The 71260-nt window shown below is 34.2% G+C and overlaps 7 protein-coding genes across 7 annotated transcripts in view; 4 read left to right on the forward strand and 3 right to left on the reverse strand.

Moving 5' to 3' along the window:
• LOC122591058 (glycerophosphodiester phosphodiesterase GDPDL3-like) overlaps positions 1-984 on the reverse strand; it is a 3605-nt gene extending 2621 nt beyond the window's left edge. Inside the window, exons 1-3 of the mRNA XM_043763251.1 lie at positions 642-984; positions 261-557; positions 1-175 (exon numbers count right to left, since the gene is read on the reverse strand). The exon at positions 1-175 is cut by the window's left edge and continues 446 nt beyond it. Coding sequence (XP_043619186.1) covers positions 1-175; positions 261-557; positions 642-765 — 596 coding nt within the window. The 5' untranslated portion in view covers positions 766-984. The remainder of the gene's footprint in view (positions 176-260; positions 558-641) is intronic.
• Positions 985-8802: 7818 nt separating this feature from the next.
• Positions 8803-12871, forward strand: LOC122590685 (sodium/hydrogen exchanger 4-like). Its single transcript, XM_043762865.1, has 14 exons — positions 8803-8985; positions 9093-9214; positions 9302-9399; positions 9546-9605; positions 9736-9782; positions 10439-10633; positions 10749-10795; positions 10883-10949; positions 11075-11175; positions 11264-11365; positions 11511-11655; positions 11791-11853; positions 11928-12011; positions 12093-12871. Exons 1-14 carry the CDS (start codon positions 8803-8805, stop codon positions 12366-12368), a joined length of 1590 nt encoding a protein of 529 aa, XP_043618800.1. The 3' UTR covers positions 12369-12871.
• A 337-nt stretch (positions 12872-13208) lies between these two features.
• Positions 13209-13538, reverse strand: LOC122590686 (putative lipid-transfer protein DIR1). The gene has a single exon (XM_043762867.1). The coding sequence runs from the start codon at positions 13536-13538 to the stop codon at positions 13209-13211; it is 330 nt and encodes a 109-aa protein (XP_043618802.1).
• A 3400-nt stretch (positions 13539-16938) lies between these two features.
• On the forward strand, positions 16939-24363 carry LOC122591121 (fimbrin-1-like). Its single transcript, XM_043763336.1, has 15 exons — positions 16939-17249; positions 17341-17524; positions 17636-17812; positions 17912-18150; positions 18264-18435; positions 18524-18562; positions 18673-18741; positions 18851-18967; positions 21775-21986; positions 22090-22245; positions 22685-22884; positions 22966-23114; positions 23204-23300; positions 23699-23790; positions 23881-24363. Exons 2-15 carry the CDS (start codon positions 17438-17440, stop codon positions 24118-24120), a joined length of 2046 nt encoding a protein of 681 aa, XP_043619271.1. The 5' UTR covers positions 16939-17249; positions 17341-17437; the 3' UTR covers positions 24121-24363.
• A 3131-nt stretch (positions 24364-27494) lies between these two features.
• Positions 27495-33972, forward strand: LOC122590627 (protein ENHANCED DOWNY MILDEW 2-like). Its single transcript, XM_043762809.1, has 18 exons — positions 27495-27602; positions 27989-28429; positions 28523-28619; positions 28714-28767; positions 28840-29000; positions 29083-29176; positions 29317-29415; positions 29520-29767; positions 29854-29937; positions 30012-30386; positions 30478-30523; positions 30715-30783; positions 30945-30986; positions 31077-31187; positions 31303-31374; positions 31469-31587; positions 32689-32758; positions 32838-33972. The coding sequence occupies exons 2-18, from the start codon at positions 28014-28016 to the stop codon at positions 33708-33710; spliced, it is 3030 nt and encodes a 1009-aa protein (XP_043618744.1). The 5' UTR covers positions 27495-27602; positions 27989-28013; the 3' UTR covers positions 33711-33972.
• Positions 33973-35373: 1401 nt separating this feature from the next.
• Positions 35374-38198, forward strand: LOC122594224 (cell division protein FtsZ homolog 1, chloroplastic). Its single transcript, XM_043766693.1, has 6 exons — positions 35374-35719; positions 36033-36132; positions 36219-36448; positions 36664-36831; positions 36914-37147; positions 37581-38198. Exons 1-6 carry the CDS (start codon positions 35510-35512, stop codon positions 37833-37835), a joined length of 1197 nt encoding a protein of 398 aa, XP_043622628.1. The 5' UTR covers positions 35374-35509; the 3' UTR covers positions 37836-38198.
• A 94-nt stretch (positions 38199-38292) lies between these two features.
• LOC122594223 (transcription initiation factor TFIID subunit 6-like) lies at positions 38293-41750 on the reverse strand. The gene is made up of 12 exons (XM_043766692.1): positions 41606-41750; positions 41280-41509; positions 41065-41172; positions 40859-40967; positions 40515-40618; positions 40298-40435; positions 40114-40209; positions 39811-39935; positions 39497-39629; positions 39056-39181; positions 38853-38964; positions 38293-38754 (listed from the first exon to the last, which is right to left on the reverse strand). The coding sequence occupies exons 2-12, from the start codon at positions 41496-41498 to the stop codon at positions 38390-38392; spliced, it is 1635 nt and encodes a 544-aa protein (XP_043622627.1). The 5' UTR covers positions 41499-41509; positions 41606-41750; the 3' UTR covers positions 38293-38389.
• Positions 41751-71260: the final 29510 nt, after the last annotated feature.

Below are 71260 nucleotides of genomic sequence, written 5' to 3' on the forward strand. Positions count from 1 at the left end.
GAAGTAGCAATCACATAGTTTCTCATACTGAAATTATGTTGCCTATAAAAGGCATCATGCTGGACATTTAACCAGATCAACGCTGGTAGGGTAAGTCGGGCCGCCAATTCATCAACAGTAAGGATCTTTGAGGCATAATCAAAGTATGGAGTTCTAGAGTAAATACCCTGTGTTACTGTTTTAACAAAAATTCATTCAATAATACATACAGTAAGGTAAACTCGTAAATAGATAGGAAATAGTAGGATGATGGGGCTTACAGAAGACTTGGTCAAGGTCAGCGATGTTGAAATCGATAGGAAAGTAACCGGTGGTGGGAACGCCATTGACATCGTAGGTGTTTTGAGCCGACTTATTAGCGGCCTGTTCGATTGTGGAAGAATTTTGAAGATTGAGATCAGGAAAACAAATGCCAAAGTTATCTTTGGTCAGTTGGACATCACACCACAGGATCATATCGGGTAGGCCAGTGATGAGAGCAAATGTGTAGGCATTAAAACTTGAACCAGGAAACAGTCCTGAAAATCCACCGTGTGCTACAACTAATGGCCGGTCTCCTACAACCATCATAACAATATATTATATAACGAATTTGATTGAATCAATGATACCAAATGTAAATAGTAGAAAGAAATGCCTACCATTGAGAGTTGGCCATCGAGAAGTATTATTGCCGCCGGATCCTTGAGCAGTGACCAACGTCAACGAGATTAGTAACAACGGAAACACAAACACGAGGCATTGCCGCATTGCCGCCGGCATCATCAAATACAAAAAAGACTTGGGTTGTTGACTTGACCTTATATTACTCTCCCTTCCTTTCCTTTCCTTTTTTTTTTTTTTTTTTTTTTTCTGGGGGAGCTATAGATATATAGATTAGATAAATAACAAGATCAAAAGACTAGACTTTTTCACAATTTGTGAGGTCCCTATTATAGTATACTAATATAAATAATAATATAATAATAATAGCTTTCTTTTATTTTCCCTTTTCCTTAAGTTAGTTAAAATAATAAAGAAATGAAAAAAATATATATGAAAATGCCAGACAAGTCCAGCGAGAAAAAAGGATGTTAATAATTGGAAGGAAGGAAACGAATTATTATTATTATTGTTATTGGAAAAAGAGGATCTGTGAGTGAGCTTAAATAAATGAATACTACAAACACAAATCAACAACAAACCTTCCTTCCTTGCACTTGTTGTTGTTGGGTCTTTTGGTCGTCGTATGATTATTATTATTATTACGCATTTACGCGTCCTCACGTTCTTTTTCTTTCCAACCCCAGCTAGCATACAACTAAGCTACCCGGCCGGCATTTTTTATTTCCAGTCTTTTCAACAAATATATTTTTTTTTAAACAGTAGAAAGTATATATTAATAAAAGTCTAGCAAGTTAATAAAGGTCACAACCAACCGGATTGAAATCCTCTAAAGTTACAACTCAACTTCATAGGTAAAGTTGGTATTTGGACCATTGAATTAAAAATCAAATGTTAAGATTCAAAAACCATTTTTGAATCTTGACCTTTGATTTTAATCCAAAGGTCAAGATATTCTCAATTTCACCTATGAAGTTGAAAACAACTTTTGATGATCACTATCCCAACCAATATTCAATAGTACAACCAAAGTACCAAAAAATACTAATACAAAACTAATAACGAATTCAAGACTTTAACTGCAAAGATCGCAAAAGAAATGGAAAAAACTCGTGCCAATATGGAAAACCAAGACACGAGAAAAATCCCCACCAAACGAAGGTTGCGCCACTGGTTTCACTCCGTGACGTTTTTGATGTAATCTCATACAGGCCCTAAGGGGGAGATACATTATACGACTCAATGACCAGCCTAAATATCAAAAAATGACAAAACCTATTTGTCTTCGATTTTCAACAAATATATTACACTATCATTGTTTTGATACATTTACTGTCCGAGCAATGTGGTAGTGGTTATAGTGGCGATAGTATGGTGGTGGGGCAACTGTTGGTGGTGGTGACGACATTAAGTGGTGTAAATGATTGATATAAAAGTATTTGATGTAAAAAAGTTAATAGAGATATTTTAAAATATAAAAGACTGATAGTTTAATTTAATCATTAAGGCTATTTTATAATATTTTTTCTTGTAATTCTCAAGCATGAAGACTGTTTTTTAAATAATAATAATAATAATAATAATAATAGCATAGATTATGTCAAAGGTGAATATGCGTTATCCATAAGCTTAGATAGAAAATCTTAGGGCCGTTTGGCTGTAGAAAAATTTTTCAAGTTTTTTATTTCTATTTTTTTAGAAAAAGAAAAAGATTTTTATTTTTTAAAAGACAAATAAAAATTTTGAAAACGTGTTCTAGTTAGAAAACTATAAAACATGTTAGAAATGTGAGGGGAGGGGAAGAGAGGAAATGGAAAATAAAAACGAAAAATGGAAAACAAGAAAAAGATTTTTAAGTTTTATATTGAAAAGTGGAAAACATTGTTTTATGTTTTCTTGTAAAACATTTTTAGAAAACTATGATTAGAACGCATTTTTTGTTTTTCATGTTTTATTGAAAAACAAAAATTAGAAAACGTGAGGGTGTTTTATGCAACCAAATGCGCCTTTAATATTTTTTATATTTTAATATTTATGTAATATAAATCTATCATTTAACCTCATATTGTTAATGATTAAAATATTAAAATGTAATATATAATAAATTAGAGACAATTCTATATTCACTTTCTTTTTTCAATATGTAGTAGTATATTATATCGTGCTATGTTATGTTAGGTTATTGGTTTTAACGATTATTTGAGATAAATTAAAGAATTAATATATGATAAAAGATAATATATACGGGATTATAGGTTCCCCGCGTTTTGTAAACGGGGTCTTGGTTTAACTTTACTAAACTAACGACGACGACGGAGAATGATTCAAAGAAAAGGACGTTGGGGAATAATTGTCTTTTTATAAGCTTAACTTTTCGGTGCTAATTACCGGCCCTTCCGTTTGACACTATTACTATTATTTATTTATTTATTTATTTGTTTATTACTCCGTATTATTTAAGTATGCGGCTTGATTTTAGTAATAGAAAAATGGATGAAAAAGACTTGGCATAATGAGTGGCTAAAGCTGGCAAGCACCAAATGTAAATCAACGCTAACCATATAGCGTATCGAGAATTTTATTTTATTATATTTCTTTATCTTCTTGCGAAAAATCGTTATGGACATGACACATCTCAATTTGAGCTTAACGCGATTACTTGTTTCGCTAGAAGCCTACAACACCAATTACTTATATACTTATATTTATATTAATTAATAGATTATTAACCACTCAATACGCGAGCAAATATATGTAATAATACATGTTAAATTTTTATAATATCATAAGTTGACGAATAGGGTAGGAATTGAACCACTCAAAAACATGAAGCTAGATTGGTGAATGTTATAATTGCGGTTAACAGTGATTAGACCATTTGAAAATTGATACATAAACTATTAAATGTCCCATTAAGTAAGGTTTGCGGTTGCATGGATGTCTTTCATGCATCCGAATATATCTGCATTACTCGACTATTTTTTTTAACACTTAAATTTTACCAAAATTTTCACTGAAAAATCAATTATATTATTGAAAAATAACAAATGTAATCATTTTAATATGTTAATATAACGCTATGGTGAAAGTCTCATATGTCGGAAATGTCTAACGGAACCTCGACAAAATTTAGGCAATGTCAGAGGAGGCAGACGTTCGCTCTAAACTATTGATGCTTTAACGGATGTGGTTCAAGTGTCAATCTTTTCCTGCACATAAGCTTTATTTAATTATTATTTTTTACGACTTTCTCTTTAACCAAATTATACATGTCATATAACACTGTGAAGCTAATTAAGTCTACTTTTCAACCAAAAGTTTAGTTTTCACCAAATCCCCATATTAAACAAAGAGTCATCAAAGTGGGCTAGAGGAAACATTTTAACGCCAACCATTTACATACTCAAAACTTTAAACCAAACATCAAAGTGGAGTAAGACAACGTAAGCTAAATCTCCTGTTGCGAGCAAATGATCCACACCTTTCAAAAACTTTTTTTTTTAAAAATAACATGAAAACAAATTTCACATCGTTAATCATTTCAGATTTACAAACACACAACCAAAGGGCTCAATTACTATCATTTACCCATGTTGACAAAATTGTAACACCTTAAAATTTTAAAAGGTAAATAATTACATTTATTATAGTTTTGACTTTAAAATAAATTGTTAGTATTTAAATTGGAGATATGAAATTAAATTAGTTGAAACAGTAGTGACTATTAGATATTATACTCATTTATTTTGAAGAAAAACATGACAAAGCAAGGGAGTGCGAGCCAATTTATTTTTATGAGTCATTCGTTCTACTTACACCAACCTTTTCATTATCTTCCTTCTCAAATCTTCTAAGGGGGTGTTTGGTATGATAAAATGGAAATGGGAGAAAGGGAACGAGAACATTTCTCTTATTTGGTTACACCGTAGAATGAAAAATTAAAAATGAAGAAGTGAGAATGGTTTCCATTCTTTCCATTCTCTACAAGGGTAAGAATGAAAAAATATATATATTTTTGATTATATTAATTATATGCGTTAATATTGATTGTTAATTAAAATTTTGTATTTCTCTAATATCCATTATCTATTTGTATAAAATGACATAATTTATTCTCTTTCCAAGTACTCATTCTCTTTATAATGGAATGCAATGTGGTTATAGTTGTTAAAACTCATTTGACTCATATTAAGTCGACAATGAATTGTCGAGATTTGGTAACAATATGTGTCCTATAGTTTATGTTCTTACATGTTTATTACAACCTTTATGTGATATTATGTTATGTTACTTTAAATTATGAGATTTTCAACATTTGGTTTAATTTACAGCTTTAAAATGTTAATTGATGGGGGTTCCAGTTTATATTAGAAAGCAACAACGGTGGGAGACTGGGAGACAATCACTTTTGAATCAAGTTAGTGACTTCAAGTTGCAAATTAAAGAACTCAAAAATGTAGGCGGAAGTAACAATAATAGTGCAAAGTTATTGAGAATGTTAAAGAAAAGGTGGATCCGAATGTGGAAACCGGGTCAAGTGCTTACTCGTTGGTTGTCGAGGTTGATTCCAATACTATGGTTGAGTATGTCGAAGTTATTGTGTACATGAACTTGCAGAACCTCAATTGTATGCATGAACCCTGCTAAATTTCTATTGTATCACGAAACCGGGAAATTGCTTATGTGGAGCCGGTTTGTCACATGGATTGTACGCGGATAAAAGAACTTTTTGACCACATAATTCATTCTTCATGTTTCTCTTTTTTAAGTCTTTCTCTCTGTGACCACGATCTCTCTGTCTATATTCCAAACCATTTTCCTTTTTTCATTGTAGATCTTTTTTTTTTTTTTATCTATTAGTAAGTATGTCTTTTGATGCATATTTATTGAAGAAAGATGATCGAGATGATTGCAGGTCCAAAGTACAAACCCAGATGATGATGAGGATGGTGATGATGTTCGATTAGGGATGGGGTGACCGGAAATGATGGTGGTGATGAGAAGTCACAGCGGCGGCGGCGGAGTGATGAAAAGCTGCGGAAATCTGCTCCCCATATCTATCTATCTATATATCTATCTTGATTTATTGATGATTTATTAACAAAATAACATCTGAGTGGGTTTCGATTTTCCGGCAACCATCGTTATTCCAGTCATCATCGCAGCACCACCATCTCTGTCCAGTTGTTACCTTCTCTTTTGTAGGTTTCGCTTTTATCATCAACTATGGAGAGTATTCAATCACCTTTGAAGCCGTTGAAACCGACTTCCTGATTTCACCACCGTTCACCACCTCTTGAAACCCTTCCCCAAATTCCGGTGACGAATGTATATTGACATATTTCATATGGGTTTCAATTTTGAAGTTTTGCTTGACTTAGCTGATGGATTATCACCAGATGAAATTCATGGATTGTTCAATAGGATATAATCACATATCTGTGTATAACTACTTTTCAACGAAACTGACTTTGATGGCTGTCGATGGTAATTGGGGTTTTGTTTTGTAAAACTGATAATGTTACTTATAGATTTAGGTTTATGGATTTGAGTATGATTTAGTTTTAGATTTGTTGTTGATTTTGATTTTCATAGTATAGATATATGTTGATGATGTGAATCATATATATATATACAGATTCCATGCAGAATATATAATATATACACTTGAATATATATATTGATTTTCAGGTATAGAATGAAAATGTTTTTTTTTTATCAAAAAATCCACATTGGTGTAAGCAAAAAAACATTGAAAAGTCAAAAGGTGACCGACGAAGGGAATAGCAGGTCAATCGTGTATACCATAACGTTTCTGATAGGGTTCAGGTATACAATAAACTTTTTGTAAGTTCATGATACAATTCATTCTTTAGCCCAATGTTTATTTGGTTTATTTTAATTTATGATACATATATTTTTAGATATAATAACCAACAAGTTTACATAAGTGGTTAATATTTTATCTCAAGAGTGTCCAAGGGTCTTTCCTTATGTCTTGCAAAGCTGACACTTTTTTTCTATCTTAAATATATAGTGATCTGAAAGCGGCCTATCTACACCATCGAGATATTAAGATCAAAAACCCGTAGAAAATGACATTGGATGCTTAGTTATTTACTTACTATATATTTTTACATATAAGAAACCAGTTAATGCATCAAAATTAAAAGTTCTTTTTTACTTATCCTTAACCTTTTGTGTTCGCAATTTATTTATTATATGTAAGGGGGTGTTTGGTAGGAGTAAATCAAAGAGAATGAAAATGTAATAGAGAATGAATATAGTGTGAAAGAGAATGAGTATTTGGAAAAAAAAGAATAGATTTTGTCGTTTAGTACAAACAGAGAATGAATATATGAAAAATACAAAAATTTAAATAATAATTAAATTTAATACATATAACATCATTAAAACAAAAAAAATAAAATAAAATTTTCCATTCTAATCCATTCTTTTCAATTTATAGAGAATGGAGGGAATGAAATCGATTCCCACTTCTCGATTCTCTTTCTCATTCTCCATTGCAATCAAACATGAAAATTCTTTCTCATTTCCTTTCCATCTTTTCCATTGCGTTGTACCAAACACCCCATCACAAAATTTAAACATGTGGTTTACATATCAATTATGAATTTAAAACTATTTTACACTAACTAATACTTATACTGAACACAACACACCATACGACCACTATACATTCATTAGATAAGCTACTTCGTAAACGTCAATTAGTAACCAAGAAATTTCAGCCAAAGACGTCAAACACATCAGCTTATCTGGCTGTGCATCGCCTTCACTCTAGTGACTTCAATAATCTTACATTTGCTTTTTAAAATAAAGAAAACTTAAAAGTCGCAATTAGTATAGTTAACAGAAATGTTAATATGTTTTTTTAGTTTTAATAACTGTTGCATTTATTTATATTTATAAAATATATATATATATATACACTTCAACATAGAGGAAAAGTTATTTAGAAACTCGTAAAAAAAAAAACTCTTATTATCTTTTTTTCTCTTTAATTGAATAATAAAATTCATCTAAATCATTCAAAATGCTTTATCTCACAAACCGTAAATCATTAGACGAAACAAAAAACAGGGGTAGTCTTAAAATTTCGTCATCTTTCATTAGAGATCCAATTCGATATGCTTTTGACGACTTTTTAATTTTCGTTTTTTCCCTTTGTACTTGTGTACCTACACATGTATAGAATCATTGTTTTTACATGTAAATTAGTAAATAAACATATGTACACAAATATGAAGGTTAAGGGGGGAGCTCGTTAATCCATGGCGGAGCCATAGTGGCCAAAGGTGGAGCCCGTCAGTCCATGGCGGAGCCATAGCAGCTAAGGGTGGAGCCCGTTAGGTAGATCACCCATCATCGGTTACCCTTTATGACCTATCACCCTCTATGACCTATCACACTATGACATGTCACCCTCAATGACCTATCACCCTTATCAGCTTTGGTTTATCAATATCCTTCAGGGCGAAGTCCGCTCCGAATCATAATTTTTGTTCAACCTACACATGTGTAAGTTATGTGTTTGTATCAAAAAGAAAACGAAAATTAAAAAGTTTTCAAAAATATATTGAATTGGATCTCTAATGAAAGAGGATGAAATTTTATGACTACCTATGCTTTTTGTTTTGTCTAACGATTTACGGTTTATGAGGTAAAACATTTTGAATGATTTGAATAAATTTTCATATTTAATTGAATAGAGATAAAAGGAAAAAGAATATGTGATTCAAATTTGTTTTGAATTTGTTTTTTATGAGTTTTCAAACCTCTTCAAAAATACATTTTTTTTTTTTTTTTTCTATACACTAAGGTCGTATAGAAAGTGGGTAAGTAAAAGATCAACACGTGTATCCTTGTCACACAAAAATACATGTTCCGGCTGCTGTTAGTTTGTTACGTGTAGTTGATCATGGTACAGTAGCCTCTATATTTCCGATAATTAAGGTACGGTACGGACCCAAACACAACATACATACAATGAATTTGATATATTGATTATATATATACACCACCACCAACAACGTACAAGAAAAACAATTGAGTTAAATTGAATTCGATCAAATTGAAACTGAAATGGAGGGCGGGGAATGAACTTCATTAAGTAGTAATTAAGCACTATATATTCCAGCCAGCTGCCGGCCAGCAGTAGAATTAGAAGAAATTAATATGCTGAAGAATATTACTCGTAGTATAATAGTAATGAATAGTAACAGTGTGGATGAGGCGGCGGCAACTAATACGGTGGTGTCCATCACATTGTTTGTGGGGGTGCTGTGTTTGTGTTTAGTAATCGGGCACCTGCTTAATGAATACCGCTGGGTTAACGAATCTATCACCGCCATCATCATCGTACGCTCTCCTCCTCCTCCTCCTTAATTACTACTAATAAATAATAGCATTAATTAATTAATTAGAATAACTAATTAAGTGATGATGATCATGCATGCAAAGTGCAGGGGTGTGTAGTTGGAGGAATAGTATTAATAGCAAGCAAATGGAAACTGAGCAGTAGTTTGCTTAGATTTGATCAAGACCTGTTCTTCATTTATCTACTTCCCCCTATCATCTTCAATGCTGGGTACGTACGTACGTGTACGTGTGTGATGAATTAATATAAGTTAAGTTGATATATAAATCTATCTATCTATGAGTAATATACAAACAGGTTTCAGGTTAAAAAGAAGCAGTTTTTCCACAACTTTTTGCCAATTATGTTGTTTGGAGTTACCGGTGTTTTCATTTCCACTTCCATCGTTGCTGCCGGTACCATCTACCCCAACGATCTCCACTTCTACTTAAATTAATACTACTAATTAATTTTACACTCTGGCAATTAATTAAATTCTGTCCTCATCATTATATGCTGCAATTTCTTTCATTATCTAATACTAGTAGTATATTTTTTGCAGGTTGCTGGTGGCTGTTTCCAAAATTGGGCCTCAACGGTTTGACCATCAGCGAGTATCTTAGTAAGTACTACTACTACTTTACACAATACTTTGTTTCCTAATTCCTTTCATCTCATGTTAACATCTTCTCATATACACTACTTTCTATATATGACATAAATATATGTGTATCCTATCATTAATTAATCAGGTTTAGGGACTATTTTCTCGTCTACAGATACTGTTTGCACTTTGCAGGTACGTTAATTGGTATTGGTATTATATATATTTCCTCCTCTTCATTTTTCCTTACCCTTTTTGAGCTCAATTTCTATTCTTAATTTCCTATTATTCTTGACGAGATCGAGAAAGTACCCGCGCGTTGCGGAATTGATAGGTCATAGAGTGTGATAGCCAAATGCATTAGCCGTACGGGCTCCGCTCTCAGATTTAAAAATTCATCGAAAGTATATCGAATGACATCTCTAATTAAAGAGCATGCAATTTTAAGAACACCCATATAATTTTTATAATTTATCGATGTACGGTTTTTGAAATAAAAGATTTTGAATAAATTAGAGGAATAAAATAATTTATGTGACATAGAGAAAAATGTCTGGTTGAGATTTGAGGAGAGGGAGAGAAGAATGAGTGGTGGAAATTTCTTCTAAGAGTATTATGAATTAGTGACAGGGGTATATTGGGGTTTTCAACTACTTAAACTTGAATAAATGGATTGAATAAATGCTTTATAATGTAGTAGAGTTAGTGGTTAATGCTTCAAAATTATAACTTCCGTATTGATTAATGCTTCAAACTTATAACTTTTGTATATTCTTTACTAGTTACTAGCTAGATACTGCTACGTACCCGACCCATATATAACTTATTAGTCTATCTCTATATATATGCAGGTTTTGCATCAGGACGAGACTCCTCTGCTTTACAGTTTAGTTTTCGGTGAAGGAGTTGTCAATGATGCGACATCAGTTGTACTCTTCAATGCCGTTCGCAAGATCAATGTTGACTCGCTTGCTCCCAAGGCTGCTCTTCGCTTGTTACTTGACTTCATGTATTTATTTTCTACTAGCACCCTTCTTGGAGTCGCTGTGAGTCCAATCTAGCTAGCTTTAAATTCTTCCATTATTTAAACCCATTTTATCTAGCTACGAATTGAACTCTATCAGCTGTCATTCCTTAAATGTACGTTTTTCTACTATACAGGCTGGCCTTTTGACATCATATATTCTTAGAGGCTTGGGTTTTGGCAGGTTATTTTATACACAAGCATGCATTATTTGACTTATTGTATAATGTGGAAAAGCAGTTGTATTCACATAAAATTATTAATTTAACAGGCACTCAAGTGTTCGTGAAATTTCTTTGATGATTCTTATAGCTTATTTATCCTACATGTTAGCAGAGGTACAGGATGATGCACACACACACACACATATTCACATATATATATAGTGGCAGGCATTCCAATAAATTTTACCTACCTTCTGTAATTTTACCTGTAACTCTACACTTTGGCTTTCGATCTGCAGCTATTTGAACTCAGTGGAATTCTCACGGTCTTCTTTGCTGGAGTTTTGATGTCACACTATGCATGGCATAATGTAACTGAAAACTCGCGAATTACAGCCAAGTATGTGCTTAATTTCCAACTTATCTACATTCATTTTTGTAAACTTGCCTTGCATCTGGTTGCTTGAGTTTCCTATTATTGCTCGCAGGAATACTTTTGCAGCGCTGTCATTTATTGCAGAAACATTTATATTCTTGTATGTGGGAATGGATGCACTGGACTATCAGAAGTGGAAAATGAACATATTAAGGTAATAGCAGTCTTCTAATCCACATAACCCTTTAAAGCTATATAAGTAGATAAATTTTTTTTTCTCAAGTTCCGTTCCGATCGATACATTTAGCTTTCCTTGTATCATATGGAAGTAGTACATACTAATCAGTTTCTTGATACAGTTTTTGGAGATCAATAGGCATATACGGCATTGTGATGTTGTTGATATTGGTTGGACGTGCTGCTTTTGTGTTTCCCCTTTCAGCTATTGCTAATTACATGCATAGAAGTGGTGAGGGACCGTCAAAGATCACCAGAAAACACCAGGTAATTACTTCTATTTCCCATCCCTAAGAAAAGAGTGCTCGTGTTTTTTAGAACTATGGAAGGTGCTCTTGGCTTCAAGTTTGGGATACATGACTCTGAAAGAAATTTGTAGAATTAATACGATGTTTTGTTTAGATAGTTATATGGTGGGCTGGTCTAATGAGAGGTGCTGTCTCTGTTGCTTTAGCATTCAAACAGGTACGTACGGTCTTTTGAAATCTTTTTAATTCCTTTGGAACGTTGTTTATATGGGCACGTGTATCTTTCTGTAGTTTACTCTCTCTGGTGTGACACTGGATCCAGTTAATGCCACAATGATCACCACTACTACTGTGATCGTACTATTCAGTACAATTGTAAGAGTTTCGTTAAACTTGTCATTTTTGTGAAGCCACTTAACTTGTAAACATTTACGAGCACGTACGAATTAATTTCAGGTGTTTGGTTTCCTGACAAAACCTCTAATTAGATATCTTCTTCCTCCTAACACAAGTAACGATGGCCCATCTAGAACTGTATCTCTCAAAGAAGATATGACACTTCCACTTCTTTCTTTTGATGAATCGGCTTCTGAAAATCTTTCTAGAGCAAAAGAAAACATATCAATGCTAATGGAAAGGCCCGTTTACACGATTCACTCTTATTGGAGGAGATTTGACGACACTTACATGAGACCTATATTTGGTGGTCCTCGTAGCAATAGTCTGGCCTAGGAAGGATCGCTATGAAGGAGAACAAAGTGCATGATACGTTAATATTACTACATGAAATAACAGAGATTTTACAAGAAAAGTTAATGGGAATAGCAGGTCTAGAAGTCCATGGAGGATCGATTCACCAACAGGGTTATTTCCAATAGATCTGATATCATGAAGGTGGCTGCGTTCTCAAATCGACTACAAATGTGAGCCAGGGTCATTTTTTGGGGTACGTTGGAGAAGACTTGATCAGTGTATATGATCAATACTAATGTATGTTGAAAAGGTGAAACTATTTTTACAGTTGTGATCAAAGTTTGATTGAAGTTACGGGTCGGTTATGTAGTTTATCTATAGTTAGTTTGGAGTCTAAATTGTAATGCTTAAGTTTCTAGGCCAGGGTCTTAGTGTTACATGTTAAACTGTTTATTAGAGGGTTATGACGTTTCTTAACAACACGGAGTTTCAACCCTAGTCTCTATATATGTGTGTCTATCGAACAAGCCAAGGGCTAATGTATGATCTCTTGCAATTTTGTCTGCAATATAGCTATTGTTTTATTAGTAATTTTCATTGTTTTGATGAATTGATTCAATGATCCATGGGATTCTTCATGGAAGGCTGAACCGAGATTTTTTGGACGAAATGTGTCAGATTTGTATCACGATGGACATGTGCTGAGTTAACGTTGTCCTAAGGTTTGGGATAAATAGAAATCGAGAAACAAATAAGTAACATAGAAATCCCACATACACAATATTACTGCAATAATTATGGGCTAATTAACCGCTAATGGAGCATGGAAGCTCACTTGATTAATCAAGAAGATACAATAGGAAAGTCTGAGTCGAATGGTTAGCATTTTGGTGTAGATTTCATGCCGCATCTCTTGGGAATGGCCATGGCAGCAACAGGGTTGGCACCGAACTTGGCGAGCTGTGGTTTGTAACGGCAGAGACAGGGGAGGTTGACCCGACGCATGACCTTGCAGCAACGGCGAGTGGGGGCAGGTGGGCGTGCCCCTGTGATTGCTGGAAGACATTCCAAGAGATCTGTCATCTCTACGTTGCAAACAATGGTGCTGCTAGCTGGTGCAGTAGTACTTGCACAAACTGATGATGATAGGATAAGTGATATTATCAAAACACACCCCAGCAGAGTATCTGCTCTGCTTAATCCTGCCATTATGTTTTATTATTATTATTATGTAATTGGTGTGTTTGCATGATTTTGATAATTAATGTAGGGGAATTTATATAGAGAGATGGAAGTAAGTGAGTCGATGATGAGGCATGTGGGGGGCATGTGATCATCTGTATGTTTTGTAAATTAAGTCCGTGACCATTTACATGAATAACTGGCCCGTGACCGATTAATTAATCCGTAGTATTGGATCTACAAGCTAGTAGACCATGCACTAATCTAATCTAATTCATTAGTGTAAAGACCATGAGTGGGAGGTGATTTAATTAATTAGGAAATTTCAATATAACAACTTCCAGGCCATTACTTTACTTGGGCGTTGATCGGACATTTCAGTATACATAACCTACGTAAAAAGGTAGAGGACGATTGAGTTTGCATCTTAACGGCACATACTCACTTTCACTATTATTTTATGATTACTAAATAACCTGCTAGCTAGCGTAGAAGCGTGGTATAGTACTTGTAGTTGCAAAAAAAAAAAAAAAAAAAAAAACCCCGTCATGATACTAATTACTAATTAAAACCAACCAACCAACCTGCGCAAGAGATTAGTAACGAGTACTCCATGTCGTTTGTATGTATGTTTGGTTTCTAGAGAATCATAAGTTACGATTTGAGATCCTCTAAAGTTCAAATGAACTTTATAGGTAAAGTTATGGGATTTTGAGCATTGGATTAAAATCAATGATCAAGATTGAAAAATCAACTTAAAATTTTAACCTTTTATTTTAATCTAAAAGTTAAGATTCCCTTAACTTTAACATTTGGTCAACCATAAAGTTAGTAAATTATGTGAGTGATATGTATTAATAATTCAGTTTAATGGACAACCATATAAATGAGAAAAAATACATTAGTTATCTTGTGACTAAACCCTAATATGTATATGTTTGTTAAAGTTCCCTTCTTGTTTGACCTTTGAACTCTTGTGATTCGTTTGTAAGTTTGTTTCTTTTAACGAAATGTTAATGGTTTTCTATCGTAGTTCATAGAGAATTACTAGAAATAAACACCCGCGTGTTGCCGCGGAGCTTTTATAGTAACGTCGTGGACAATGATTCATTAAGCTTAAATACGTTGCCGCAGATTATATTACACACCTTGCGGCGAGACTCAAGTAGATTATCTTTTTCAGATGACAATGTTTTGGTACAAATTTGATAAAGTCGCCAACAAACATTTATTTGACATTGTAACAATATAACATTTTATTGATAGGCTAAAATGTAAAAGATAAAAACTTTAGGGGGTTAAAAGGTAAAGACGTAAAAGTTGATGGGCTAAACTGTAAAAGGAAAAAACTTTGGGGGTTAAAAAGTAAAGAGAAAACTTTAAGGAGTTAAAATGTAAAGTAGTAAAAGATGATGGGCTTAAATGTAAAAGGTAAAATCTTTATGGGGTTAAAAGATAAAAAGTTCAAAGTTGCATGCATGTGTAGTTGTACCATGTGCATAGAAACTTGTAAAAAACCACTTGGTTTTTAGTATATATATAAATAAATATATATATTCCACAAAATCTAATTAAGGTAACTAGGTCAATGATGAGTAATCGCTGGCCTAGCTAGCTAGTTGTTCTACGTACGCTCATAAGTAACTAGTTCGATCAAGACTTCAATTAAGCTAGTAAGTTAACAACGAAAACAGCAACTTGTTCCACATGATCATATGAAATTAATTAGTAAATTAAATAATTGAAAGACATGTGTACATGTACATGAGTTCTTGTATTCAGAGGTTGATATATATGAAAGTCATACTTCAACCTAGCTACTACAACCCTTGTACCACATAGGCCACTATGGCTTATGTGTTATGTCATCTAATCTTGGTCACCTTAAGTATTTCGGGACGACTTTAATTGAGGACATTTTGTGACGATGGGTTACTTGTAATTTGTAAATTTAGAAATCTCTTGATCGATGATGAAATCAATCATTTAATTGTACGTAGGTTGATTCATTGGGAATAATGAAATAAAAGGTAAGGTGTTGGTGTAATTGTGAAATTAAGAAAATATATGCGCATGTTTGTTTGTTTGTTGATACGGAGATCATGGGTGGGGTCCCCGCAAGTTAAGTTAAACCACCCAGCCCAGCCCGGCCACTAATTAATTAATTAATTAATTAAAAAAGGTATGTGATGTTGAAAATTTGTGTCGTGCAAGCACATGATGATATGATGCATGGTGGATCTCGTGGACGGTGAATCAAGGAATTGTTTTCTGATGGAATTCGACCTTCCAAAAAATAAAAGTTGTTTTCAACCCAACTGCCAGCAAATCAAGGATGTGTTAAAAATAGTAAGGAACAGGGGAATGTCGTGTCGAGTGTAGGTAAAGAATGAGAATTGATAATATATCACATTTTATCATAAGTTTATCCCTACTATACATTATATAATTAGTGTTCAGGTATGTCCAATGAACAGATAGTCTAAAAATATATTAATCAAAGTTAAAAAATTGAAATTCAAATATATTAAATAGATACTGAAATCAACTTGAAAATTTGCTAGCTGAATAGCTACTCCATCGGTCAAAATACTCTTAAAATTTATCGTAAATCCTAAGAGTTGATATAGGTTACAAATACAAAATTTAATATATAATATTTAGATTAGTTAAGTTATATATCACAACTTAATCAATAAGAAAACTAAAGAAGAAACATATGAAAATTAAATACATATAAATATTGATTCCAGGTTACCCTTTTTTTTTCCAACTTAAGTTAAATAAAAAAAAATACATTTTTTATATTTTAAAAGTGTAAACTATATAATTTGAAAAATACATACCAATTCATCAACAAAAACTATCTCGAATGTTTTGATTTTCTTCGGGTTGTTCCACTCCGAAACAGTCCATACATGCACAACACGGAGTCGTAGATGATGGTTAACATGTGTTGACTTAAGATTTTCAAAATGAACTAATGTGGTCATATTTTTTGTTGTTGATGAAGAAGTCATAACGAACCTATAATGGACAACAAACTAAATCAAAAGATATAATAATAACAACAACATAAGAATTTAATGTTAAAAATAATAATAAGGATTAATTATGTGCAAAGTATATAAAAAAACCCTTTTGTAGTTGATCGTAGCTTCTTTTTTTGTTGTCGTACGTGAATTATATTATAGATTAACAATAAAACTGAAAAGTGTAAATTAATTGTTTTTAAATTGCGTGAAATTGTAAATTGGTGATGGAAAACCAAAAAATATAAATTAATTATTTTTAAATTGGTTTAAAGTGTAATTTATTAAATAAACAAACTATTAATGAAAACATAAAGAAGAAAACAATACTTCATGTTTTTCTCGAAAATCAGACACATAGATTAGTCATTAGCATTTGATATTGATATTGATATTTTCATTATTGAGAAAGAAAGAAAAAAGGAAAAAGAAAAATAGAGGTGGACTGGACTCCCAGATTCACGGCAACGCGGTCCGTATTATCCTAAAATCGCCGCGCCTTCTTCTTTCTGTCAATCTTCCTCCCTTTCCTCTCTTCACAAGCAATTACATATATTTACAAAAAATAAAAAACACACTACCTACTAAATCTTGAATTAATTATTATTATTATATTCTTACATATCTATATCTATACATCATTGCTCACCAACAAATCTTTTGGAATCCCATAATTAATCAATATCTGCTGCTGTTTCTTGTTCTGGTAAGTTTTCATGTATCACCTTCCTTCCCAACCGACTTAACTTACTGCTGTTAATAACTTGTTGTATTTCATGTTTGTTTGTTTTTTTTAGTTTCATTTTAGGAAAAAGGGGTGCAATTTTGTTTTGTTTTTTTTTTAATAAAACAAAAAAAAATACAAAGGAAACAGATTGAATTGAATAGAATTGGATGTCAAAATTCGAGGGAGTAATAGTATCGGATCATTGGCTTCAAAGTCAGTTCACCCAAGTCCAACTTCGCACCCTTAAATCCAAGGTTTGTATGTATAATTTTTTTTGTTACCTTTTTTATATATATTTTGATCTAGTATTTATTAGTGTACACTCTATAATCATGTCCAATCCAATGTGTGTTGTATGTCTATAGTTTCTATCTTCAAACATCCAAAATGGCCAAATTAGCCCGTCAGATTTGCCTCTCCTTCTTTCTAAATTGAAGCCTTTTATCGATATCTTCAAGGACGATATCGATGAAATCTCTCGTTTGTTATCTCAATCTGGCCTCGATTTCTCCAATGGAGTCGCTTTTGAAGCCTTCCTCAGGGTATGCATGTATCTATCTATCTGTTATCTCTTCCCTTTACTTGACAGATTTCATTTCACTTTATTAATATACATTATCGTCGTTGTTGCCCGTCCCCAGGCTTATTTGCACTTGCATTCTCAAGCTGCTGCCAAATTGGGCAACTCCGATAACTCTTCTTCGTTTCTTAAAGCGACGACCACAACTCTGCTTCACACCATCGACGAGTCCGAGAAGCAGTCTTATGTTGCTCATATCAATAGCTATCTTAGAGATGATCCCTTTATGTCTCAGTTTCTTCCCATCGATCCGTCTACCAATGCTTTGTTTGACCTTGCTAGAGATGGTGTTCTTCTTTGGTACTTTAATACCCTTAATTTAAATCATCCTCTTTTTTATTCTAGCCGATTTGTTAACAAATTATACGCCTTTTTTTGATATATATTTTACTATTATGTATGTTTTCATGTAGTAAACTTATCAATGTTGCGGTGCCTAATACGATAGATGAGCGCGCTATCAACACGAAACGTGTGCTCAACCCGTGGGAAAGAAATGAAAATCATACTCTTTGTCTCAACTCTGCCAAGGCTATTGGATGCACAGTTGTCAATATCGGCAACCAAGATCTGGTTGAGGGAAGGGTATGTTTTTCTAAGGATTTGTTTTCAGAAAATCAGACGTTTTTAGGATTGAAAGTTTGACGACTTCTTGTGTTTGATGATTTTGCAGCCTCATCTTGTTCTTGGCCTTATTTCCCAGATTATAAAGGTGGGGTTTTATCTGTCATATAACCATTCTCGTAGATATACATATATGTAAGTATTTCTTTTCTAATTTTATTCCTCATCTCATGTTATGTGTGATGTTCAAACCTCCAGATCCAACTTCTGGCTGATCTCAACCTTAGAAAGACACCTCAACTTGTGGAATTGGTGGAGGACAACAATGTACTAAACTTTATTAATATTTATCTTTAGAATGCAGTGGCCAGGCATCTTTATATTTGTTCATTTATGAAATTTTGAGAATAAAATAATGTTGTTATAAAAATTGTAGGATGTCGAGGAGCTTATGGGATTAGCTCCTGAGAAATTGCTACTAAAATGGATGAATTTCCATCTTAAGAAAGCGGGTTACAAGAAACCTGTTACAAACTTCTCGTCTGATCTGAAGGTAACTTCAGCCTCTCCAATCTCCATTGTGCTTATGGCATCTATTATCTTATATTCATGTTTACCTAGCCAACATGGTACCGTGTGTTACCTGCTTTAGGTTTGGACACACGTATCCGTATGGAACATAGACTACATAGAATGAAATGGTTACTTATTAGTGGTCGGGTATATGCTGATTATTAAACATCATATTTAATCTAGATGAGGCATGCTGGGTACAATAAGATAAGATGCCTTATGTTCGAAAATCTGGTATTAGGTTACGATATAGTTTTGAATAAGCAAACACCTTATAGTGTCCGCAAAATAATCTAGTTTTAACTAGACTGAGACACCTTTGTTGAACTGGTGCTGTCATTGCTGTGCGACGGAACCTAGGCGGTTCATCTCTTTAATTTAATCCGGGAATTCTAAGTAGTGAACATTATTGATAGACACATTCGGGAATTGCTTGATCCGGGTAGAAATGCTCATTAAATAAGCTTATTGTTAAATAGCCTAGCATCTGCCACTGTCCTGTGGTCTCATTCCAAAGGTCTTTTCGAGGAAAATGAATTAATCAAGTGTTAACTCTAGTTAAAGCTCTGTTTGATACTACCATTTATTCCTTTTAAACCACATTAAATAGATAGACTGTTTAGTAAAACTGAATGGTATGTGCTAAATGTTTGATCATCTAACATGATTTCGTGGTAACTAAGAATCTTTATCTTTATCTATATATATATATATATTTATAGGGTGACAATCAAATGAGAACCAACTTAAAATGAGAACAAATGAGAACACTTAAAAACTACATTTTGATGCATTAAAAGTCCATAAAACTGACATAGTGCATAACTAATTATCATTATTTAAGTGTTTAACAACACATGGATCCATCAAAATCGAAAAAAATCACGTTTTTTGTTGGATGCATCATTTTGATAATATGCATCCAAGATGGATGCACAAAACAAAAAACGTGATTTTTTCAATTTTGAAGGATCAATGTGTTGTTAAACATTTAAATAATGATAATTAGTTATGCACTATGTTAGTTTTATGGACTTTTAATGCATCAAAATGATGTTTTTAAGTGTTCTCACCGTTCTTATTTTAAAAGTGTTCTCACCGGAGTATTAGCCAATCACATATCTCTATTTCTTCAAATTGGATCTTGCTTATGTAATGTCACCAATTGATTTACAATATAACATTAACTAGTTACAAATAATGAAATAGATAAATATAATAACAAGAATTACCTTTTAAATATTTTTATGGTTTTGTTTGCCAGTATTAGTCAAGAGGCATTGCATATTAAGATAACGATACATTAACTTTATCTTCATTGTTTTATTTATAAAGAAGCTAAATTTATCATTGTTAATTATAACAAGATCTTTTATACATATAGAAATAATATCTGCATATACTTATTTTATATCATGTTTCAACTAATGAACTATATATACTATAAATAAATGTGTATAAAAAAACGTTCAACGATTCAAAATATACACATTCATATCTATGTTATCATCAATTTCAGTATATATATATATATATATATATTTCATTCCCTGAATATTGAATACTGTTATCGGCCTGTTCAAGTTTCAAATGAACAATAACATATAATTAAAGAACTACTTGAGAATACATGTAAAAAAAGGAAAGCAAGAAATCTTACTAAGTACATTATAATATATTAAAAAAGTTATGACGTTACGGGTTATCTTTTTATTTTTTAATCATCCCGTGTATTTGACACGGGTCTAAATCTAGTATGCCAATATGGGATGTTTGGGTTTGTGCTTTGAACCTGATTGTCTTATAATTTGGAATTTGTAATTGGAATAACCAGTTTTTAGTGTTTGACAAAATATACTGCCTCTAATTAACTCAAACATTTGGGCATAAATAATCAGTTTCATGTTATTGGCAACGAAGCTGATTACGAAGGATAAAATAAACTTACGTAATTGCCACTTTGTTTAACCTATAGTGGGAGACTTTTACTCCTATCTTACATAGCACAACCCCCTTTTTTCCTCTCATAATGTCTTTTTGTGTATTTTATGTATTGATATACATCAAGATTTGCTAAACAAGCAAAATGCTCATTATCAGATTATTACAAATTTTAAAAACACATTCAAACATGGTCTCCTACGATCTGCTTTTTTATAATTCATCACCAAATTGTTAACCACACATTTTTTAAATTTACATCCAAACAATCCCATCAGCAAGATATCAATGTTAATAAAATATCAACATAATAATTTGAGTGCAAGAAGGATACAAATTATCCATTTATCTAGATATTTCACTCGAAATGATTGATATCTCTAAATAGTTTCACCATCGACGAAGCATCATTCATCTTTATACGATGAAATTAGATACCGATACTGGAAATACTTAATACTATTTACGATATTGCATATGCAAACGTCTTGCAAGTTTGATAAGTGCAGTTCACATTTTGTTCTCTTGAGTAACCAGGGTGGATCTTTAAAAGCTGGGGGGCCAGTTCTCAACATAAAATCAAAAAAGTAAATTATGTGAAATATTTACTTCTATAGAAAAAGCCTACATATAAACTATAAAACATACATTTTGGGCAAGAAAATCAATGAACTCATACCAAGAACAGAGCGATTAAGGCCAACCAAGAACTGTAGCGAGTTATATAGAACTAAGCACAGGATGAAGGATGTTTATTAACATCTACATCAATGACTGATTGCAATGTGGGTTTAGCTCAGCTGATTAGAAAGAAGCACCTAACAGTGTCATTTGCTACACTTGTAGGATGGAGAAGCTTATGCTTACCTGCTTAATGTTCTTGCACCAGAACATTGCAGCCCAGCCACTCTTGATACCAAAGATCCTGCTGAAAGGGCAAATCTGGTACTCGAACATGCAGAGAAAATGGATTGCAAGAGATACTTGGCTCCTAAAGATATCGTTGAAGGCTCCACAAATTTAAATCTTGCCTTTGTTGCCCAAATCTTTCACCAAAGGTTGAAGATAATGATTTTCATTACTGCTACATTTGCCAAAAATTGTTTTTCATTATGATATATACTGACATGTTCATGTCCCCATGGTATATCTATGTTGCAGAAATGGTTTGTCTACTGATAACAAGAAGATATCTTTTGCTGAGATGATGACTGATGATGAACAAATGTCTAGAGATGAAAGAAGTTTCAGACTCTGGATTAATAGTCTTGGAATCTCTTCATATGTGAACAATTTATTTGAGGATGTCAGAAATGGGTAGGTTTTCCTAATGACAGTCAATTTCGATGAAGTTCCATAATTATGCTTTACCTAAGAGGCAGCAAATTGGGTGGGCCTGGCAGGTTGGGTTATGCGTTTTTGTATGGGTTGAACCCGGATGGGTTTCAGTTTGCTCAAATTATTTCTCAAAGTGTTCTTTTAAACATAATAAAAAAAGTGACATTTTAACGATAATCAGCCAATCAGGTCTGAATAAATCAATTTAGGAGCTTGTGTGCATTAATATTATACTTTGGGACATTTGGCCTTTTTTTGTTTTAAGTGTTTGATTTGTTAGAGATTAAACATAACCTGAATCTGCCTATTTTTAAAGTGAATGGACTACCTTTTTATGTGTCTCTCCTACCAACAGTCGCCATGTGTTGCCTCAAATGACAGCCTTGATAAACATTTAACTGTGTATATGTTCATACAGATGGGCACTTCTAGAAGCTGTAGATAAGGTTTCTTTGGGATCAGTTAACTGGAAGCATGCAACTAAGCCTCCTATTAAGATGCCATTTAGGAAAGTTGAAAATTGCAATCAAGTTATTAAAATTGGGAAGCAGTTGAAGTTTTCACTCGTCAATGTAGCAGGAAATGACTTTGTGCAAGGGAATAAGAAACTCATACTTGGTATGTCATAAGCTAAACTTGGACTTGTGTTGATGATTGTTTTTATTGCTAGGCAATTAACTGTGTATGCATTCATTGCAGCTTTCTTGTGGCAGTTGATGAGGTTTAATATGCTCCAACTATTAAAGAATTTGAGATCCCGCTCCTCCCAGGGGAAGGAAATAACCGATGCTGATATTTTAAAATGGGCAAATAAGAAAGTTAAAAACACTCAAATGGAGAGCTTTAAGGTTTGATATGGAAAAGGGATATTTATTCCACTCTTCAACGATAATTTTCTATTATATATATCTTGACTAATTATGTTATTTTTCTTCAGGACAAGAGTCTTTCAAATGGTATATTCTTCCTTGAGCTTCTCAGTGCAGTCGAGCCTAGGGTGGTGAACTGGAACCTTGTAACGAAGGGTGAAAGTGGTATACTTTCTTTAATCTTGTCATCTTCAATTTGCATTTTTGTTTATGTTTACTATTTTAAAGATTTTTAACTTAAAAACATTAGAATTAGCGACACCAGATTTTTTTATGAGTGATGAGAAGATTAAAATGTAAGTGCTTTTTTTTTGAACGACATTAAAAATGTAAGTACTTTTTATTATGCCAGTACTTTACTTACAATAATTTCTAAAACATATTTTGGTTCAGTCAGTCTATTCAGGTCATGAGCAATTTCATGGCCCATTGTGTGGTTGTTGGGGGAATGAGAGATAGGATCCATTACCTTTTTTTCATATAAATCTGCTTGTGACATGCCTATAATATCAAATCTTCAAATGTGTCTTTTGGTTGCTAATTTGTAATATGACTGTTTACAGAAGAGGAGAAGAAGCTGAATGCAACCTACATAATTAGTGTTGCGCGAAAGCTTGGGTGTTCAATCTTCTTGTTGCCCGAAGACATCATGCAGGTAAATTGACACCATTCGTAATGTTAAAAAAAATGGTATGTATAAATTATAAAGTTATTGAAAATCTATATCGTGTGGGCATTTGAACAGGTGAACCAGAAGATGATCCTTATGCTTACAGCCAGCATCATGTACTGGAGCCTTCTGCAATCAACTGATGATTCAGAATCATCTCCTTCATCTATTGCTGAAACTCCCGAAGCATCTCCTGAACCTTCTGTGAACGGAGATGAAGAGAGCTCTGTTGTTGCCGAGATCTCCAATTTGTCCATTGATGATGCAGCCTCTGATACTACAGTTTCGACTCACGAAAGCAATGATATACAGTGATATGTTACGTTTAAATGTAAGTACAAAAAATGGAAAGAGAGAAAGTATACATGAATTGGAAAAAAAAATATTATATATTATTATAATTATTACGAGTAGAAGATAGAAGTCATAGAACAAAGGGCAAAAAAAAGAAAGAATAGTTGATGCGTACATGAAGAGGGTTTATTTAGACCTCGTACTGCTTTTTGGTTTATTTATATATTTTTTCTAATCTTTTATTACAAGAAATTGATTCTTTAATAAAATGATTTGTTTAATTGAAATAAAAGCTATGCAAATAGTAGAAGTCACTAGTCAGAGTAAGGAGATCTATGCTTTTTTTTTTTTTCTTTTTTATAATGATGTATGGATCTTTCAGCGCTTTCCTTTTAAAAAGCCATCACCACTTAATTGGGGTGGCGGAGTCTTTAGCCTTTTGGGAAGAAAACCAAGGTTCAAATCTTGGTAATGGTGTATTTATTTGGTGTATTTAAATAGTTTGTAGTAGTTTAGAATTTGCTGTTCCAAAAAAAAAAAAAACGCTTTGCCGTTCTTAAAAAAATAAAAATAAATTTCCTTTTAAATAAATGATTTCCCATTCACCTCAATTTATTATTATCCCCCAAGTTTTGTATGATTTTTATTTTATGCTAGAGTTACGGATTATCTATGTTTTAGTTCAAATATTCAGTAATTTAATTAAAATAATACATATGTTATTTTTTTTTTTCAAAACGAAACACTATCTTAATTTTACTTCTAATTACACAAACGTCTAAGATAAAATCTAAGACTTTCATAAATTTCTCATTAATCAATTTTTATAAATTTAAAAAATGAGACTTGAATTCAGGTTTTAAGTGAAATATCCTATGGTGAAATTTACATGTTTTTTAAATTAACATGATTATTAATGCACTATAATTTAAGGATGGGTATGTGACCGGTCCCGTCCTATACCGATCCCGAAAATCTTGAAAATGTGGTCTTGATCCTAAATAAAGCGGGATCGGGATGGGCCTGAAAATCCCGTAGTAAGCGGGATTTTTCCGGTCCCGTCCCAATCCAATCCTAAAACCATCAAAAATTAATACCGGTCAGAATCCTACTAGGGACTCGATACCACTTCTCGATACCGGGATCGAGATGGTACCGGGACGAGACCCAGAACTTGAGATTTTTGGCTCATTCCTACTCTAAATTCATTTTGATCCAATTTTATTAAAATCTATAAATTAGCTACTCAAACCTTTATTAGTAGTTTTATGTAATCTAATGTAAATGTATTAAATTTTTAGTTGAAGTAAGTTGTATTTTTAACTATGAATGTTACGAATGTTTTGTCATGGGAAATTTTTTCCAAGCCACAAAAGTAATAAAATATTTACATTATCAAAAACAGGAAATATAGTGTTAAATGATGTTATGAACTTTTATTATGACGTATTACTACATAACATAAAATAATTTTATGTAGCTATAAACATGATATGTAGCCAATATAAATAACATATAAAAGATAATAAAATAACAAAAAATGTTAATGAAAAAAAGAATTATAACTACTATTTGAAAATATAAACCCCCAAAAAAATTAACCTGAAAATCAATAATAACAAAGAAAACAAACATATAATATTAATTTTATTTTTTACAACTGATTTTAATGATTTATTTGATCATTTCTTTTTTACATTGAAGTTGAATTTACAAAATCTCATGGTTACATAAAATCTAGTATTTATGATATATTAATAATATAGAAAACTTTATTTATAATTAAATAAATTTTGTTCTTCCACAAGCAAAATTTTGTTGGTAGCCATAAATATTGAGTTTCAAATACTTGGAAAGATTGTGTGAAAAACTATGGATTGTGTGTTTGTAATTGTATTGCTTACATAATATAGTTGTTTCTCTTTCTTGATTGGATCAATTGTAGATCTCAATACTTGAACAGTTGTATCAAATCCTTATTGATATTACCTATGCTTTAAACGTACTTGATGTATAGATATAATACATATATGTATGTATCATCTGTATTAGAAACAAAGCATGGGCCTAGGGGGTACGGGGAACACAATTAAAATTAAATGCTTGAGTGTAAACTTATATAAACATCTGTACTACCACGCAAATTTCTAGCTACTTTTTCCTTTTAGCATATGTAAGAGTTTTATTATAATTCAATTTAGTTTCTGATTATAATCCAACTTTCATTTAACAATTTTTGAATTAAAGGCTATATACACACAACCTATACACAACACATAAAACATACATATATCCCTCATATACAAACAGCCTGCCACCTTGCCATCCTTCTCCCGCCAAACTCGTTGTGAAAAACAACCTTTCTTCCCCCTTTCAAACACCCTGCCACCTTGACACCTAGCAACACTATTTCCGCCAAAGCCATTATTTGAAAATTTGGCTTATCCCCGCCCAAATAACCTCCCCCACACACTCTTAACACCTTATAAACAAGATTAGGAAACTCGTGACTCGGGATCGGATCAACGAGTGGGAGAGTCAGGAGTTTTTAAAAACTCGGATCGAAATCGGGGAGAACCTGGATCAAGTTCTTATATAGAAAATTTATATTTTTTAAAGTTATATCGAATAAACTTCAACCTTAAAACATAATTGTTTAAAAACTTAAATATAATTCTTCAAAGTTCAAACTTTATTCATTAGAAGCATAAACTTAAACCAATTTAGGATTTTTTAATTTAAAAAAAAAAAACAAAAAGAAAAAAACTTTGACCAAATTTGACCCGAGTTTTGACCTGATCCGGGCGATTCTTGACGATCCACCCGATTTTTGACCGAGTTTTACAAGCGACCAAGTCGTTGACCGAGTTTTGACCCGATTCCAGCCAACTCGACCCGTTTAACCCTTGATTCCGATTCCGATCCTGAGTTCCCGGGCAAGTCGGCCGAGTTTTACAACACTGCTTATAAAACACACTAAAAACATCACAACCCATGTTATAGTTTCAATGTGGCTGACCTATATGCTTGACAATGCAACTTTGTGATGCCACAAGCTTGTTCTCTTTTAGTATGAAAAGAGGATATATTTTTTAATTTTAATTTTAATTTAATAAATTTAAATATGATCATTAATTATAAAAACTAAGTTATATATATGTAAATATTTCAAATACTTTTTACATTTATATAATTATAGAAATCAATTAGTTTAATGATACAATTATGAAAAGAATTTTATAATCTTTTTTTTAAATCAGTTTTTAGTTTTTATTTCTACATACATTTTTTTTCCTGTCTAAGTTGTTATCAAACTATGATTTACTTGTATAAAAAAAATTTATTAAAAGGAAAAAATCTAAATGAACGACCGCCTTTTCGCTTGCGAAAAAAAAGGGGGTTTTAGACAAAAGACAAAAACCCTCTGCTCTCCTCTCCTCTCCACTTGTTTACGACTTACGACGACGACAGCAGCAGCAGCAATAGCAATAAATAAAAACAAGGTACGGCCACCCTTCTTCTTCTTGTTGAAATCTTGAATATATTGTTTGATTCTTTATGACGATGGCTCTCTTTGTACTCACTCACTCACTCTAGTTCTTTATTAGTGTCTGTCTGTCTGTCTGTCTATCTGACGATGATTTTTTACAACATGCATAAACCCTAAACCCTCCCTTCTTCTTTTTATTCTTCTTAATGATTATTATGTTGGATCCTGTTAAGTTTTTATATTATTATTAATATTCGTACTAGTTTACATATATGATTTACTTCATTCATTAATGTTGTTCATCTACTTTTCCGGCCGGCCACATGCAATTAATTTTGTCTTTGTTAAATACGCGTGACCGACATACCCTGTTTTCTTTTTACCCCCTCTTCCTGTTAGGCGCCGACGTATTACATTACATTAGATGGCTTATTTCGACGGCGACGAAGGAGCTCTTCGAAACGTCGTATCCAATTACTATTTTAACGGTGCAGATGATGAACCCGTTTCTTTTGCACCATTACCTGTCAAATGGGGTACTTATGACATTTTATATCACAACAAAAACCTCCATATCTATCTAAGGGGCACTACCGATAACGGTCTTCAAAAGGTACATAAGCAAGTCAAAGCATGGACCTTTGATCTTTCCAAACCAAAAAAACCCCAGATTTCAGTTCTCTCCAAAGACAACACTTGGATCAACCTTCTCAAACCTCGCAAGAGTTACGTGTCTGAGATACGCACAATTCTTGTCACTCTGCATTCTCTTCATTTTTTCAAGACACAACCCAAAGCATCTGCCAAACCTCTATGGGACCATCTCTCTAAAGTTTTCAGGTATACGTAACATACAATGCCTCTTTTGGATTGCAGTCGGAAATTAGTCCTCCTTTGTATTAGTTTTTTGTAACCGTTTTTTCTTTTTTCTAGCTACTATGACATCAGGCCCTCAGAGAAAGATCTCCTAGAGCATCTTAATTTCATTGGGGAAGCTGTCAAAAGGGACATAACGTTAGGAAGATCCAAGGTTCGTTTTGCATGTGGACGGCATTTATATTATTATCCTAAATTGAGGGTTGTTGGCCTTTGCTTATGTGTTGTAATGTTACTAAATGCAACAGTTTTTGGCTTCGTTACTGGAGGAGAGTCCCAGAAAGAAGAGAACTTTTGATCAGGTAGAATCTGACTTCTGAACTTTCTTTCAATTGCACATTTTCTTGACTTTATGGAAACTATACGCTTTGCAGAATGCAGACGGTATGGATGATGATGAATACGAGTATGGTGAACTCACCACACAAAACACTGAAGACAGCGAGTCTGATGACGAGAACAATGATGATGATGATGATGATGACGGTTACGATAACGTTTGTGCATTATGTGATAATGGTGGTGATCTCACCTGGTAATTAATAAAAATAGCTTACTTCTTGATTACATTTACATCCATGTGGACATTTTGAGACTTACATTGACATGTAATGCAGTTGTGAAGGGAAATGTTTTAGGGCATTTCACGCAACTCTCGAATCTGCAGGCCCCAATTGCAAATCTCTTGGTCTATCTGCTGAAGAAGTAAAGGTGTTTTTTCCATTTAAGACTTATATGCTTTTTACCCACCTGTTGATTCTGTTAATCTTATTTCTTCAGTTGATATATTTAAGGTTTCAAGTATATGGCATGATTTTTCTTAAATGCACCACCATTGTGTTTCTTTGCAGGGAAGAGAACCATGGTTGTGCTTGAACTGTTCTCATCAACAACACCAGTGCTTCGTTTGCGGAAACCTTGGGTCTTCCAATAAATCTTCTGGGGCAGAGGTGCACATTATCCCGACGTCTGATACTTTTATTTTTAATTATTTGCATTGCCATTAAGGTATCCTTAAAACTAACTTACACAATTAAGGAATATTGATATGTAGGTTTTCTGCTGTAGCTGTACAACCTGTGGCCATTTTTATCATCCAGAATGTGTTGCACAGTTGCTTGAGGACAAAAGTGACACCAGAGCACACATTCTTCAAAAAAAGATTGCTGCTGGTGAGCCGTTCACATGTCCTGCACACAAATGCCATAAGTGTAAAGAGGGAGAAAATGAGAAGATAAAAGGCTTGCAATTTGCTATTTGCAGACGATGTCCAAGGTCGTACCACAGACGATGCTTGCCGAGGTCATTTTTACATCTTTATATATCTGTTATTCAAACAGCTGCTCTATTAAAATTAAATTAAATATGATCTTTTGTCCTTTCTGCAGCAAAATTCTGTTTGATAAGAAAGATGTTGTAGCTAGGGCATGGGATGGACTTTTGCCTAAATCACGCGCATTAATATATTGTTTGTAAGTCACCGATCCCTTGATCATGCGAAAGTTATAAGAGATTTTAGCTAACTTAATTCTGTGGCACTTGTCAGAAAACATGAGATAGACCCTAAACTTCGCACTGCTGTAAGTAGCGTGAAGTTTCCCCAAATTTTTAGCCATAGCAAGAAGAAAGTTGCTCTGAGTGAGGAAGTTCTGAATACTGATTATACATCTAATGAGAGAATAGTTAAAAGATCTTGTCCATCTACTAGACCCATAGAGTGTTCCAGAAAGAGGGTGACAGTGTCATCTGGGTCAAAACCCGTGAAGAAACAAAGGGTAATCAATAACTCCAATATATCTTCAAAAAACAATCTTATAATGGAAGTTGAGAGGCCTAAACTGGATGATAACCGATCTTCTAAGAAGGATGACATTTGGGGTGAAAAAGATGGGCAAACCCTGAAATCCGCTTCATGTGAGAGGTGGACTTCTATTCTTTTCCCTCTATTTGGTTTTGTACCCTAGTGTTATTGGCAACATGAAATTCTTATAGTTCTGCATACTACATTGCAGGATAGTGACATTGATGAAAGAAGCTGCCTCAATTACACCAGATAAGGTAAAACGATACTATATTGGATTTCCACAGTTGCAAATTTGTTAAGAAGAGAGTAAATCTGTGATATTGACCTTGGGTAAAGGCTCTGTTTAGGCCATATTTTTATTGTAGTAGGCTGTTTGTAATGGAAGTAGTGCTCAAGGTCATATATACATCCATAATATGGTTTCTTTTGAATTGTTGTGATGTAGGATAAGCTACATGGGATGGGATATACATTCTTTGGTCGCCATTTTGCAAAAGTTGAAAAGCTGGAAGAGGTGATTATTGTGTTTATATGTCTGGTTGCAACTCATTATCATCGTGCTTTTGGTTGTCACTGAAGTCTCAGTGTTTATAAATTTCTGGAATTATAATTTATAAGTTGCTAGTTTAACTTCTTTGTGTTTTTATTGCTATTTTTGTGATTTTAAAAATGCAGATTATTGGAAGACTTAGTTGGTATGTCGAAGATGGTGATACGGTGATTAATTTTTTTCCAATTCCCCATTTTGCTACACTTTTTCTATGTTCCTGTTTGTAATCTAGGACTCACTATCCTTTTTATTTACAGATAGTTGATCTATTCTGTGGAGCAAATGATTTCATCCGCCTCATGAAAAAGCAGCTTGATGAGATGGGGATGTCATGCTCGTATAAAAATTATGACATTACCTGCCCAGAGGTGCATACTTACTAACTTCAGTTTAAGGGGTGTAGCTTCTGTTGGAATAATTGTTTTAGGTTTGTTTGATCTCTCATGTTTGCTTGGCTGCTTTCTAATTTGTTTATGAATTCAGAGTGAGTTTTACTTTGAGAATACGGATTGGATGAACGCTCTTTCCAAGGAATTGCCTTGTGGATCACGCTTGGTGAGTCAACAGTATATCTCGTGTGATGAGTCAACTTTGGGACCCATTGCTTTCTGTTATTTTTGTTCCTTACTTCAATTTTATTATCATGTAGATTATTGGACTAAATCCTCCATTGAGAAAGAGTGCCTCTCTTTTAAACCTTTTTATAGACCAAGCGCTTCTGATTAAGCCGAAGCTTATCATTCAATTTGTTTCCCCAGGGACTAAAAGGTATTGTGCTCTCTCTCTCTCTCTCTCTCTCCGTTTAGGTTTTTCACTTATTTAACCCAGTAAGCCTATTAGGTACTTATTTGATCCCATTAGAGAAAAATAATAGGGATGATTGCTTAGAAAGTATCCAAACTTGTTCGAAAATCCTATTTAGAGTTCTCAACAAAAAGAGGCTCTTTTGTGGGGCAAACCTTGCCAATTTCACTTATTGTGCGTACCTGGTTACCATTACAACAAGTTACCGGTAAAACTCATCTTTTCAATCTATTTTTAAAAAAAATATTTAATAGAATGAATCTTTTTCATTTTCCACCGTCACCATAATCAAATGACAAACCTAATCGACACTCCAGAAAATAAAAAATTTATATCTTTAAGAACCACATGCACAACAACAAACTGAAAATTATCCATTAAAAAACCCAAAAATCATCCGAAGTTATTTTGGTTATCATGGTGTTGGGCGAAGGCCCGTGGCAGTGTCGTGAAGGTGAAGGCTGACTGGCCTGGTCTTGGTAATGGTAAGTGACGACGTGGGGGTTACCGGGGATAATGGAGTTTTTACCGGAGATGTGTAGTTGAAGGCTGCCTGGTTTGTTTGTTTTTTAAGAGAGGTTGATTTGTATCCCTTTCTTCATATTTTAATCTTAAGGGAGTTGTATATCTCTGTGGATGTTTCAATTTTAAAGTGGAATCGATATTTTTAAAGATGAAGTAAGGGCGCGGGGGAATTAATTGATTTGACTTTTTGGGAAATTCAATTGATATCATTAATATGTACACGGGGATTCATAGTGGATTCAATGTGTAAAAAATAAGCAACAACTGGATATACATCAGTGTGTGCCTGTTTGTAGGTTACTTTGTCCTACAATATTGCAAAATGGCAAGTTTTGCCCCAAAAATGAGCCAAAATTTTTTGAGAAGCCAGAATAGGTTTTTGGGACAAGTTTTGATACTTTCTAATCAATCAGCCCTAAGTTTTAGCCCAGGTTTACCCTTTATCTATAAATGAGTCTCCACTAGACATTCACGCATTCTGACCATTTTCTTTTTGAATATCTATTTATGTATAAACAATGTGAATGCTTTTCTGACCAGGTTAGATGACGAAGATTTAAGAACTCCATATGATCTGGTTTGGGAGGATGCAAAATTGCTAGCTGAGAAGGTGCATTTTGCTTTCAATTTCTAGTTTTTGTCGGCATATGCGACCTATTCAATTAAATTGTTGTTTTCTTTCTTTCCAGTCTGTTTATCTCCCTGGATCAGTTGAAGTGAATGAGAAGCAAATGGATCAATGGAATGACAATCCGCCAGCATTATATCTTTGGAGTCGTCCAGATTGGACTGGCAAGCATATAACCGTTGCTCAGCAGCATGGCCATGTATCCAAACTACAAGAAGCTCATGAAAAGAAAGCCTTGGTGGATAACCATGACTTAAATAATCCACTTCTCATGAGAAGCCCGAAAGAAAGCTCGCAATGTGATAATGATAAATCTCTATCTTGTGAGACCCCATTTTTGGATATTCAGTTTCCGCATACAGAGAAGAAATCCCCGTCTTCTCATCAATCTCAAGTTCATGAAACTCGAAACTCGGATATGTCAACGGGACATGATTCGAAGCTTCCATCCCCTGTCCCTTATCACTCTCGAGATCCGGAGACTCCAGACTCGGGTGTTGACCTTATGAAGAACCAGGCGCCGTGTAGATCCTGTTCTCATCACAACATTGCCAACAGGGGTCATTATATAGGTGCACTATACATGTGGCCGAATGTTGTCAGAATTCCTTGTTATGAAAGGGAAATCGTAGAGTGTCATGGTTATGGTAGGGAGGCTTATGTTGGGGAGGGATCGAACCACAGACTAGATTCTTCTATGCGTCAAAGGTTTGTGAATGGCAGGGGTCATTGTGAGGCAGGGCATTCAGCTTATTATACGCTTGCAGATCAATCATCATGTAACAGGTCTAGCACATCTGTGATACAACGATATGCACCTAGACTGGATGATTTAAACCACTTGTGGATGCTTCATGTACATGGGCCACATATGGACGCTTCTGGTTATGGCCCTGGCCCACACCAGCCCTTTTCACACCAAAAGTCGTCGTAGACCTGATGAGCGAATGTGTCAATGAAGTCATCTGTAAATATTACTATTTGAGGAATTGTTGATAGTAGAGAGTGCTTAGTTGTCATTGGTGAAGCTTTTGAGTCCATCTTTTTGGAATTAGATGTTTACCCAGATGGCTAGGAGGCTGAAGTTTTGAAGCCTCGTTTTTGTGTTTTGATATCAACCTGATCATAATTTTTGAAATGGTCCATACGCAGCGGATGTAAATTTTGTGATATTAATTTCGATCAAAGGTGAAATATGAAGCTGCGTAATGGACAAGCAAGCAGGATATAAGATGCAATTTGTACGTCATTTATAATCTTACCCTTAAAACTTAATTTCAAGCCCATAACCTTTTCTTAAGACCACATGTAGATGTGTTTTGGTTCCACGTTAGGGAAACAATGGGTATTATCATCGATTGTTTTATCAAAATGATCATATTTTCAATAAGACCAGCAAAAATTTCATTTTGACTTCAACCATATATTATAATGTGTATGTAAGATTCAACCCGTGTATGGCTCAACAAATTTTTTTGATATTATAGTGGGTATGATATTAAGAAGAAAAGAGTTTGTTATTGTATTGTTTAGAGTCAACTCTATATCAATCTTTTGTTTTCCGTGATAATGAGTTAGAGTTTACTTTGACTTGATCTAAGATGTGGCAACAGCAACGGTACCTAATCCCGGCAAAGCCCGGTATGGGGGAGATACGATGTAGATAGACTTTACCTCTACTCAAAGGTAGAGAGGCTGCTTCCAGATCCATCAAGGTGGAAGGGACCTTCGGCCCAAAAATGATAAAAAAAAAAATGGTTAGATCCACCGGAGTGGGACCTTTAACCCGAAGGGAATATTTTCGATCTCAAACTCTCAATCTCAAAAACCCTGATCTCGATCTCAAAAACGCTCAATCTCCGATCTAAGGATCCAGGAAAAAGAGCCGTTGGGGAAGGAGAGAGCAGAGGGTAGAGAGAGAGAGAGTAGAGAGAGAAACCCTAATATTAAGAGAGAGATGTAGACTTGATCTAAGATATGAACACAAAATGTAAGCTATAGAAGATAAACAAACTCATTAAAAGAAAGAAACATTATTCCATATTCATACTAATATTAAAAAAACAAATTAGATAAAACAAATTCTTTTCAAAAAGGTAAAATCGGAGATAGAAAGCATGTTCATATCATTGGTGGGCAAAGTTTCTCGTGTTTATTCTTTGATAGGCTGATATTAAACATTGCAAATGAAACTTCACATGTATATAGAAAACACTTGGTAACATATTCATCCATAAGTAAGTTAAAAAAAAAAAAAATTCGTATAAGAGTGCATTCTTGAGTTTAATTTAAAAGAAAAGAAAAGAGAAGATAGGATAGGGAAAGAAAAGAAAGTTTTTCTTCACAATCAGACCAATATTAGCAGGAAAGTTTTGGATAAAAAAGGGTCATTTTTTTCTTTCTTCCCCTTTTCTTTTCTTTTATAAAGAAAAGTCAAGAATGCAAAAATAAAAGATTTCCTATTTTTTTTTTCTTACCCCTTAACAAAAAAATCTCAAGAATACACTCTAGAAGGATTATTTCATTTTATCCATGATAAAAGTAAAAAGTAACAAATAATAAGCCCTAAAGATTTAGGCAAGTTTGGGTGTGTATTTCATTCATGGTTTGCTGCTGAATACTACTAACAGGAGAGGCGTTATTCACTCGCATTTGCGGTTTGAGAGATATAGTTGTTGTTAGTATATAGTGTATAATAATAATAAAAGTAGTAGAGAGTAATTCCTCTCGCAAATGGCAACACACACTATAACCAGTCTGCTTCAGATACGCACCACCCACAACCTTTCCGTCTCCACAGGCTGTTCGCTTTCCCTGAGGGCCCCACCGCGCCGTTCTGCCGTGTGTTGTTCCTCGTCAATGGATTCTGCAAAAATTAAGGTTGTCGGTGTTGGTGGCGGTGGCAACAATGCCGTTAACCGCATGATTGGTAGCGGCCTCCAGGTCTCTTTCTTTTTTATTTCTATTTAATAATCAGTGATAAGTAATAATTTCTCTGGTTTATCTTTCATCTTTTCTGTTATCCATTTTGTTATTTTATTAGTTTGTTTATACGGCATACCCTTGACTATATCTTTAAAGATACCAATGTATGTTTTTCTTCTTTCGCTCTGGATTTTTCAAGGAATTCGGATGTTTACTTGTTGTGCTATTTACTAGGTGTTTAGGCCCCGAAAAACATTAACTGCTATAGATACTTTGTTATACATATATTAATAATTTATGTATGTGTTACTGAGCATTTCTTCGACATCAGGGTGTTGACTTTTATGCCATCAATACGGATTCTCAAGCGCTTCTGCAATCTGTTGCACACAACCCTATTCAAATTGGAGAGCTTCTGACTCGTGGACTTGGTCTGCTAGTGTGATTCTTTGTCATCTGATAGCATCTCATTCCCTGTTTAGTGCTGGTTGAGATTGACATTTGGCGAGGCATGCAGGTACCGGTGGTAATCCGCTTTTAGGGGAACAAGCTGCAGAGGAATCAAAGGAAGCAATCGGAAATGCTCTTAAAGGATCGGATCTTGTGTTTATAACAGCAGGTATGGGTGGCGGTACAGGATCTGGTGCTGCTCCAGTAGTAGCCCAGATAGCAAAGGAGGCAGGATATCTAACAGTTGGTGTTGTTACCTACCCATTCAGCTTTGAAGGACGCAAAAGATCAGTGCAGGCAGGTGACCAGATACGTATGCTTCTTTAGGCGGTTATATACCATCTTAAACACATAAAATGTCCACATAAAGAGGTTACATATATATATATATTTTTTTTAGTTTGCCTTCTTCATGACTATAAATCAGATGATAGCATTTAATTATTAGATGGTATAAACTGTGCTTGGTTTTTATATGATACAAAAGATTATATCTTTGCGAACTTTTTCAGGCATTGGAGGCTATTGAGAAACTGCAAAAGAATGTTGACACACTTATAGTAATCCCAAATGACCGTCTACTCGATATTGCTGACGAACAGACACCACTTCAAGATGCGTTTCTTCTAGCTGATGATGTACTCCGCCAAGGAGTTCAAGGAATATCAGATATAATTACAGTGAGTGCTTTGGATAAACAATATTCTATCACTTCATTTGCATGCTTTCTTGCTATGACAATTGGCATGCTTTGCTTTGCAGATACCTGGGCTAGTGAATGTGGACTTTGCTGATGTTAAAGCAGTGATGAAGGACTCGGGAACTGCAATGCTTGGTGTTGGGGTTTCTTCCAGCAAAAATCGGGCTGAAGAGGCAGCTGAACAAGCAACTCTTGCTCCTTTAATTGGATCATCTATCCAATCTGCTACTGGCGTCGTTTATAACATTACTGGAGGGAAGGACATAACTCTGCAAGAAGTCAATAGGGTGTCTCAGGTACTCAAAATTGACTATATCTTTAGGAGATTAACTAGTAAAGTTAACATGATACTTGTTAATCTATTCCGCTCAAACTAAATATTAAATAACAAACATGTATGTTGATATACACATGTTGATTCTGATTGTTTTCATGGTAATGGAAGTCCACTAGAGGTGATGTACATGTATTGCCGGTAGCAAGATGAGTGGGTCCGGTTGAAACAAACACTTTCTTATTTATGTTTTAGATTGATTGGCGTGTACCAATATGGTTCTTGGGATGATGAGAGGATTCCTTCCAATTTACCATTTTTTTCTATTTATGCATTAAACATTATTCATAAAATAGTAATCAAAATATTAAGAAGGTTTTTATACTATAATAGACTTTTGGGTTTTTTCAACCCATTTTGACCCGTTCTTTGTATCCGAATGTGCTCTTTGTCAGGTGGTAACAAGTTTGGCTGATCCTTCAGCAAATATTATATTCGGGGCAGTTGTGGACGAAAGATACAATGGGGAGATTCATGTGACTATTGTTGCTACGGGATTTGCGCAGTCTTTTCAGAAATCTCTTCTGTCAGACCCCAAGGGAGCAAAACTTGTTGATAGAACTCCAGAAATCACACAACCTTCCATTTCTCCGAAGTCTTTGACCATGCCGTCACCTACTCCATCTCGTTCCAGGAAACTCTTCTTCTAAACCATATCTTACGAAACTTCAACCCTTATGTTTTCACGTTCTTAATTGCTATCTGCATGGATTTCTGCTTTTGCTTCTTTCAGTATTGGTTTCTTGAATGTGTAATAGTTTTCAGTAATTGTTTTAGAAACCTAACACCAAGTCCAATGCAAATGAAAAGATGAAGTTTTAGCCGTATAAAGAAACTGTTCACTTGATTAAACTGCTCGCTCAATTCAAGTGCATTTGTGTAATTTTAATTCATCTTTGTATGTTCCTTGTGAGAGCTGTAAGCGAAGATGCTATAAACCTAATACTATGTTATCTAGTTATTTTTTTGGATTTAAATGAAAGGCAACGAAAATGAAGGAATATTTTGTTTAATTTTCCTTTTCCAAAGTGTGATGCTTAATTGCCGCTTATGGAATAGTTGGAAAGGTAATGGGAAACAAAATGTTGTCCAACCACAACCGGAGAATTTGGTACAACCTGCATATTCCTTTTTGGATAAAATTACCATTAAAGTATCAATATTACACATTTCTATTTGGATGTCAATAAGCGGTCTACATGGTTCATAGGTGTAAATTACACAATTCCGGCGAAGGTACAAATGGGAGCATGCCTTGACCAAAAAGATCATAGAGTTTGGGGAGCAAATGTCCAGCATTTATTTCCTTTTTCCATGCTCGAGACACAGCCACTGATGAGTGAGTTGCACCACCAAACTTGTCTCTCCTACCACTGCTCCCTGCCATTTGGTCATTAGGTAAAAACCTGGGTAATTGGTGCATTCCTGCATCTGTGCCACCATGAGTTATTGAAAACCCACTGCTGGGTCCTTGCATCTCTACCTTCACTAAATGTGAACCGTCGGCTGTTGCTACCTTTTTGAGTGACTGATCCATCATGTTGTTCATGCTTCCCAACTTCCGTTTGTCTTGATATATATCAAAATAACAAACAGTATGACCATACATGATAATCGAAGATGCCATATCACGATAAAAATGACAAGGTTTTATAGATAAGTCATACTTGGATTTGCTGTCCCAAATTTTCCATTCCTCTTCCAGATGCTATGTGATGGCGGAGACAAGAGATTGGGAATCATCTTAAGTTGACTGTAAATACATAAACCAGCTGCACACTGCAAATTTATTTCAACTTCATTTCCATCAACATCCCATCGATACAAGTACAGAATATGTAAATCAAAGCTGAAGTTGCAGAAATCTCACCATTAACGCACCATGCACTCTCCAAGCCTCCTGCCTTCTGCTCTCATTTTTTTGCTTCTCAGGGTGCATTTCTGGTTCTATAAATTGTAGATACGGATCGAGATTTGGTAGCAAAAGGAGACGAACCTATGATATAAATACGAGGCGTAAACAGATTAAATTGTGTACAGTATGGTACATAGAGATAAATTGTACTAAAAAGAAGTGCTTTCCGGAAGTAACTTAGTAAAATCAATTTCAAGAAAACTAATTCAATTTATGTTATAATAACATCAATTAAAATGAGTTCCTGACTATGAAGTTTAATTTTCCCAACATGCATGGAAAAATGCACATGCTTCACATGTAAGAATGACTAAATATCCAATAAGGAAGTAAAATGATACAAATATGATGTGGTCACCAATAAAGTGGTAGAATTGGAACACTAAAGGAAATTACCACACTTGATCCAAGGGAAGTAATCCCTTTTATAGCACCATAATGCTGGGGAAACGCTTTTGCTGGGTCCATAAAAGCATGAAGAAGAGTTCTAGTCACGCGTAATTGAAGATTATGAAACCCATATCCAAACCTGCCATAAATCAAGAAATAAAAAATGAATTTATAACAATAAAGACATACAATCTATTAGCTGGAAGCTTTGCTTTTAAGTTATTCACTATATAACAATAAAGACATACAATCTATGTCTTAATCTTTGTCATAGATATAATCATGTGCTTTCAGATAGAACCGGATATATACATACATACCTCCTACATATTAAAGCCACCACGTTAGCTGTGAAGTTTCTAAGTTCCCAGTGGTTATCAGTTAACTTATTCCCCAGGCTTTTTGCAACAAGACAGGTCATTACAGATGGCATCAGTTGGTGCAGCTGTGGAAAAGAAGCAATTAGATACATCAGACAAACACTTAAATGCAACTTATAATATAGCACTGGAAAATGTTACATGTCAGCATCAGATTTTCCTTTATCAAATGAATTGTGAACTATAATTTGTGCTGACAAATATCAATGGCATGACGTACGTAATACACGTATTCGTACTTACATAAGGTTCAATATGCAGAAATGGGTTCTGTAGAAGACTCCGTACAAGGCGCATTAAAGCAAACAAAAGATGAAAGTTGCTTAGGTTGCGAGTGACCTGACAATCATTGCAAGGCACAAGCAATCAAATTAGAAACCATACAAGGGAGTAGTCATTCAGCAATAATGGCATGGCGATTGATTACCTCTTCAGCAACAAAGTATATAAAATAAGGCAGCAAAGGATGAAGCCCTGCATCAGTCGCCAAACTCAACAATGCTTTGTTGAAGATAGGCGAATTTGAACGACTTACAGTAAGGTCCGTAACTTTTTCAAAGTAAAGCTACACAAGAAACCAAAAATGGAGTGAGTTATATACTAGTGTATTTAAGGTGGGACATGATGTAAATAACGAACAATACCTGGAGTTCTATTGAGAGCACATGTTTGGAAGGAGATTTAAGGTCAATTGAAACCCCATCATCTTTGGAATCAAGTTTCTTATTATCAAACGGGGATACAAGTACTAGAAAGGAAAAAAGGGAGAGTAGATTTAGTTGTATGTAAAAATGGTTATTGAAATGCACGGCACGTGTATCACTTGGGTGAACTTTAGTTGAAAATATAGCAACAGGCGGCATGTATCATCTAGCGTACATTCATTAACAACGAATAGTAGCACACAAAACGGTGATACAATGAAGAAAACATTGATAAAAAGAAGAAGCATAGTAAATAATAAATTAAAGAGGTGAAAGGAGGGTACCTTCAAGGGGAGGATTAAGAGGAATGGCAGGTTGAACGCCTTCAATAGCAAGCCAGTGAGTGACAAGTGCGGTATCAGGAGGCGGTTTTGGAAGGGGGGCGTTAATTACCTGATCATTATCAATCAAGATTTCACTCATTCATTCTAATCTAGCAACTAGAAGAGGCCGGGTAAGGAAGGCGGTAACGAATTAATAAGAAATGTACCTCCCTAAAATCGACATCCTTATCTTGGATGTAAAACAAATCCTTACTCTGGGGAGCTCTTTTGAATTGCAACGAAGAAGAATTAGCGGAAGACGCAACATATATGGGCTACCAAACACAAATACATACATGTATCTTCTACATATTAGTACATGGTCAAACATAATTATATATTTAGAAGAGAGGGTAAAAAAAAAAGAAAAGAAAGAAGCAACCTCCATTTTTCTGAGTTGGAGGGCAGTATCAACGTCGAGTGACGTCAGACAGGTGCGCTTGGAGTGATGCATACATTTGATAGCCTCCTGCATGATCTCCCGCACCCGGTACTCGATGTCGGAAGCCAGAGCAGGCAACACCTCCGCCGACAGATTCGATACCCCGATGCTTTGCGCGATCACTTGAATGCTTTCCTTCTCTACCCCCACCCTCTTCATCCCTTGTCTTTCTTTTATTTCAAAATTATTATTACTATCTGCGTTATACTATAATAATAATAATCATCCAAATTTCATGTCACAAGCCCTAGAAATCGATCAAATACCTGGGAATTTTTTTATTCTTTTTCCAAAAGAATTTGGGGAAACCAAGACTTGCGGATCTATTTGGCCCAATAAACAAGGCCCATTTATCCATTCATTTTCGATTTTTCTTTCAATCTTTGGAATTGCATTTTAGCCGATGGACTGATGGAGTGATAAAAAAAGGTTTTGCTTTCACAAGGCCGATTTGGATAAGTGGCAAATAATTTGGCTTTTGAAAACACAAGTCAGGAGTTCGATTCTCATTTTATGCTAATGTCAGAATCTTTTTAATCTGTTATTTAGGTTTCTACCTAAGTAGAAGTTGAGACATAAATTAATTAACACTTTCCTTAAACTTTACACTGCATTCTTGAGTTTAATTTAGAAAGGATAAGAAAAGGAATGATCGGATATTATTTTATTTTTTTATTCTTGAGTTTTTTAGATGAAAGAAAGGAAAAGAATTGACATGATAATTCAAGGGTTTTAAGCCTTAAAATTTTCTGGCCAAATTGGCCTGATTTGGAAGAAAAAGAGAAAACCTTTGTTTACAATTACCACTCTACCCTTGAACATAACCCTTCAAATCTTCAATAATCCAGCCACACAGATCTATCTTCCTAAAGAAATTGAATATTTCTTTTGTTTTTGTAGTTGTTTTTGTTGTTTTAAATTTGTTATGGGGTGATAAATAGAAAGAAAGCTTTAGGCCAGTCTTGTTTCTCTGAATTCGTGATTGATAGATCTTTTTTTAAAAGCCAAAATCGTTTATAATGATCTGCAATCTGCATCTCCTTTTATATAATAAGGACATTTTAGTAAAAGTATACTTTTTTCTTTTCTTTTCATTCTTTTTAGACTTGAAAATACATTTTATCTATATTATTTTTTTTCCATTCTTCCACTATCCAATCTTTTCCTTCATTTTCTATCTATTTTTAACTTGAGAATGGAGTGTTAGCCAACACACGTGGTTCCCTACTAAAGTTTTATTCTCAAAAATTGGTTTGCATATTGTTGTTTGAAAATTTTATTCGTTAAAAAAATGGGAGCGGTTTCCAATTTTAGAAACCAAATGAAATTTTGAAAGCACTAAAATACATGTTAATGATGTAGAGGAGGACGCGGTAATGTAAAAATGAAAATGTATAATAAAAACAATAGAAAGATGGTAACTTTTGGTCGCTTTAATAGTGTATATTTTTACACACTACGAGTACTTTTTATTTTTCGTTGTTATCTTATCATTCTTTTCTCATTATCGTTTGTTGAGGCACATTATTTTTTAATTAACATCTCTTTTACGGTTATCTTAATCATTTAATTAATTAATATGAAACACTAAATAAAGATGATAGTATTATTTTATCGTGGTTGTAGTTTTATAATTTGTTTGACACCGTGACACTTTTTTAATTAAGAGAAAATGTAACAAATGGTACATATGGTTTGTCATATTCGTATTTTTCTCTTGTGTTTTTTTTCGTTGCAACTGGTTCCTGCCTTTTTCATTTTTGTTGCCAGAAGCCCCTGATATTAACTACCGTTAAATTTGGCCGTTAAACCCCTCACGTGCATATCATGTGAGGACATTTTAGTCTTTTAACAACCATAAGGACTATATGTGATAAAAAGGATTTTTAGTTGACAATATATATATATATATATATGAGATCAAATAAGAAGGTGTCTTAAGGAGAGAAGGTCTTATGAACCAATCAAAACGTGACATGTGGATTTAAAAAAAAAACGCAGTAGCATTTTTGTAAATAAATCAAACTTTTGCCAACCTGGTTCTGGATCAGCCTGGGTCTGGGTCAGCTTGGGTTATGATCAGCTTGGTTGGTCAGTTTGGGTTCTGGGTCAACTTGGGTTCTGATCAGCTTGGTTAGTCAGCCTGGATTCTGGGTCAGCTTGGATCTACATTTGTGTAGATTATGTGTAGTTTTGTGTTAAGCTGACCCAACCCAAGCTAACCAAGCTGACCCAGACCCCAAGCTGACCCAACCCAACCCTAAGCTGATCCAAAACCCATTATCTACATTTGTGTAGATTAATCTACATTTGTGTAGATTGTGTTAAGCTGACCCAACCCAAGCTAAACAAGTTGACCCAATCTGACCCAGACCCCAAGCTGACCCAATCCAACCCCAAGCTCACCCAACCTGGCCCCAAGCTGACCCAAAATCCATAATCTACATTTGTGTAGATTGTGTCAACCTGACCCAACCCAAGCTAACTAAGCTGACCCAACCTGACCCAGACCCCAAGCTGACCCAACCCAACCCCAAGCCGAACCAACCTGACCCAACCCCAAACTAACCAAACCTGCCCCAATCAGACCCTGACCCCAATCTGACCCAACTGATCATGCTGACCAACCAAGCTAATCAGAACCCAAGCTGACCCTAAGCTGACCCAACCCAGAACCAAATCTGACCCAAAACCCATAATCTACATTTGTGTAGATTATGTGTAATTTGTGTCAAGCTGACCCAACCTGAACAGACCCCAACCTGACACAACCTGACCCAGACCCAAGCTGACCAAACTGATTATGCTGACCAACCAAGATGACCCAGACCCAAGCTGACCAAGCTGACCAACCAAGCTGATTAGAACCCAAGCTGACCCAGACCCAAGCTGATCGGAACCCAGGTTGATCACTTCAGAAAAGTTTGATTTATTTACCAAAATGCCACCGCGCATTTTTTTCATTTTGACATATGTCGCGTTCTGATTGGTTAATAGGACCTTCTCTCCCTTCTCTCCTTAAGACACCTTCTTCCAGGATCTCTACCTTATATATATATACATATATAAAGTATTTATATATAAAGTATATAAATAAACAAATAAATAATATATACATATATATATATATATAAGAATTATAGACACTTTACATCCAAATTCACCTTCCATAACTTAGAGAAGTAACATAATTCAATCAAAACTCATATTCAATCAAATTTTAAAATCCACTCGATACATAAATTCAATCAATAAATCAATACCCATCTCCATAAATCCCCCCATAATCATGAAAGTTCACCCATAACTTTCAAAGTAATCAGAAAAAAACGTTGGCGGTGAGCTTCAAGAATCAAGGCCAACACAACGGTAGTTTCAGGTCAACACCGGAGAAGATAAGGACGGCGATGCCGCGATGGTGCTTTGTTTTACGTCATTAATCCTGGCCATATGGTTAAGCTTTCGGTAGTGACTCAAGCTCAAAACTCGGCTTGCTTTCCGCTAAACCATCTACATCCGCTGATGCTATAAGGAGGTTCATATCTATTAACACTCACCACCGTCGCTAAACCACCACAACCGCCATCGCTATCATGAAGTTGATGCTAGTGATCAAAATCCATATATATTTCAAGTCTTCAAATACTCAAAGAACAAGGTAAATTTACCAAAAACTTGAAGTGAAAATGAAGATATATCTCTACCTACTTCTTCTTTTGGTTGATTATTGCATTTGGGCAACATCATTAGGTCCAATTTCATAGAAAAATCAATGCTAGAAAGTTGCAAATCAGGTGTTCGATAAAATGCTTCAATGAAAACCAGTTTGTTCTCAAGGTTGAATTCAAGAACTTTCAAAAGGATTTCTAGATATTAGATATATATTGTTAATCAGTGGCAATCATTCAATTTCTTTAAATATTTTTAAGGCCGTAAATTCTAGCTCCGTGTCTCTTTTTGGTACTGATAGTTATAGCATTAGTGGTGGTGTTGATCACTGTTCCCCTATTTACTATGAACATTTAGAGTATGGATTTGGATTTAAAGAATGAGAAAATATAAAACTGGATTTAGAGTTGTGTGTTTGGCCAGATTTTGGTGGTGGTGGTGGTGTGGTAGCCAGAAAAAAGGAGGAAGAGGGAGAAGAAGAGTGTTTTTTTTTTTTTTTATCACAAATAGTCCCTGCAATTACAAAATGGATCAAAATGCCCTCACGTGATATGCACATGAGGGATTTAACGGCCAAATTTAAGAGAAGTTAGTGTCAGAGGCTTCTGGCAACGAAAACGAAAAAGACAGGGACCAGTTGCAACTATAAAAAAAATACAGCGAGTAAAATGCGAATATAACAAATCACAGGGACCATTTGTGACATTTTTTCTTTAATTAACGTTATTTTTATAGTTATTTTAATATGACATTTTAAACTTATAACGGATATTTTTATACGTTGTCTTTTTATTGCTATGTTATGATTTTACTAAATTAGTAAAAGATGTTAATATGTCGGTTTATGATCACCTGATTGTTGAATACATAAATTTATTTTATGTTAAGCAAAATGTATACGACTACACGAGTCAAATTTCTAATAACTTATTAGCTAAGTCAGCGTGAGTAATTTTTCTTTTGAAACCTATATACTTGATACAGATTGGTGTCCGCGTAATGTAACGGCGGTAACGACGATGGTGATGATGTAGTTATTAACGTAAAAGTAATTTCGTTGCGGTCGGAGATGTGATGAATTGCGTGGGATATGAAAAGGGGGGGGGGACGAATATTAAGTTAGGGTTTTGTTATGTGTTTCTGCGTGAGAGAGAGATAGATCTTGAAATTTTTTTAAGGGCATTTTAGTCACAATCTATATATATAAATAAGGATGTATTAAGATTGAGGGTAAATGTGTCATTTCATGTTCTTAAAATTAAAGAGGAAGAAAAGTTTGTTTTATAAAGGAGTATAGATATAGATATAGCAATATGACGCGTGGGTCAACTATATTAGGGCTGTCAATTTCGACCCAACCCGAAACCCAACCCGAACCCAACCCGAAAAAAATCAGGTTAGGGTTGAGTATTTTCGACCAACCAACCTGCCAACCCACCAACCTGATTTTTTCTGGGTTGGGTCCGGGTTGGGTTGTTGGGTTGTCAGGTCGACCCGCCAACCCAATATCTTTAAAATAATTGAATTATATATAATAGTTCATACTCCAGATTACACTAATTCATACGTCTTATTCTCTTTTTTTTTTATATTTCTAACCTAAAGTAACTTCAAATATGAAACGAAAGGAGGATTCGAAATTCTGTGAGATGAAAAGTGATGTAGGATGAGACGGTAAGTTTGTTAACTTTGTGCCAAGTATTAACAATACCCTCGTATTTCTTTCTTTTTTGTACCCTTCGTTTTCGGCTTACACCATCAATGATAAAGCTTTATATTGGTTGATTTATTCCATTTTATATTTATATATATTTGCTTCTTAGGTCACATGGGTTGGGTCATGGGTTGGCGGGTTGTGGGTCAGGGTTGAAATTTCTGACCTGAAACTTTTAGTGGGTTGAGTTAGGGTCGGAGTTTTTCAACCCACCAACCTGCCAACCCGAACCTGCCAACCCGAACCCAAACCCATTGACAGCCCTAAACTATATACATGTTACGTTAAAGTAAAATGGTGATTTGTTTCCAAGATATCATATATATATATATATATATATATGTTGTATAATTGGGGTTTAAACTGTTTATGCGACCAGGTGGTGGGGACTTGAGCTACGGGGAGCCTTATCCAACTAACTTGTACTGTCTAATCGATAGATATGATGTGGCCGGCCTGCAGATACATAAAAAGATACTGCTACTAAATCTTTGTGTCTTGTTTGATTTGTTGGTATCTCTTATTGTGTTTTTGGGTTTTGTGGTACCACAAACGGAGTTCAGAATATATTATATATATATATAGTCAGAACGTTCTTTTTGGTTAATGATATATGCCATGATTCTGTTTATATGCATGCCAATATATACAATAATATCTCAAGTAGTAGTGAATTCGATCGATCTTGTCAAAAGTACATAAATAAATGGGGGCAAATTCAACCCCCCCATTCCCCCAATAATGGTTTGTTGGCTTAATTGGAAGTTGAAGTTAATTGGCAGGCGAATTCACCAGGAAATTAAGAAAAGGTTCGTGGCTTTTTACATGGAGATAATTATGGACCAAAGTTAGGAAACTAATAATTTTGCCGAGTTGTGATGTAAACAGAGGCAGAGGAGGATTGGACATTATACTTTTTGGGTGGCTTCTTTATGATAACTTTCATCCAATACATGTCTTCTTTGGTTGGCCAGCTTACAATGAGCATGTTCTGTCTCGGCCCCCACTTAATCCTTTTGGTTTTTAAACTCTTTGATCCGGCCTTTTCATTCTAGCTAAGCTAGCTTCAAAATCAATTTGGTTTTAGTACTGTATACCAAATATACATGTTCCTTTATTAGTAGTGCTATATTTATTATCATCGTTCTGAACCCGCTGGGAACATACATCATCAACTTAAATCTTTATATATATATATATATATATATAAGAAAAGGGAATATAAGGTTGTCCGACATTTAAGCTTAGATGTGAACCTCTCACATACTAATATTTTATTATTTCTTGTTTAATGAATAAATGCATGGACCCTCATGAATTTATGGATTAAAAAAACAATGCGAGTGTTCCATACCTAAACTTAGATACCCGACAACCTTATATTCCCATCCCCCTATATGTATTATATATATATATATGGGTGACTATCAAATGAGAAACAAATTAAAATGAGAACACTTAAAAACTACATTTCGATGCATTAAAAGTTCATAAAACTAACGTAATGCATAACTAATTATCATTATTTAAATGTTTAACAACACATTGATCCGTCAAAATCGAAAAAATTACGTTTTTTGTTTGTGCATCCATCTTGGATGCATATTCTTCAAAATGAAGCATCCAATAAAAAACGTGATTTTTTTGATTTTGACGGATCAATGTATTGTTAAAAACTTAAATAATGATAATTAGTTATGAATTATGTTAGTTTTATGAACTTTTAATGCATCAAAATGTAGTTTTTAAGTGTTCTCCTGATTCTTATTTTAAGACTGTTCTTATTTGATTGTCTCTTATATATATATATATATAAATATATTTGTGTGTGTGTGTGTTCGATCAATTTACATTTAATTACTTTAGTGACGTCAAAGTTAATTATGTCGGTACAGTGAAGTGATCAAGTGAGAACCAAAATAATGGTAAGAACCACTAAAAAAGATCTCTAAGGGCTTAGCCCTTACACTCGTACCGTATCAAACCGCCAGGATCACAGTCCATTAAATCCATATCATTTTCATATGCGTCTGGTGACAATCCATTTAGAATGGATGAGGGCAACGCTCCCTATACCGTATTCATACGTTTTCAACATGTAACCCATATGTTTTTTAATAAAAAAAATTTTTTTTTAATTTTTTTTTTATGGAATGGGTTTTTGTTAAAAGAAAATAAAAATCAAAAAAAGAAATCAAAAATTAAAAATTTAAAAAACTACACCAAGGAAAAAGGAGAGAAACTAGTGGTTCTCACGGTTCTCGATCTTCAATGTAATATCCTAAAGGGTACGGACCACATTAGGATCCAAAAATTGCTACCTAGCTTGGTGTTAGACATAACATGCGCAGAGGACTTAAATATGTAGTGAAGATATATGTGGAGTAGAATAACAGCAACTTATGATTTGGTTCATGTGCATTGTCTTTAATTGTATGTATCATTCCAATGCACAAAATCTTGAAATTCCACGCAATTCAACAATTCTTCTTTGCTTAAGTAATTAGATTTTCAACGTATCCACTGTGTTGTTTATCAATATAGTAAATAGTACGAGTAATAGCGCGCGCATATTATATATTTGAATTGAAGACAGTATTAAAATTAAGGAAACATGTTTGCTGATATCATGTATGACTTGTTGGGTGTGTTTGTTTGGAATATAAGCATCATATATTCAATTTGTTCCTCACTTGGATTTGAATGGACTGGGTGTATTTTAGTGATCGATGATCATTAATAGTTGTCTCTGTTTCTTATAACATGCATGAAGTAATAATAGATGAAAGGGACAAAACCATAGCTACATATATATACGAGCATGGTACCCGCGCAATGCGGCGGCGGTGGTGTAGAAGACGGTCTAGTGGTGGCGGTGATGGTACTGTTGGTAGTGGTGGCGGTGTCAAGTGGTGTAGGTTGATGTAATTGTGATAGTGAAAAGTTTTAGAAGATAAGAGTTTAAAGTGTTAAGTATTAAAATAAATGTTTATGGTGTAAATTAATTCATTAAAGGCAAAGTTGGTAATTTCTAAAACTCTTTCTATAGTGGGTTTTTATTAAAGGGCAATTTAGTAATTTTGTATGTGACATATGAGTAACTATTTTTATTTGAGAGGGGTGCATAATCTTTATATAGAAGTATAGATATATATATATATATATAATATATAGGGTAAAGTTTATGTGAGAACTGTTCACATATGAACATAGATAATATTAATTATAACATGATCTGTTCATATGTGAACCAATTTGTTCACAAATACATTAACATATGAAAATCAAATTATAATTTAGAGGTTCTCATGTTTTTTGATATGTCCATTTATATATGCATTTCCATATCGTTTCTAAGTTGTTTTAAGCTTAATATTGTGTTAATTACATATATATTCAATGCTTTGATGGTATTGTTAGTGATTTCAGGCTTAAATCAGGTAAAATGGTTAGAAATGGCATTTGGAAGGTTAAAAGATGCATAAGGATGGTTCTTGGATGAGTTCGTGTGAATACCGAATGAAGAATTCAAGTTTGGTGGAATCTGACGCTTTATGCGGCGCATGGAATTATGGAATTTTGGTCAGAAAGTTGGGAGAAATCGAGCTAAAGTGTGTATGCAGTGCATAAAAGTGGCATGCGGCGCATAACGGGCAAAGAAGAATTTTGGGATGAGTTTATGCGGCGCATAGATCCTTTGTGCGGCGCATATCGGGGTGCTTCAGATTTGGAAACTAAGTCTCTGCGGCGCACAGATGTGGTGTGCGGCGTGCAAGCTAGGTCGGCGGAAAACCCTTTGAGATTTCACTATAAATACAAAGCCAAAACCTCACCATTCGATATACTTTCTCTTCCAGTCGATTTTAGGGTTCTTTGAGGCAATATTCAACAGCTTTTTCGTCCTTCAAGATCTAAGGGTTGCTCGAGAGTTTCAAGGCATTCCAACATTGATTTCTTTAGCTTTTCATTGTCTTTCACACTTTGGTACAAGATGTTTACTTTTTCTTTTGCTATTTGTGATTTATTTATGATTATGTCTAGCTAAATACTTCATCATCCACTGAGATGAAGTGACACAATGAATAATGGTTGCATAATCTTTTGAATTCAAGTTGATTATTATACGTTTTGTTGAGATCTTAATGTTTTGAGTTCTTGTGCTCTAATCTATTGATTTGTTGATAATGTATGAATGATTTAGAGGTATCTAAGTTTAGGAGTACATTGTTCTAGTTGATTGGGTACAATTGATAGGTGTTAACTTGTGGTAACAATAAACAACAATAGATAATAAAATTCAAAGTGTTAACGGTTGGTAAAATCGATAGACAAGATTGTTTACAATAACAATACAAATTCGTCAATTTAGTAGGTCTTGGTAGGGAAGGTGGTAATCGGATCTTAGGGAGGGTCAGATAGAGTAATAAGCTAGGAGCGCTATTAGTGAATTCTTTGTCAAACCTCATTATAAAATCAACATAATTGAATTGGTTTTAACTTAAATGCAACCTAAATAAGTTGTGTCATGGAGTCGAAGTGGATGATCTTTTCATTCTTTTTGATATAAGATAATTTTCTTTTCGTTTAATTCCTCGGAATTACTAATTTCTTCAATTAACTAACTCTTTCAAAAATCCAATATGACGGGAGTCTTTAAAATCCAAAACCTTTTCTAAACTACTTAAAACTTGCTTGCTCTTGTTAGTCTCTGTGGTTTGACTCGGACTTACTTTGAAGCTATATTGAATACGGACGGGTCCACTGCCCGATTGTGTGTAGTATTCGGTTACGAAGTATTTCTTGATTTTAATTTAACTAGATTTTCACACATAAGTTCTTCCAATTCAAATGGTTCTCACTTGAATCTTTTCGTATATATATATATATAGGTTTCAGGTAAAATAAAACAGGTATTAAAGTAAAACAAGTAAAACAATGGATGAAAATTACCGTGCATCATGAAAATCATCGTGCATCAATTTAACCATGATCTAAAAGTCAAGATCTTATCTTATTTGTTTTACTTTAATACTTGTTTTACAATACACAACCCCTATATATATATATATATAGAAACACAATGATTTCCATGATGCACGGTAATTTTTAGTGAAGATAAATCTATTGTTTATGTTTTATTTAAATACTTATTTTATTTAACAAGAATCTCTCTCTCTCTCTCTCTATATATATATATGTAATGTATGCATGTTTCTTTTTAATTAATAAACTTTATTATTATAAAAGTTAATTACACTCTTGGTCTTTATGGTAAAAAAAAAAAAACCATCATAGTCCTCACGTGGTACCACGTGGCCTAATTTAACGACCAATAAACAACCGTTAGAAATAGGTATTGTTCGAGTAGGATTTTGCAACTTGAGGTACAGTCCGAATAGAACATCAAAAGTTTGTACTATAAAGGTAAATAAAGACATAATTCAGGAGCCATCTGTGTAATTTACTCTTATTATAATTACATAGAGTTAATTACAAAAATCGTCCCTATTGTTTGTTAAAAAACTGAGGTTTCATCCTTGCCTATCATAAATTACGGTTTTGATCCTTTACTTTTGACCCCCTTTTACAATTTTGATTAAAAAGTCAACAGTTTTTGTCAAAAAATCAACAATATTGGTCAGCAAGTCAACGCTTTTTGACCAAAACTGTTGATAAGACTCTAAAGTTAGGGATTAAAAACGTACTTTATGAAATTTAGAGATGAAACCTGCAATTTATAACAAACCACATGGACAATTTTTGTAATTAACTCAGTTATATATGTATATATATCTATATATACTTATATACTTTTTTTTCGAACGACAGAAATATACTTATATACTACTCATAAAGAAAACACTCCCCTTGTTAAGTTAAATGAGAGAATTATCTAAAATGTCGTTAATGATTAAATTACATTATTAGTCTTTTATCTTTTAAAATATCTCCAATTCTCCATTAACTACCTTTAACATCAATAATTTATAATACTCGACGCCGCCTCTACCACCAACAGTCGCCCACACCACCACATCGTCGCCGTCACAACCACCGACGCATTATACCGTACTAGTATAATAATAACATATCAACCATTTATGTTCCCTAAAATTCATTCATGTAAGAGTTTTAGTTAGCGGGCATTAACTGCAAAGTATAGGAAGGATAGATACATCATCGATGGCTACTGGTCTAGCTAGCTAACTACTCATTTTGCTTCACCACTACGTACGTAGTACTCTTTATACACTACTTGGATAGGATTCCCCTTTTTTAAAGCCAAAGCCATAAATATGTCTCCAAAGACCTTGCCACTTGACGTAAATTATGCCTTTGGATAAGCTCTGCATCTATTTTGTCTTTATTCTATCATTTGATCATATACTATACTCGATCAGTGTTGTCTTATCCGATTCGCCTTATGAATTTCGTACGTACGTTCTGTTCATATCGAATTGGAATTAAAAGTGGGATCTAGACTTCAATGCACCCGAAAACGCGCGCCTTAGAAAACTTATTCATTGTAATTTAAAGTTTTTTGTGTAGTAACATTCAAAGTCAATGTATGTAATTAAAGATGATTTGAATTGAGTAAAAAAGGGTATGTATGTATGTTTGGTTCCGGCATATGATTCAACAAAGAAGGTCGTTAGTCTAAAGTGTAGTAGGTTTACCTTTTCAAAATTTTGCTTTTTCTTTTGCGAGTAAGTGAGATTATTATTATTAGTAGTAGTAATCACCCATGATTGGGGTTAATCTTGTCCTTAAGTAAACTATATACCATGAATGTTATCTTTAGTAGCCATCTCAAAAAGTTTGTTTAACAATTTCCATTTTTGGAATATTTCTGTTTCATCTTGAATCATTAAGAAACAATAACACAATTTGTTAAGTTGAGCATGATTATTATTTTTCGTTTTCTAGTGCTACTAAACATTATTAATTTACTATTACATATGCACAATACGGAGACAGATAGGAGTGATTAAAATGGGGGTCATGTTTATTGTACTTTGTAGGTTGTGGGTCGGTCTGGTCTATCAGCAGACCAGGCTGGGTTTAAACGCAGTCCTTAGCGACAAACAACATATATTAATTTCTCCATTTCTTTGGATCTCAATGGTTTAGCTGGTATAATTATAATTATAAGGTAATAACAAAAGCAAATCGTCCCGGTGGTTTACCCTAATAATCAAGTTTCATCCTTAACTATCTGAAATGACACTGACAGTCTTTTTGGGAGGATAAAGATCACATCCAGTCCTTTACGCAAACGGACGTTTGCTTCAATGACGGATTGGAGCAAACGTCCGTTTGCATAAAGGACTGGATGTGATCCTTATCTTCTCCCAAATTAAAGACGGCCAATGTCATTTCAGATAGTTTAGAACAAAATTTAATCATTAGGGTAAACCACATTGTCGATTTAGGCCGTTTACTCTAAAATCTGTGCATAAGAGTATAATATAAGTATGGCTTAAAAACATCACTAATTAAGTGACGTAGGTTCGAATCTTAGTCTCAGATGAAGATTTTGCCTAGTATCTAAGGGTCTTGAAACAACATAGTCGTCGGCACTCTAGCAGTCAATATTGGAAGGAAAAATTCACAGAATTAAAGAATTCTTGACTATTTACCTTTTTATAAGAAAAGTCGCTAGATACAAAAGCAATAAAAATCGTAACTAGCTAGGATCCTGGGATGTTCAAGGTTAATTGATAGTTATAATTAGAAGTAGGATAGAATTATTGTAAAAGAAAATTCTTTCTAACAAATTTTACAAGAGACGTAGATTATTCATTCATGCAGGTGATATTAGTACCATAATTATTAATTAAACTATTACAACTATATATGCATCATATACATATACAATATGCTGGTGATATTAGTACTATAATTATTCATTAATCTATCACAACTATACATCATATACATATACAATATGCTATAAAGCTCGTGCATTATGATAAATCTATTATTTTGAGTTTGTATATTTAATTAGGATTATTTATCGTCTCTCATTCATTTATTTACTATCAACTATTCATGTTGTATATATATAAGTCTTTATATATAACTTGACTGTTGGTCAAATTGAATTCCTTCGACCACATAATTTTGGACAATGTCCGTCGACCTCTTCTAATTAAAGCACACAGGGTATGCAGTATATAATTTGTTACATGGGACCAAATAATTGTGAAAAAAAAGCACATCTTATTTCGGTATCTACCGATATGGGACAAAATGCCTTTTGCCCTTAATTCCATTTACATATGTTCACCTGTTGCATGCACATTTCTTGCTTAAAATCCAAATCATAAGTTGCTAAAAATTTATCTTGGGTTACATTTCCCTTTTAGCCGTTTCTTCTAGTTAAAAGAGTGAATTCAGGAGTTTCAGGCAGGTATTAAACATAAGAATAAGAAAAGGATTGACATCTATAACACTAAGCAAAATCTTATTTTTTTTATATATTGAAAGTGTTGTGTTAATACTTAATTCATATTCTTAAATTTATACACATTACAACTAATTTTTAGTACTAGATAAACCATATAGTTTAATTATACAAAATCGTAAAAAACAAAAAAAACAAACAAACAAGAGTTTTACCATATACTCATAGAGCCTTCGTATTCAACACACATAAATTATCATAGGAATAATATCACTCTTTCTCAACATGTGTAATGCGTCAAAATAATATTGCACGAAAACTTAAAATGCATATTTATGTAGGTTTATTTGCGTCATATTACATGAACAATAATCTACTTTGTAGTAAATTGAATATATAGTTTTTGTACTATGTATTATTAATATGCAAAAGTGAAATATAGAACTCTTCAAATATATTCAAAAATTTTATCCGTTTAATTATAGATTTTGTTTCTTTGAAACATATATTATTAAATATGTGGTCTTTTAATTTTGAATGTTATTATGAGTATCATCTTATCTTATATATATTATTTAAAAAATATCTAACATAACTTTAATAGACGAATCACGATTAAGTTATTAAATATGTAACTAAGTTTTGTTATTTAAAAATTTTTCCTCTAAACTTATAAATAAAAAAAATGCGAATCCATAAAAAACATTTAATAATTAATTATTGTAATAGTTATAAAAATCACATTAATTTACACTTTTTTATTTTTATTACTAATTTACACTTTAATTTAGCTTTTGATTCTTAAAAATTAAGTTATTAAATATGTGACTACAATATGTTATTAAAACCAATACACTTTAAAATTATAGATTAGAAATTGTGGTCCACATAAAAGCTTTAATTATTAGTTTTGTTAATAATTACAAAAGATGACCAAAAATATAACTAGTATTATAAAGATAAATTTAATTATTTAACAAAATATACATATACATATACATATATTCTATTTATTTATTTATTACTTTGTTTTTTTCTTTGATTATTCTTCTAACTTTATTAAAAAATAATCATTCTCAAAAAATAGTATTAAACTAGATTTTAGACCCGTGTCCAACACTGGACACGAGGTTTACGATGTTCTCAATATTAGATGTTCATACATTTAATTCATAAAAACTTATAATTTTGAACGTATACAGTTCTAAGTGTTATACTTTGCAAATAATTTCTCTATTACTAGTGTTAGCACACGCGACAATAATTTCTTTATTATAGAATTTTTGAAACCAGTTGTACTCATAATTTGATATTATTATTAAAGATAATTAGGATTAAAATATAAACATATTTGTGATACTGTACTTGACATTCAAGTTTATGTATTTGATCATGATGCGGACTCATAACATAAATAGGTTTACTTTCAATCACATGTCCTATGATAATTAGATAACAATTAGGATTGTTTTCATACTCATTGATACCAATTAAGATTATTGATTTGAGTGACAATGGAAACTTAAAAATTAAATATAAATACCTTTTGTAAATTTTTAAAAAATCTCCTCAAGTTGGTGCTAAAAATAAATATAAATTAAGTATTGAGGGCTAAAAAGTGTAAATTATTGATGGAAAACAAAAAAGTGTAAATTAATGAGATTTTTTCTACAAATTAAAATAAATACTAATATAATAATATATTTGGATAATGATTATTAGAGTTTTTAATTTATAGCTAATCTAAATGATGACATAAGCGAGAGTCAATTTGATGAAATTGAGCTATTTAATTAGTTAATAAGTCATTAGTTCAACTGTCTTATAGTATATATTAAGATTAAGATAATAGAAAAAATAAATCAAAAAATAAAAAAGTGATTAATATGAAACATATACCAATTCAAAACATAGTGGTTGGCGATCTTGATTTTTAATAATTAACGGTCTAAAAGTGATTAATATGCTAAAAGTCATCTCCATATCATTTGTTGCTTTTTCATTTGTTTAATAACCGTAAACTATAATGTTTCAATTAAAGTAACTTTACTCATTTTGGCTTTGAATTAACTAGTAATGGTAATAGTTTAATAACTGAAACTAACTAACGGTATGTGCCTTGTATCATTGCAAACCTTTTGCAGGGTCTTTTAAATGAAAAGTCAAAACTACACTAATCAAACCTTTTACCATATTTTAAAACAATATTAATCCTATTAAAGTATTAAACGTTAGCCAAATAATCCTCTTAAAATCATAAGAATGTTACAAGTGAATTCCATTTATTCTCTTTTCTAATCTTATCTTTTTCACATGTCATCATTTTATGAATTAAAAGGATTTTTAAGCTTATGAATTAAGAGTTTTAAAATGTGAGTTTCTTTTTTGTTTACATATACTGTTAGGGTATCTATTATCTAAAGTAACCCAATGGCGGAAAACACTCGGATCTATTGTATCGATGGAAGTTTGGTATAGAATCAGCTTGTGGTGTAAGATTACATCAATCTTCTTGTTTTCCATCAAAGATATCTACAAGATTCATGACCTGGACAACTTTGAAAAGAGGCTGGCAAGGGAGGCAATCAAAGGTATCCTTTTTGTCACATGTTGGTGTTTGTGGAAAGCCCGAAACTTAGAAAAGATTTGCTAATGGCAACATTAGTATTGAGAGGATTTTTCAAGATATTAAATCAATAGGTTTTCTTTGGTATAAAAATAGAAAGAAACATTGTTCTATAGATTGGAACGATTGGTGTAATTTTGTATTGACATGATTTTGATTGTATAGTTTTCAACATCACTAATTAGTGATGTCGACCATGTGAATAAAAGTTAACTTTAAAAAAAAAAAAAAAACACAGACGATCATGATGAAAACTGAGCAGCCTAAGGTATCATGAGCTCAATTCTTAAACAAAAACCTCACAAAAACCAAATCAAGAAATTGAACATCCATCTCGTGCTAAAATCCGAAATACCTCATCACTTCAACTTAGAAAAATCCCACAAAAACCAAATCAAAAATTAAATTTGAACTTATTTTCAAGCATAGTATATAAATATATATATATATATCCTCTTGCTATTTGACAAAACTGTAATTAAAAAAATTAGTTGCTTCATCTCCAAACTAATCTACAAGCCTGAGTATAAACATACCTCTTTTTTAGATATTATATATAACATGTGGTTGTTATAAATTAATTTGTAGTTTTAACTATATACACTTTCGAACTTTTTTTTTTCAAGAAATAAAAAGTAACGAACATTTAATTTTGATATACAAACTAGTATAAATAAATTTCATCCATTTATATGTAAATTTATACTTAGGGTTGTCAATCTTTACCAAATCTGAAATCTATCCCGAAGAAAATCAGATTAAGGTTGTGAAATCTCGATCCTTCAACTCGCCAACCTGCTAGCTGACCCACTAACATGATTTTTTCGTGTTGGGTTCGGGTTGGCCCTTTGAGTTTATAGGTCAACCAACCTGAGATTAATTTTAATTTATATAAACTTTTTATAGGTCGACCTACCAACTCATTTGACCAGTCAAATAAAGACTCATTTGACCAGTCAAATGAAGACTCATTTGACCTGAAATCTAACTACCAACCGCCAACCCACAATCCATATAGCCTGTTTGACCTGAAACTAACCTTCCAACCCGTCAATCTACCAATCCATCTAACCCGTCAACCGAAAACTTTACCCGTTAACCCACCAACCCGATTTTTTTCAGGTTGATGGGTTTGGTTTAGATTGACAAGTCATGAGCAGGATTGAAATTTCTGACATGAGTTTTTAGTGGGTTGAATTAGGGTCAGAGATTTTTGACCCGCTAACTCGAAATTGAACTCATTGGCAACCCTAATTAGCTACTGGTCAGTGGCCAGTATATGATGATCATGCTTAAATCTGGCAATAAGCATAACTGGAGATGGAATTGGAAACATGATAATCCGGCGTCAATCTTGTGAGCTTACTTTAATTTGGTTGCATGTGATACCCATTAATGTGTAGAATTTGTGTTCCCTTTATATATTAACTTTATTTTGCCCCACTAAATCACCTTTCTAGGGACGAACATATATATGTTATTAATTGTTGATTTATAATTTGTCTAATAAATTTGTTAATAACAAATGACATGACTAGTGATTAATTAAGACTTTAAGAAAGTAACTCTGTCTCAATTTAAATATCTTAGTTTTAGTTATAATGAAGACGTCTGACTACGAGCAAAGTTGATTTCGCAACTTTTACTAAAAATATCTTTATTTCAATAAAAATATATGGATTGATTAAGTTTTAGATATATATTTCATTGATATAATTTTTATTAAATAATATATTATAGAAACAAAAATACTTATGGTCAAAATTATTTAAAAAATTACTCAACAAGTTAAATTTGAACATTTAAATTAAGACATATATTATTTGAAATAATTTAAGTGGTTATTTTTCTCTCTAAAACTTATATATGACGTATTAAGACGATTAAGACGTATTAAGACGATTATGTTTTAAACATATCTTCACGTATTATAAACTAATCATATTTTATCATTTTTATTTTTTATATTTGAGCCCTTAAAATATTTTAGATTTCTTACTATGAATAATAATAAAATTATAAAAATCAAACTTACAATTTCTACAGAGACATGTCACTCATCTAAATAGTTTTGAATAAGTGGGCTTGTTTTGAAGTTTATTAATTAGCAAATCTAGTGATAAGCTACAGGATCGTTCGCAAGGACGCGTTGCTTTACTTAATTTAGTAGTATGTGTAATTCTAGTTGTTTTGGGGGTTTGTCACTAACTCCTAAATAACTAATACTTGACAGTAAATTAAAATAGCTGCAACCGCTTTTCCAGTGAGAGGCTAATCTGAAAATAGTTTGAAAAAGCAAATAACAATAATTAAATTAAAATACTTGTTTGGCATCTCCGGTCTCATGGTATGACCAAATACTATCCTACTGGTTTGCTAGTCTATTGGAAACTTCGCCACGGCTCAGATTCTCGTTAGATTCACTTCGCATAAATAGTAGTGTTGTCGCTAGACTTACTTTACCCTATAAATAAATTCTCGCTAGATTCATTGTTTAAGCATTAATGACCTAAAGTTTGTGTTACTAATTTATCTTTTAATTACCCAAACGTTAAGCCATGGCTAGCTATAATTCTTTCCGGTGACCACAGTACTCGGTTACAAGTCAAATGATTGCGTCTGACATTGTTAAGCTTCATGTTCAATTCATCCTAGTTATTATGGTTCTGGATCCCTCGGTTACAAGTGAATCACTTTCTACTAGTCGTTTACTGTCTTAGCATATTAGTCCTAGTGTATGATCATAGACGACCATCAGAATTAAACTAATATGTTCAGATATAAAACCAATAGCAACATGAGTTACTAATAAACATAGATCTACGATAAACAGTAAAACACACTCCAACAGAATCTAAACAAATACAGTAAAACAATAAGCGTCTACATGATCACATCGATCCAAACAAGTATTCAGCCTACTAGCTTAGCATTATTAAAGGAATAACAAAGTCTGAAAAGATGAAAGACATTGTTTGATAATAAAAGTAAATAAAAGATGAAAGATCTAGACCAAGAATGAAGATCGGAAGGTGTTAGAAGCTCCAAAACTTTCTTGGAATATGCAAAGTCGATCTAGGGTTGTTGCTGGGCGGCTAGGGCTGCTGAATCGGCTCTCTTTTAGGGTTTTGAGGGTTAATTCGGCTTAAATAGAGGTGAAAGTCGTTTGTTGAACTGGGCTTACCAGCGGCACTGGTCCTGGCCTTGAATGGGCTAGCGGCGCTGGTGGTTGAGGAGCGGCGCTGGTTCTTGATGGCCAGCGGTGCTGGTGGCTCCTGCTGCAGCTTTCGCGTCTTCGTTTAGCTCCCGAATCACTTCCTTGTGTCTTGTAACTTCATAGGCTTCCTTCTTGAGTCTCTTGATGTCATTTACCCTCTTTCGCATCTTCCGTGAACCTGTATAATCATACAATCCATTAAGTACCGATAGTTCCGGAATAATGACTCATTTAAGCATTTAAATGAAGCCCTTCTATAGGTGTTTTTATCACAAAATGAACGCTCATCAATGAGCATGTTGTTTTTTGGTGATACCAAACACCTTGTCCTTCAACTCAGCTACCTCATCTTGCAACACATCATTACCAGCAATTAATGCATCAAACTGTGCAAGTGCCCCATAGCTCATGTCAGCCATCTTGTCAACTAGCCAGGCGTACAAATAACCATGACGGTTTCCCTGGCTTTGACAGATTTGTACCTTTCTTAGCAGTTCCTGCAATTGATAAGTCTCAACATAAACACAGTGGTGGCTTCATCAGCAGAAGGGATCTTGAGATCCTTCAAGGAGACAGGATACTGAGAACAATGAACCTTGCAAAAATCTGGATGGTGCAATGGAGGCACTTCCATGATGATATCATCATCAAGTTCTTCTTCTTCATCATAAATATATGGCTTGCGAATATGTTCAAGACAAGTTTGCAGCCTTTGAAGAAGTTCATCATCACTTAAATTTTCATATTCTCCAAAGTGCCCAATTGATTCATGATGGGCAGTGGGCCTTGGTGAGTAAGAAGGAGGTGGAAGAAGGCTGGTTGTTCTTCAAATTCAGTGGGAGGAGAGGAGGCTAACAAGTATCCATTGTCAGCCTCTAAGTATCCACTTATCATATCTTCTTCATCTTCTTTACCGGCAGCGAGTCTAGTTTCTGGTTCATCATCCTGTTGACTAAACTCGCTACCAACATCATCATCAACCTCCAAATCTGTTAACATAACATTTGTCTCGGTCTCTGCACTGACAGTTTCCGAGACATTTATAATAGAAGGGGTAGTGGAACCTGGTTCCTCAGTCTCAGTGTGTTGTTCCACCAAGACATCATTGACCGTAGACTGTGTTGAATCTAGCATCACCTGTGATCTGGCTGCTGTCAACGACTCAGATGGTATTTGAGAAGAAGGGGAATTATTTGGGGGTGGAGTTGGACTTAGACCTCTAGTGGGTTGTGGTGACCCAATCTCTTCACCAACCTCGCCTACAGAAGTTTAAGGTGGCTGCTTGTTGTTCCCATTTGTCTCGTCCATAGCCTGTTGGGAGGCTGCTGATGGGGTGGCTTGGGTACTAATGTCCTTGGATGCTGAGGACTTCCTAACCTTGGGTTGGCCCTTTGATACACCCCGCTTACGTTTTGGGACGTTAGTGGAGGGTGAAGATTGTGGAGTTTGTGTTGAGAATGCTGCCTTGGATTTAACTTTGGTCTTTTTGGAGGCTTTGGAGGTCGCGCGCGGGGGGGGGGGGGGGGGGGGGTTTCCAGCAAACCAGCCTCAGAAGGCATCTCGACATCCACAATGACCGTATCAGCCACTTTATAAAAAAGAAGTGTTGCCTCCCACTCGCTGTCTTTGGGGTATAAAGAAGAGTTGAGAGAGAAGAGTACCTCTTTCATGTAAGTAGTGAGGTGAGGAACCAAATGTTCAGCGGGCTGCTTATAGATGTTATTTCCTACCCTCGCTATTGGAATTGTGGCAACATCTGGTAGTACATACTCGTCACCCAACGCCTCTTTGAAGATTAATGAGAAAATTCTTACAAAGGGCACCGTGTGTGACTTGTTGTTCATGCTAATCTTGTTCTTCATATCATTGAAGATTAGCTGTCCATAATCCACAAACCTCCCTTCAGCGAGAGCGTGAATTATTGGCATCGAAGTAGATGATGCCTGATTATAGGAGCCCGAATTACCACCCATGCACTGAATCACATGGGTGAATAAAACTCTCCAGATCCCGGGTAGATTCTGCTTTAAAGGATTGCTTGGGACAACTGGAGGAGTTTTCAAGTTGTAATTGTATCCAATGGATGGCAGCCATGCCTTCCATTCATTCTCACTGACTGGTTCCACAAATTTAATTTCTTCAGTTTCTTGTGGAAATCTAAGGGTTTGGCGAAGAGATGTTGGAGTGATTGTAATCGATTTCTACCCCTGAGGAATAGTACTACTGATGGACTTGGATTCATCATCATATTCACAAGTCCACCAGAACTCACGGAGAAGATGAAAAAAATCTTTTCCGGATCTGCCATAATACAGTGGCTGGCAGGAGATGCGTGGATGAAATCTAGCATTGGCCGATATCCTTTTGTACCTTTTGGTACTTTAGATGTGCCGATGTGATTGTTGGATTTTACAATCATATCAGAGGCAGAGAAAGAAATTTTCTAAGATTTGGCGACATTTACAGGTGTATATTTCGGAGAATTCAAGTAAGTAAAAACAGTTTGTTCTTGAACTTGTTGTTCGGGAACCGGTAGATTTTGTACGGCGGCTGAAGAAGAAGAAGAAGAAGGGATCTCAACATTTTCTTGTTGATGAGGGATTTCAGATGAAGATGCCATTGAAATATTTGAGATTTGATCGGAAAAGATGAGAAAATAAAGGAAAGAAGATGAATATAGGGTATGGTGAAAAGACAAAGTGATTTTCTCTCTCCTCTTTTTCAAACTATGTTACAGTTGTATTCAACAACTGTTTATATATATATATATATATATATATATATATATAAACAGATTATGTGTGTAACGTTTAAATAAAAGGAAAAGAAATTTTATCCAAAAATACTTGAGTGCGCCGTATTGACAGACGTAACCTGTCAATCAGACTGACACAAGATGACATATGACGTGATCAGGAGAGAAAATGTGGTGACTCCTTTTATTTTTGAATATTTAAACATGTGGTTTACAAGTTTGCCACGTCACCTATATAGTTACTTCAAAAACATTTAGTTTCGAAAATATCCTATGTTTTATTAAATAAGGGATTTAAAGATTAAAAAATGATATTTAATACCATTAAATGCATTTTGTCTCCAGCAATCCTTTTTAGAAAAGAAGTTTGGATGCTGAGAGCATTTTATAATTTTGAAAGACTACATGCTGAAAAATGATCAGCATGTCACAAAGTTTTGTTAGCGACTTCCCGACTAACGTTGGTCGTTGACTACAGTTTTTGGCAAACTGTCAGCCATCAATGGATTTTAGAAGTCTTTACCAGAGTCATTTGCAACTGGACTAGATGAAGACTTTTAGCTCTCCATTGCTTTTATTTTGCTTTTTCCCAAAGCAACAGGGATCAACGGATTTTATAAGTCATTACCACAGTCGTTTGCTGATGGACTAGATGAAAACTTTTAGCTCTCCGTTGCTTTTATTTTGCTTTTTTCCAAAGCAACACGGATCAACGGATTTTATAAGTCTTTACCACAGCCGTTTGCTGATGGACTAGATGAAGACTTTTAGCTCTCCATTGCTTTTATTTTGCTTTTTCCCAAAGCAACAGGGATCAACGGATTTTATAAGTCTTTACTACAGCCATTTGCTGATGGACTAGATGAAGACTTTAAGCTCTCCATTGCTTTAAGGACCAATGAGCAAGACAGACTTAAACACGCTGAGTTAGCTAACATGATGGGTCATGTCGCTGATTCTCCATTTAGCATTCCTAACTTGCTGACAAGCAATTTGAATCTAGTTTCATCCAATGGTTTAGTAAAGATTTCAGCAATTTGATCATCAGTTGGAATGAAATAGATTTCAATATCACCTTTCATGACATGATCACGAATGAAATGGTATCGAATATCAATATGCTTAGTTTTGAAATGCTGAATGAGGTTGTGTGTAATAGCAATAGCACTTGTATTATCACACATGATTGGAACTTTAGATTATTCCAAATCATAGTTAGCAAGCTGATGTTTCATCCAAAGAATTTGGGCACAACAGCTCGCTGCATAGGCATATTCTGCCTCAGCGGTGGAAATGGAAACTGTGTGCTGCTTTTTACTAAACCAACTAGTCAGCCTCCCCCTCTAACAGTTGACATCCACCACTGGTGCTTTTGCGATCAAGCATGCATCCAACATAGTCATAGTCAGAATATCCAACTAAATCAAAGTTGGAGTCCCTTGGGTACCAGAGACCTAGCGTGGGTGTACCCTTGAGATACTTAAAGATGCGCTTGACAACGAGAAGGTGAGACTCACGAGGAGAGGCTTGATAGCGAGCACAGAGACATGTTGCAAACATGATGTCTAGGCGACTCGTTGTGAGATACATTAAAGAGCCAATCATACCTTTATAGTGAGTAGGATTCACTTACTTCCCATCAGGGTCAGCATGAAGATTATTAGGAGGGGACATGGGAGTAACATGTGTGAAGTCAAACTTATGCAACATATCCCGAATATATTTTTCTTGATTGATAAATATTCCAGTGGGAAGCTGCTTAATTTGTAACCCGGAAAGAAGGTTAATTCACCCATCATACTCATTTCAAAAGTGTTGGACATGAGAGCACTGAACTTGCGACATAGCTTGGTAGATTAGGAACCAAAGATAATGTCATCAACATATATCTAAACATACAAAGCACGAACCTTCTCTTTGTAGATAAAGAGAGTGCTATCACTAGTTCTCTATGAAAGCCATGGTCTAAAAGAAAGGCAGAGAGGGTATCATACTAGGTTCTAGGAGCCTGCTTGAGACCATAAAGAGCTATGGATATCAGAACAAACTAGAAGAATAAACGTGTCAAAGGAGACTCAACGTCTATTTTCCCACTTCAACACGTTGATTAACAAGACGCGGAAGATCCCCGATATTTCGGATAGTTAGTTAGATGTTTACATTATAAATAACGAGTGATTGATCGAAGTCTAGGCACTTAGCATTCAGTACTCACACTTGTAATCACACACACTCATTCACTGCTTTACTTTCATAACTTCGATCAAATCACTCACTCATTTATTGCATTGTAATCAACATAAATAATAAAAGAACATAGAAAGGGTCGATTGCATCCCCCCGGGGTTTTTTTACCTAAGATCACTTAACTGGATCAAGGGATTTTCCTCGTCAACAAAATTCTGGTGTCTTTACTTTTATTTGCATTTCATCAAGATCTTTACTTTTATTCGTATTTCGTTAAGATTTATACTTTATTTGGCATTATTTTACATTATCTTCAATCGTTTTCTTATTTACTCAAAGTATTTCGATCTCAAAGATCATTTCGAACTCGTTTTTAGAACAAATTCTTAGTTTAATTATTTTTGATAAGAAAAATTTACTTTTTATTTGAAGATCCTTGAACACCAGACCCCACTTACAAATCTTCGGTTCATTAGTTGTCTAAAATCCTTTCTAAAATTATCATAGGTAATTTTTAACCGAAACAACCAAGAGCTGAACAACTTTCATCAAAAGTAACATGAATTGATTCTTCTACTCTTTGAGTGCGAGTATTGAAAACTCTGAAGGTTTTACTGATAGAAGAATAACCCAAAAAGTACCCATCATCAAGTTTGGGATCAAACTTACCTAAATGATCCTTATCATTTAGGATAAAAACTGGGCAACCAAAGACATGGAAATATCCAATTTGGGGTTTCTTGCCCTTAAGAATTTCATAGGCAGTCTTATCACGTCGCTTGACAATGAGACACATATTTTGAGTATGGCAAGCAGTACCAACTGCTTCAGCCCAGAATTTGCTGGGAAGAGAAGACTCGCTGAGCATAGTTCTAGCAGCTTCGATGAGAGTTCTATTTCTCCTTTCAGCTACTCCATTTTGCTCAAGAGTACGAACAGAAGAAAAGTTCTGTCTAATCCCTTGATCAACACAAAAAGTCTCAAGAGTGTGGTTTCTGAACTCAATGCCATGATCGCTTCTAAGTTCTTTAACACGTATGCTGTTGAGGTTTTCCATCTTTTTGATGAAATTAATTATTAAGGCGTATCACTCTTCGAATGAAGAAAGATTGTCCAAGTATATCATGAATATTCATCCACGATAACTAAGGTGTATCTGCTACCCCTTATACTTTGGACATTTACAGGACCAAAGAGATCCATGTGAAGAAGATGAAAGCAGGTATTAATTGAGTTTGCCTGTTTGGTTTTGAAAGTGGCTCGGTGGCTTTTACCCTTTTCACAGGCACCATAGAGCCTATCCTTCTCATAAGTGAGAGGAGAAAGGCTTCGAACAAAATTTTTCTTGGCAAGAGAATTGATTGTTTTAAAATTCACATGCGACATACGCTTGTGCCACAACCAATTGATTTGAGAAGCAGCTTTTGAAAAGAAGCAAGTCTCGCTGTCAGTTTTGACAGGAGTGAAATCTACCAAGTAGATATCTCTCTTTCTTGGAGCAATCAAGACTACTTCTTTATCAATGTTGATTACTGTACCTTGATGCTTATCAAAAATAACCTTGTAATCAGCATCACATAGTTGACTGATGCTGATCAGATTGTGTTTCAATCTATTCACATAAGCAACCTTAGTAAACTTGATCAGCCCATTTGAAAGAGAGTTATATCCTTCAGTATGGCCAGTAGAGTTGTCACCAAACAAAACTGTGGGACTATCATACAAAGTTATCCAGTAGGTCCTTGGATTCAGTCATGTGTTTTGAACAACTACTGTCCAAATACTGCACTTGTTTTCCTAGCGAGTGCCATAAAACAGATGGCATCAACATAGTCCTCCCCTTCAGCGTCAGATTCATCAGAGTCTGCCTAGTCATGTTGTTCAGCAACAAGAGTTTTGGTAGGGAGCTTAGCTTCTTCAACATCAGCCATTTTAGCACGAAGCTCATAGTACTTCTTTTTGTATTCATCAGCAGGCCTGACTGAAGAGGGCCTCGCTGACGAAGAAGAGGGCTTCGCTGCTTGCAAAGAAGGAATAGAAACATTGCATTCTTTTTGGTAATGGTCTTTCTGACCACATCTCCAACATTCTTCCTGGGATTTGTCCACCACTGGTTTTTGAAAGAAGGTCGACTTACGACTATTCAATTTTTTTTGAATATCTCTTACCAGCGATAAGAGCAAATTGCATGAAATCTGAGAACATTTCTTGTCTCTCCTCAAAATCGAGGTCATTGACAAGATCTTGGATATGAGATGGGGTAGAGTTGCTGCAGTCAACATGAATGGTGCTAACTTTAGCAAAGACCAAGGCAAGAGGGTCATGAGAATAAGAAATGTTAGATAAAGAAGAAGAAGATGAAGCAGATGAACCAGCATGCCTTTTGGATTCAGCTTCTGCTCTCAAGTTTTGAGCAAGGGCTCTCTTCTGTCAAATTGAAGAGTGCCATAAAGTGATTCCAAGTCATGCGTCTTTAACAACTTGGTGGTACAAAGAATCTTTCTTAAACCTTGCCACTTGATTGGAAGGCTGTCAATGAACTTGTGGCACACTTCAAGCATATCATGCTTTATGCCAACATTTGTCATATCATTCAAAAGACATTTGAAGCGATTATAAGTGCCATCCAGACTCTCATTAGGAAGAGAAAACAATCATTCATAGGCACGCTTCAGATCTATCTTTTTGGTAGCAAGAACATCTTCCGTACCATCAAATCTGGTACAAAGATTATCCCACACCTTTTTAGCAGAAGAAAGTTTGATGACAGATTTCATTATGTCATCTGGAAGAGTATTGATGATGAGGTTTCTTAACCGAGCATCCAGATTGACAAGCCTACGCTCATCATCTGTCCATTGTACTTCTGGTTTAATAAGCTCAGTGACAACCTCAGGAGCATCAGTAGTGGCTCCTGGTGTCCTGGTAACCAGGATCGGTACATATGGCCCTCTGGTCAAAATAGTCATCAAGTAAGGTTCAACTCCTACGATGTGTAGGAGCATTCTCTCCTTCCAAGATCCAAAATCATAAGATTCAAATCTTGGTGGGATGGAGACATACCCAAAATCTCTGGTATTAACCAGAGTAGGAACCGCAGCCATGTAAACAGAAAAATTTTAGAAAAAGAAAAGAAAAGATTTTAGTGCAGAAAAGTAAAAGTACAGAAAGAAAAATAATCTTGCAAACACTTTTCAGATTAGTTTTAGTGTATCGAAACACTGCTCTGATACCAACTAAAAGTCCCAAGTTTGCAACGATTATGTAATTAACAACTAATTTAAATTACTTTAAGAACAATAAACAAGAAAGTAAAAGAAGTTAAACTATATGTTTTATTGATTAAACAGTGAATACATGGTCGGTTTTATTGATTAAACAGTAAATTACTTTAGGTCAAGTGATTCTTTATATTGGTGGGTAAGTCAGATCTGCAGAGTTCTCTTTTCTTCATCTTGTTTCTTTCCCAAATCGGCATCAAAGAGAAACTTCTTAGTACCAGCACGGTACAAGGTCACATGGCTCCTTCTTGATCTATCAACACGTGTCTTTGGGACCAGTCTTCTTATCTTCATGTTCCCGCCCATATTTGACTTACAAAACATGACGGTGAGTCATTGAACTTATCCATTAACTCGAAGATAATTGATGGTCACTGAGAGCTTGCTGATAAAGTTGTTCGCTGAGTCTCTCAGCGAATCCATGACTCAAGAAAAGTTATCATAATAATGCCCGGGTATTACCCCGGTTTATAAGCTAGTAATGTAAGAGGTTTGTACGTTAATTTCGTAGGATATAACTTAAATAAAATGCAAATAGTCTTTGAGGTAGTATCTCGTAGTCAGAGCTCATGAAGTGAAAAATAATACAGTATAAAAATTTTGTTTGATAATTTCTCATTAAAAAGTGTAAAGCATTTTTTTGTTTTTTGAAAACGTTTATAGAAAACTATGATTTGAACGCGTTTTATGTTTTTTATGTTTTTTAAAAAGATAAAAATGAAAAATAAAGGGCATTTTTGTAAAGATCATGATTCTTAATTTTAACATCTAAGTAGTTTAGGATTGTTTGGAGTATTTAAATATGAAATGTACTCTAAAAAAAATAAAATAATGACACGTACATATATGTATATCTAGAGTCTAATGATGTTTGGTTATGAGGAGTGGAGAGTAAAGGGAATGTCCCTCCTCCACTCCTTGCTTGACATGTGTCCACTACTAATCATAAGGGGCATTCCCCTCATTCCCTTGGGGTGGAGGAATGCCCTTTAGAGGCATTCCCAATATTTTTATTTTTTTTAAATTTTGATTTATAAATAAATTAAATAAAACATAGTACTTTTTATTAAAAACATACTTTTTATTAAATAAAAAAACAAACTACTTTTTATTATAAAAAAAACACACTAAAAAATATTACATAAAGACTCGAAATAAAACTAATCAGAGTCGTCGTCGTCGGTGTTAACATACTCTTAAAGATCGGCGAAGGGATCGGCTGCAGGCTCAAAGTCATGTGGTGTGTTCGCCCAAAGATGGTCAACCAAATCTGCCGTCAGCATGTTGTGGGTTTCACGGTTTTTACGGCATGCAGATTTTGGATACGAACTTCCATTGGAGTTATGCGCCTCCAATAATCTGGATTTAGGCTCGGTTCTTGGTCGTTGTAGTACTGGCATTTGGCGACTTGAAGAAGCACGTTCTGTACACGCTCTTCGTAATCGGCAAACCCGTTAGAAGATCCGGATGAGTCATCGGAATCCATATGGTGATTTTTGAGGAGAATGTGTCTGTATGTAATTTTTTTGAAAGGAAAAAGATAGATAGATAGTTGTATATTGATATGTATGTAATAGAGTGTGAAATGATTAAAAAAAAAACAAATTTTAAATGTTCTTTCCAAGAAAAAAACGGCCATATGGCCACCACCTTCCAAAATGCCGGGCGCGTTCAAAATGCAATGGGGCACGCCCCCGGGGCCGAGCGAGGGCGTTCTCGGGGCATTATGCACGGATTTTTTTGGTGGGAACGAGCTACTCCGAATGTTTTTATGAAAATAAAATAGCCTTAAATTTGGGGCGTTTCATTCAATATCCGTTATTATTGTTCGACGTACTCATAACTAAAATTCCAATATAAAAATTTCACTTTGGAAAATAATAAAAAGAAGTTAGAAATCAATAATTGTTTGTAAAATTTATAGTGCAGTAGTATATGGTTAAAAAGTTGTGGTTGTGGTGGTGGTCAACGTACAATTATTCATTAGTTTTACCAAATCAAAACTCATCTAGGAATGAAAGAAAATCGAGATATATGTACGAGTAAAATAATAGAGTAAATATAA

This window comes from Erigeron canadensis, chromosome 3, assembly GCF_010389155.1.
Source record: "Erigeron canadensis isolate Cc75 chromosome 3, C_canadensis_v1, whole genome shotgun sequence".
NCBI classification, from domain to species: Eukaryota; Viridiplantae; Streptophyta; class Magnoliopsida; order Asterales; family Asteraceae; genus Erigeron; species Erigeron canadensis.

What these genes read in the sequence shown, in the direction of transcription:
- LOC122590685 (XM_043762865.1), top strand. Translation starts at nt 8,803, where the DNA reads ATGCTGAAGAATATTACTCGTAGTATAATAGTAATGAATAGTAACAGT. An exon ending in ATACTGTTTGCACTTTGCAG is followed by an intron (nt 9,783 to 10,438) that starts GTACGTTAATTG and finishes ATATATATGCAG; the next exon opens with GTTTTGCATCAGGACGAGAC. An exon ending in AGAGGCTTGGGTTTTGGCAG is followed by an intron (nt 10,796 to 10,882) that starts GTTATTTTATAC and finishes TTAATTTAACAG; the next exon opens with GCACTCAAGTGTTCGTGAAA.
- LOC122590686 (XM_043762867.1), bottom strand. Translation starts at nt 13,538, where the DNA reads ATGGCAGGATTAAGCAGAGCAGATACTCTGCTGGGGTGTGTTTTGATA.
- LOC122591121 (XM_043763336.1), top strand. Translation starts at nt 17,438, where the DNA reads ATGTCAAAATTCGAGGGAGTAATAGTATCGGATCATTGGCTTCAAAGT. An exon ending in AGAGATGGTGTTCTTCTTTG is followed by an intron (nt 18,151 to 18,263) that starts GTACTTTAATAC and finishes GTTTTCATGTAG; the next exon opens with TAAACTTATCAATGTTGCGG. An exon ending in ACTTCTCGTCTGATCTGAAG is followed by an intron (nt 18,968 to 21,774) that starts GTAACTTCAGCC and finishes CTACACTTGTAG; the next exon opens with GATGGAGAAGCTTATGCTTA.
- LOC122590627 (XM_043762809.1), top strand. Translation starts at nt 28,014, where the DNA reads ATGGCTTATTTCGACGGCGACGAAGGAGCTCTTCGAAACGTCGTATCC. An exon ending in AGAAGAGAACTTTTGATCAG is followed by an intron (nt 28,768 to 28,839) that starts GTAGAATCTGAC and finishes TACGCTTTGCAG; the next exon opens with AATGCAGACGGTATGGATGA. An exon ending in TGCCTTGTGGATCACGCTTG is followed by an intron (nt 31,375 to 31,468) that starts GTGAGTCAACAG and finishes ATTATCATGTAG; the next exon opens with ATTATTGGACTAAATCCTCC.
- LOC122594224 (XM_043766693.1), top strand. Translation starts at nt 35,510, where the DNA reads ATGGCAACACACACTATAACCAGTCTGCTTCAGATACGCACCACCCAC. An exon ending in TGATTGGTAGCGGCCTCCAG is followed by an intron (nt 35,720 to 36,032) that starts GTCTCTTTCTTT and finishes CTTCGACATCAG; the next exon opens with GGTGTTGACTTTTATGCCAT. An exon ending in AAGTCAATAGGGTGTCTCAG is followed by an intron (nt 37,148 to 37,580) that starts GTACTCAAAATT and finishes GCTCTTTGTCAG; the next exon opens with GTGGTAACAAGTTTGGCTGA.
- LOC122594223 (XM_043766692.1), bottom strand. Translation starts at nt 41,498, where the DNA reads ATGAAGAGGGTGGGGGTAGAGAAGGAAAGCATTCAAGTGATCGCGCAA. An exon ending in TCCAACTCAGAAAAATGGAG is followed by an intron (nt 41,173 to 41,279) that starts GTTGCTTCTTTC and finishes TGTGTTTGGTAG; the next exon opens with CCCATATATGTTGCGTCTTC. An exon ending in CTTCCCTTGGATCAAGTGTG is followed by an intron (nt 39,182 to 39,496) that starts GTAATTTCCTTT and finishes TTTATATCATAG; the next exon opens with GTTCGTCTCCTTTTGCTACC.